At 37.5% G+C, this 72089-nt stretch overlaps 1 protein-coding gene and 1 non-coding gene across 2 annotated transcripts in view; one reads left to right on the forward strand and one right to left on the reverse strand.

The window, feature by feature from the left end:
• The first annotated feature begins 15318 nt into the window (after positions 1-15318).
• On the forward strand, positions 15319-15429 carry LOC142504688 (small nucleolar RNA R71). Its single transcript, XR_012804313.1, has one exon. It is a non-coding gene; the product is annotated as a small nucleolar RNA R71 (small nucleolar RNA).
• A 53199-nt stretch (positions 15430-68628) lies between these two features.
• The window catches only part of LOC142556934 (uncharacterized), a 5381-nt gene continuing 1920 nt past the window's right edge, over positions 68629-72089 (reverse strand). Inside the window, exons 2-7 of the mRNA XM_075668422.1 lie at positions 70665-70960; positions 70087-70251; positions 69722-69817; positions 69524-69625; positions 68956-69453; positions 68629-68871 (exon numbers count right to left, since the gene is read on the reverse strand). Coding sequence (XP_075524537.1) covers positions 68629-68871; positions 68956-69453; positions 69524-69625; positions 69722-69817; positions 70087-70251; positions 70665-70960 — 1400 coding nt within the window. The remainder of the gene's footprint in view (positions 68872-68955; positions 69454-69523; positions 69626-69721; positions 69818-70086; positions 70252-70664; positions 70961-72089) is intronic.

The raw sequence follows: 72089 nt of genomic DNA on the forward strand, positions 1-72089 counted from the left end.
AGTCGGACTATCTCTCGGATATACAGCTCTGCATACTGAACCATGGTGAAAGTCGTCTTAATAGGCAAGAAGTGCGCTGATTTGGTAAGACGATCTACAATCACCCAGATAGCATTCGATCCTCTGGCTGACCTCGGCAATCCGGTCACAAAGTCCATGGTAATGTTCTCCCACTTCCACTCTGGAATAGGAAGAGGCTTGAGCAAACCTGCTGGTCTCTGATGCTCGGCCTTCACTAACTGGCAAGTCAGGCACTCGGATACAAAACGCCTGATGTCCTTCTTCATTCCTGGCCACCAATACAATAGCTGCAGATCTTTGTACATCTTCGTACTCCCAGGGTGAATGGAGTACGGGGACGTATGGGCCTCTGATAAGATGTCTGCTCGGATAGAATCACTGCTAGGAACCCATATCCTATCTCGGTATCTCACAATACCGTCGCTGACTGAATACAAAACACTGTCCTTGGCTTCATCTCTCTTCTTCCACTGTGCCAACTGCTCATCTGCTGCCTGACCGCTGCGAATACGGTCAATAAGAGAGGACTGGATAGTCAAGGTAGATAAACGAGGAACTCTACCTCGAGGATAAATCTCAAGATCAAACCTCTGCATCTCAATCTGAAGAGGTTTCTGCATCGTCAAATGAGCCATCACTGCGACTTTCCTGCTCAAAGCATCCGCAACTACATTAGCTTTACCCGGGTGGTAGCTAATGTCACAATCGTAGTCTTTCACAAGCTCCAACCAACGCCTCTGACGCATGTTCAGCTCCTTCTGCGTAAAGAAATACTTGAGGCTCTTATGGTCGGTAAAGATCTGACACTTCTCTCCATACAGATAGTGCCTCCAAATCTTCAAAGCAAAAACTACGGCCGCTAACTCCAGATCATGGGTAGGGTAATTCTTCTCATGGATTTTCAGCTGTCGAGAAGCATACACTATCACTCTCCCATGCTGCATCAAAACTGCACCTAAACCAAGCTTCGAAGCATCGGTATAAAGGACAAACTCGCCGGGCCCTGATGGTACAGCCAAAACGGGTGCTGAGATAAGAGCTTGCTTCAAAGTATCGAAGCTCTTCTGACACTCCTCGCTCCACACAAACTTCACATTTTTCTTGGTCAGTGCTGTGAGTGGAACGGCGATAGAGGAGAATCCCTGGATGAATTTTCTGTAATATCCTGCTAGCCCAAGGAAACTGCGGATCTCGGATGCATTCTGAGGCACAACCCAATCTCTGACTGCTACAACTTTGGCGGGGTCTACCTCAATACCACTGCTAGAAACAATGTGGCCCAAGAACGCCACCTTCTCTAACCAGAATTCGCACTTACTGAACTTTGCGAATAATTTGTGCTTCTGCAATGTCTGCAACACTGTGGTCAGATGCCTGCTGTGCTCCTCCCGATTCTTGGAGTAGACGAGAATGTCATCTATGAACACTATCACAAACTGGTCGAGGTACGGCTGAAATACGCGATTCATTAGATCCATGAAGATCGCTGGCGCATTCGTCAGACCGAACGGCATCACAAGGAACTCGTAGTGACCATAACGAGTCCTGAAAGCTGTCTTCGAAACATCAGCACCTCTCACCCTCAACTGGTGATAACCAAAACGCAGATCTATCTTGGAGAAAATCGAAGCTCCCTGCAACTGGTCAAACAGATCCTCAATCCTCGGCAGTGGGTATTTATTCTTCACTGTAACCCTGTTCAACTCCCGGTAGTCAATGCAAAGCCTCATTGTGCCATCCTTCTTTTTCACAAATAAGACCGGCAAGCCCCATGGAGAAAAGCTCGGGCGAATGAACTCCTTGTCGAGAAGTTCCTGGATCTGCTTCTTAAGCTCTGCCATCTCTGTCGGTGCTAGTCGGTACGGCGCTTTGGATATCGGAGCCGTACCTGGCATAAGCTCAATGGAAAACTCCACCTCTCTCTCGGGTGGCATACCAGAGACGTCTTCGGGAAAAACGTCTAAGAATTCTCTGACAATCGGAACATCTGAAGCTGACTGGCTGGGTTCCTCGGGGACAGATAAAAAGGTTGCTAGAAATGCCCGACACCCTCTATGCATGAGCTTCCTAGCCTGAACATAAGGAATAATGCGCGGTAAAGGAAAGTACCTGTCCGGCTCAAATACGAACTGCTCCATTCCAGGCGGTCGGACAAGAACGGATCTCCGCTGGAAGTCTATCAACACTCTGTTCCTCAATAGCCAGTCCATCCCTAGGATGATGTCAAATTCCGGCATCGGTAGCACAATCAGGTCCGCATAAACAAGATTACCGTGCAGCTCAAGGTCTATATCTCGGATAACATTGGTAGCTGCCATCTCCTCGCCTGACGGCAACACTACTGAAAAGGCTGTATCTAGCCCAATGGTCTGGATCTTGAGAAAGTTTGCAAAGATCTCCGAAATAAACGAGTGAGTGGCCCCTGAATCTATCAAGGCCTTGGTAGCGGAACCGGATATAAAAATTCTCCCTGAAAGAGCGGAGCTCTAAGTTGAATCCCACTACAAGATCTAAACTTATAGACATGCAAATGTCTAGGTTCCTCTAGCTTAATTCCTCTGAAATAAATCTGAGTAGAGCATGCAATCCTATAACAGTTCTAAGTTCAAAATCTAAATCCCGATTCCCAAAACACGGAAATTCAAATAATAGCTTAAAGTTTAAAGGTACCTGTCAACAACATCGTCTCCGGGTTGGTTTCCGCGGCATGGAGAGCAAAAACTCTGCCTTGGGTAGGCAGATTCCTCTGAGGACACTGCAGCAACATGTGGTCTGGACTGCCACACTTAAAACACTTTTCTGAGCCAGCCATACATGCTCCAGGATGGCGACGTGAGCACCTGGGACAGACTGGGTGCTCCTGAGTCCTCGGGGCTGGGCGTCCCCGCTGCTGCTGCTGCTGCTGCTGCTGGCCTCGGTTCCTGGGCGGTCCATGAAAAGGCCACTTATTCTGCTGCTGATGCTGATGAGGAGGAGGGCGGTGCGGTGCCTGGACTGGGCGCTTGCCCTGGCGATCCCTCTCGATATCCCGCAGATCCTGCTCTGCGGCTAAGGCCTTGGAGACGGCAACCTCATAAGTAGCAGGGTCAGATACCCTAACATCCCGGCGCAAGATCGGCCGTAAACCCACCAGGAAGTGCATCAGCTTGGCTCTGGCATCATTCGCTATCAGGGGCACAAAGTGACAGCCCCTCTCGAACTTACGGATGAACTCCGTAACCGACATATCCCCCTGTCTCAGGCTCATGAACTCGGTGGTCAGCCTGGTGCGAACCTCCTCAGCAAAATACTTGGAGTAGAAAACCTCCGTAAAGCGGGTCCAAGAAAGTGTAGCCAATGTCAGGGCTACCGAAGCTCCTTCCCACCATAAGCGGGCGTCTCGAGTGAACAAGTAGGTGGCACATCGGACTCGGTCTGCGTCCCCCAGCTCCATAAAATGGAAGATAACCTCGAGGGGTTTGATCCATCCCTCGGCAACCATGGGGTCAGATGTCCCAGAGAATTCCTTCGGGCGCATCTTCATGAATCGCTCATACACAGCCTCGGGCCCTGTCGGCCTGGCTGCGGCTGCGGCTACGGCTGCGGCATTGCCCCCCGCAAACTGTGCGAAGAACTGTGCCATCCCAGCTAACATCTGGGCACTCATGTCCGGTGGGGGCGGTGGAGGAGGTGGTAGGTCTCCCTCCGGTCTATGCTCCTCTCTGTCCTCTCGGCGAGGCTCCACCTCTCTGTTGCGCTCTAAAATGCGTCTAGGGGGCATACTGTTCCAACATAACCCATACGTAACTAACATGCATAATTCCATAATTTATTTTAAATGAACTCTGAAATACTGAAAATCTGGAAGCATGCTGACAAAATAATTCATGCTTTAACTGAAATGCTGAACAAAATGCTGAATTGAAAAACTTACAGACCAAAGGCGTGGCTTCGTGAGCTTCTCGCGGTCAGTAGTAGTGAAACCCTATACAGAACCACCGCTCTGATACCAACTGTGAAGGGCCTAAAACTCCTTTCTTGAAAATTTGCGGAAAATTAAAAATTTTCTTTTTAAAAGAACTTAAATGGCCTCATTCATAAAATCACTGGTGAATCAAATTCAATATTTCAAAATATTGCAGCGGAAGAAAATTAAAGTTTTTCCAACAACAACGATTTAAAAATATCCAACGACTAATAAAATTGTTTGCGAAAAAAATTAACAACTGCTGCTCTGAGGTCCTCGGGTGCCACTACTGCCGACCCAAGCTGGCTCACTGGTCCCCACCCTCGGCCCTGGCCTCATCAGTACCTACAACAATCAAGTCTAGTGAGCCTAAAGACTCAGCATGCATATATCGCAGGTAACGAGTAAAAATCTGAATTTAAAATATGCATGAGTTAACATATCCTGTCCTGAGGCATACTGAAAATAATCTGTACTGAGCAATTATAATACGTGCATAATTGAACTGGAAATCACTGTAAAAATATTTGCTCCTTGGAGCCTGTACTGAAATATCTGGTAAAATTTTCTGTTGAGATTATGTTTTACGCCTGTGGCCACTGCACTAAGCTGAACTGATCGGTAACTGGCTACCGGGGAGGCTGAAACTGAACTGAGCTAGCCGGTCACTGGCGACCGGGTGGTACCATACTGAACTGATCGGTCACTGGCGACCGTATAAAATAACACTCCCACATAGTGAATGAACCACAAGCCATATCGCATAAATCTCAAAAATAATCATTTTCTATTTAATGCACGTAAAATAATTAACTGGCATAATGGAAATGTCCCGTAATTTTACCAACTGGATTGGATTGGATCGTTCCCAGGCTCGCTGCAACCTAACTGTGCCATGAAAAATATGCAATAGCTTAAACTTGACCAACTACGCAATTTACGTTCAAAAGATGCGACTATGACGCCTAATGACTTCGCATTTAATCATGACTCCGAGCCAACTTGAACCGACACTGAATCGACGTATAGTCATGATTAAAATACGCTGAAAAATCATAAAATAATGCTCCTAAAATGATAGGGTCGAAATCTAGGTGGAATGGAGGCCAAAACACGAAACGCTCTTTCGAGAGTCAACTTGGCACATTGCACCGTAAATTCTCGTTCGACCTCAAAAATGATCCAAATGACAAACGGTCAAAAACATGACCTTCCTAACTCAATGAGGCACTGTCCAGTCCAAGGCCATGGGCTAAAAGCCAACCAAGAACTCAAACGAGCCTTCTAAACGACACAGCAACTTGCTGTAATTTCCAGCAGCTGCGCAACTACAAGACTTGCGTTGGTTTCGAGACTATCGGCCATTAGGGGCGTGAACCACCGACCAGAGACTCTTACCAACATCCAAAGGAATGATTTGAACCATGGCTAAGGGCCCTAGGCCAGCCACAATCCGCATCACACCAAAACTCAACCGAAGGGTCCAACCGAGAGCAACGTGCATGCGTGTGTAGTGTTTATGCTATGATCGATGTCTCGTGTCATTCCAATGGCCATTTGATTGACCATGGCACAATCTAGACATCTAGGAGCATGATATGAACCGTGGCTAAGGGCCATAGGCCAACCAAGATCCATACCAAGCAACAAAAGAAACGAAACCATATGCTGAAAAATGGAAGGGGCCGAATGGGGAAAGGGGCTGTTCTTGTTGATTATTTAAAAACCGATGAGCCATGGACCAAGCCACCAAAAGGGCAACTTAGTCACGTCTTAGACTTGCTAGGGAAGTGATCCAACCATGGCTAAGAGCCCTTAGGGCAGCCAAGATCAGATCCAACCCCTTGACACAAAAACTGAAATTTTCGAACACAAATCTGCGCCTATGGGTACTTGCTGTCATTCTGAATTTCCAGCAAGCATGGGGCTGGTTTGAATGGACCAACATGGTCCTAATGCATCCTACTACATCTATACAAGCCGCCTTGGGAGCCTGGAGTCGATCCAATACCTGAAACTCACAAACCAAAAGAAACCGTGAAGCTTGCCAAGGAATTCGAAAATTCTGCATGTGTGGTTTCAAAATGTTTTGACATGGATCTCGATTTTTACTTGAATAAACATGATCATGTACTGAAAAATAAATGATAATATGACTTGATTGAGGTTTGAAAGAAATCTAGACATGCCTGGTTTCGTTTCGAAAGAAAACGAAAAGAAGAGACGAGACGGCGCGGAGGAGACGGAGTGGCTTGCTTCTCTACCTTTCTTGCTCTCGATTTTTTTTTATCCCTTTCTCCCTAGCTATTATTCACGTTTTTTCTACTGAAAAGGGGTCTTATTTTCGGTGGAGGTGGAGGGGGAGTGATGGTTATGAAGGTGAGGAGAAGGGTGCACAATAATAGGATCATATCAAGACCAAGTCTTCCCAAATTTGAATTTTGAATTATGGTTTGATATCAAATGAGTTGGTGGATGTTTCTAGAGGTAGTGGCCGATTTTTGCTTGTTTTCTAGTCTAGGATATGTCCATTAATTAATTAAATTGTGCTCCCAAAAATCCTAGAATTATCCTACTAATTACATGCAAAGAATTGGTCAAAGTTGATGAGTTGGAAAATGAATCTTCTAGCACTAAGGGTGGCCGAAAAATGCATGATAAAATAAAGGAAAATGTTGATTATCTAGTCGACTAATAATCCTTGAAAGCCTTACTAATCCTTTAAATAATTTAGTGATCTAACCCCTTAATTAAGTAACTTAAATGAGCTTATTTATTAATCACCTCAAATAATTAAATTAAATCCTCAAACCTCCCTTTCTAACTTAAATGAACTTGGTTGCTAGCTAAATTAACTTCTGGAAATATTTCTCGAATCTTAAATTCTACCTCAAAACTCCGACTCCGGTCCGGCCTCACTGAAATAACTGAAATGCTAAAAATCAAACTACTGAACTGAAATAATAAAATAATTAACTTCAAACAAATGCATTTAAAATAATCATGCAATGAAGTCAATTAAATTTAAAAATCTAGAATTATGCATGACTTATACGTCTACTGACTTACGGGTTCTACAAAATGAGAGAAAGGGTCAAAATTTTTATTAATGTCATGTAGTTGCAATAGTATTCTTTGTCTCCTCCAAGTTCAATTCCATGTCCCTTCTTTCAATGCTTTGTTCCACAACTTTAATCACCGAATTTGACTCTGTTCAAAACGGCAAACATGTGGGGAATTGTCTGTTGATGAATTTGGCCACTTGGTTCACCTCATTTGGTTAAATATTGAAATAGTTATGATTTTTTTACTATATGCTGGTCATAGTAAAAGTAAATTTGTCCTCCTTTAAATATTTGCACAATTTGATCATCTTAATGAACTTTTTAGGCAATCATGTCTTCTGCAAAGTTCTAGATAATTTCTCAAGGATTCCAAACATATTTGAGTCACCTCCATTTGAATTTTCTAGCTTGAGTTATCATTATTTAACCAACACGTAGAAAACCTGAAAATAACATATTTAGTAAGACAATTAAATATAAACAAACAATACTAAAATAACATAATTTTATAATTTTAATGAAACTTAAATTTTAAAATACAGGATTTAACATATAATAAATTATTAATTTTAAGTTTCATCACACCCCCACACTATCTTATTACTAGTCCCTTAGTAATAAACTTTATCGGAAAATCACAACCTAGATTCTTTATTCCTTTTATATATTTAAATACAAACATATTTATTAAAAACAAAATCATATACCGATTTATATATATATATATATATATTTTCGTTTAATATAATAATATATAATTAAATGTGTTTTTATTATTATTCTTATTTTCACATAATATATAAATTAACAATATATATATATATATATTTTAAATTTCTAAATATTTTATAATAATATAGTAAAAAAGATAATTCACATCACCCACCATAACATGTATAATATCAAGAATATTATTGTAAAAGCCTCAACTCCATATATTCTTTCAGGTCAAAATGTTTAAGGAATAGCTAGTTTTCACTCATGAAGTTGGAATGAATATTAACTTTCATTGAAAAAGGCTAAGTATTAAAGCAGACAATTAATTAAACTAATATTGAAAACAAAATAGGAAAATTTACAAAGAATAAAATCCCCATTTTTTTCTTTTTTTTTATTGTTTTTTTTAAATAACGTGACTGCAAAATTTTACAATAACATAAAATTTTTTATCCAAACATTCTACCATAAATATATATATATATGTATATATATAAACATTTATATAACGGATACATACGACTAACTTTGAAATTTATCTAGCACAAACAAATCTTTTTGTTTGTTTGTTTGTTTTTTTTTTTAACAAAATATTGATGTTTTTAGAACACATTGATAGTACATCAATCAAATCTAAAAAAATTACAATGAATAAAGTATTTTGCAGTCCGTTATATATTTACTTCTTTTTTTTTCAATAAATATTTTTTTAGGAGAGTTATATTTTTGTAATTAACCGTTTTTAATAATTAATAAAAGTTTATTAATTGTTTTCTCATTTTCTCACCGCTCACTTACAAAAGATGTGTGAGTATATATTATACTTTTACAAAAGAATTCTTTCAATTATACATGTTAACAACCATACAAACCATATCTTTTAACTATATTCTCATAAAAATTTTAGAAATTATTTTATTTAAAAACACATACAATTATATATATATATGAACACATCTATTATATATTTTATATTAATTGATCAAAATATATATATAAATTGGTACATATGAAAAACTAATTTTTCTTTTAGTCTGTATTTTGAATATAATGAATATTAAAATCTAGTGTATTGTGATTTTCCAATAATTATTAACTAATGCGTCTCAGGTGCATTTTACTGACACCTTACTCGACATTGAACTAAAAATTATTATTATTATTACTAAATATAAGTATATATTTTAATTTTTATATAAAAAACTAAGAGGAGAAGAAGAAGAAATTATTCATACATTAAAGAAAAACATTAAAACATACCGTTGAATAACAAGTTTAGCATCACATGAATTTTCTTTTCTTAATTTTGGATGTTGGCCAATTAAGTTGAGACAAGGATGGATCTGGTTCATGACTAAATCCTTGCAGTAAATCAATAAGTTCACCTTCACTTGTAGCAGAAACTAACATCCTTCGCGAAGCTAATGAAATAAATCCCTGTTCCACAACATCATTAAGAAACGATAACAGTTTATCATAATAATTGTTAACATTTAACAAACCAATTGGCTTATTATGGATATTTAATTGTGCCCAACAAACAGTATGAAATATTTCTTCCAAAGTATCGAAACCTCCTGGCAAAGCAATGAAAGCATCTGAATGTTCAATCATTTGAGTAATTCGTTCATACATGTTGTCCACTTTCATTTCTTCTCCTATTGTTGGTCCTGTAAGATTGGCTAAGGTAATCGGAATAATGCCTAAAACTTCACTTCCACCTGCATGCGCAGCATTTGCAACTTTTCCCATGAGGCCAACTTCACCACCACCATATACCAAATGAATCTTTTTTTAGCAAGTGTTATTCCAAGATTTTCTGCTACTTCTTCATAAATTGAATCTTTTCCTGCACTAGATCCACAAAATACACAAATATTTTTTATTTTACTTACCGTAGACATTGACATGTTGAGAAATATATTTTTTGTAATTGTTAGATCACAGCATATGAATTTATAAGCGTAACATGTCAAAAGTCAATATTCGAACAGGAAATTATTATTATTAAAAGAAAATAAAATGACAAAATTAAAACAAATATATACAGCGTAGTTGTGATTGTGGCTCACATCTTCCTCTGATTTTACGTTCAGTAACGGCTTCAACGCCTTCTATGAGTCGAGCATATGCTTCCCATCCAATTTTCTTATAAATTGGCAAACATGGTCTTTTAACGTCAGATTCCCAAGACGAAATTGTGTATATATATTTACTTATCTAAATAGATATGCGTTACTACTGTAGGATCTTTGTAAGGCTGATTCCACCTTCCATATTGATATTCCTCCTGTTGAAATTGCCACCATAGTTTAAGAAGTTCATTTTGCACGTACCCACTAGAATGCGTATCAAGAACCTCTAGAAAATTATCCAAAGGCTCTTTACTCAGACCATTCTTAATGAATAAAATTTTATCTTCTCTATTCATTGATGTCATTCCAACATTTTTGCATTTTTCCTTACAAGTCCACCTTGCACATTTATGACATCCACCTATACGTTTAGCTCTTCGCTTTTTGGCATATGTGCTTTTACCAAATCCTGGCATATGTCTTATTATTAATTCACTTGCTTCCCCAACCAATCGGACTTTTGCTTCAATTATCAAACGGACATCATTCGGTATGCCATATGACATCATCAACCTTAGCCGCTCACATCTAGCTTCATAAATATTTTTCAACGCATTATCAGGTAAACAAGCAAAATATTTACGAAGATTCATAATACACTAATCCATATTATTATTATTATATATATTTCAATTATTTTGGGAAAACTGAAGAAACCGACTTAAACAGTCACGGAGTACCGTTATCGGCCACTTAACCGGGAAATGAACTAGAATCTGCAAAACAAAATGAAAATATCAAACAACTATTGTGGATCATATAAAAGCATAAACTCATTATTAAGAATTTCATTTTCTATAAAAGGCTTAAGTCTTTGCCCATTAACTTTAAACACGTCATTATTTTTAGGATTTTCAATATCAACAGAACCATGAGGATAAACAAATTTGACTATAAATGGTCCTGACCATCTCGATCTTAGTTTACCTGAAAATAAATGCAAACGAGAATTATAAAGCAAAACTTTTTGTCCAATTTCAAATGACTTTCTCATAATATTTTTATCATGAAAGGCTTTAGTTTTATCTTTATAAATCTTTGAATTTTCATATGCATCATTTCTTAATTCTTCAAGTTCATTTATTTGCAATTTTCTTAATTTAGATGCATCATCTAAATTAATATTAAATGCTTTAATTGACCAATAAGCTTTATGTTCAAGTTCAACCGGTAAATGATAATGCTTACCAAAAACTAACCTATATGGTGACATCCTTAATGATGTTTTAAATGCAGTTCTATATGCCGATAATGCATCAGTTAATCTTAAAGACCAATCTTTTCGATTTGGATTAACTGTTTTTTTTAAAATTTGTTTTATTTCTCTATTTGCAAGTTCAACTTGACCATTACTTTGAGGATGATATGGGGTAGAAACTTTATGTGTAATGCCATATTTTCTTAACAAAGAAGAAAATGATTTATTTATAAAATGACTTCCCCCATCACTAATTACTGCTCTAGGTATTCCAAATCGGTTAAAAATATTTTCTTTTAAAAATTTTATAACAACTTTATGATCATTAGTTCTACATGCAATTGCTTCAATCCATGTTGAAACATAATCAACAGCGACTAAAATGTACGTATATCCAAAAGATAATGGAAATGGACCCATAAAATCTATCCCCCAACTATCAAATATTTCAATAATTATGATTGGATTTAAAGACATCATGTTTCGTTTTGAAATTGATCCCATCTTCTGATAGTTTTCACAAGATTTGCAAAATAAATTCGTATCTTTGAATAAAGACGGCCAATAAAATCCATATTGTAAGATTTTTGTAAATGTTTTATTGGAGGAAAAATGACCTCCACATGCTTCAGAATGACAAAATTTAATAACATTACTTACTTCATTGTCAGGTATGCATCGTCGAAAAATTTGGTCATGACAATACTTAAATAAGTAAGGATCATCCCAATAAAATTTTTTAACTTCTATCAAGAATTTATTCTTATCCTGTGAATTCCAATGAGAAGGCATTTTATTTGTCACAAGAAAATTCACAATGTTAGCAAACCAGGGCATAATAGTAGCATAAAACAACTGATCATCTGGAAAATTTTCATTTATTGGTATTTCATTATGAGATGATTCAGTCATTATTCTAGATAAATGATCGGCTACAACATTTTCTTTTCCTTTTTTATCTTTAATTATAATATCAAATTCTTGTAACAATAAAATCCACCGTATTAATCTTGGCTTAGCATCTTGTTTATTTAATAAATATTTTATGGCAGAATGATCGGTGTAAACAATAGTAGTAGAACCAATTAAATAAGATCGAAACTTATCTAATGCAAATACTACTAAAAGTAATTCTTTTTCAGTAGTTGAATAATTTATTTAGGCACTATTTAAGGTTCTACTAACATAATAGATTGCATAAGGTTTTCCTTCTTTTCTTTGTCCTAACACAGCTCCTATAGCATAATCACTTGCATCACACATTAATTCAAATGGTAAAGACCAATCTGGAGGTTGTAAAATAGGTGATGTAACTAAAAGATTAATAATTTTTTTAAAAGCATTTTCACATTTTTGAGTCCATTCAAATTGTGTATCTTTTGTTAAAAGATTTGAAATTGGTTTAGATATTATGCTGAAATTTTTTATAAACCTTCTATAAAATCCTGCATGACCCAAGAATGATCGAACTTCTTTGACCGTTTTTGGTGATGTTAAATTAGCAATGACATCAACTTTGGCTTTATCAACTTCAATTCCTTTTTCAGATATCACATATTCTAAAACAATCCCAGATTTAACCATATAATGAAATTTTTCCCAATTTAAAACAAGATTTTTTTCTTCACATCTTTTTAATACTTCTTCTAGATTTTTAAGACAATTTTCAAATCAGTTTCCAAAAACAGTTATATCATCAATAAAAACTTCTACATATTCTTCAATCATATCACTGAAAATACTTAACATGCATCTTTGAAAAGTTGCCGGAGCATTACATAAACAAAATGACATTCTTATAAATGCAAAAGTTCCGAAAGGACAAGTAAAAGTAGTTTTTTCTTGATCTTCTAATGATATAGATATTTGATAATACGCCGAATACCTATCAAGAAAACAGTAATATGAATTTCCTGCTACTTTTTCTAGAATTTGATCTAAAAATGGTAGTGGGAAATGATCTTCTAGTTACATCATTTAATTTTCTATAGTCAATACACATACGCAAACTAGATGGAATCCTAGCTTTTAATAACTCTCCCTTTTCATTTTTTTATAACAATGATGCCGGACTTTTTAGCTACTACTTGTGTTGGACTTACCCATTTACTATCTGAAATTGGATATATAATTCCAGCGTCTAATAGTTTTAATACTTCATTCTTAACAACTTCCTTCATATGTGGATTTAACCTTCTTCGTGGTTGTTGATATGTTTTAGCATTTTCTTCCAAGTGAATTTTATGTGTACAAATTAAAGGATTCATACCTTTTATATCTTTCAAAGTCCATCCAATTGCATTTTTATATTATTTAAGTAATTTAATCAAATCTTCTTCTTGATTTGACAAAAGAGTGGAAGAAATTACAACTGGAAATGTTTTATTTTCACCAAGAAATATATATTTCAATTCTAATGGTAAAACTTTTAATTCAAGTTTTGTATTATCATCTTTTTTAAAATTATTTTTAGACTCAAAACATTCTATTGAAAAAACTTCAGATTGTTGATTTCAGTTTACTTCTTGTATATTTTCTTCCACAATTGTTTCAATTTCATTATCATATTCATTTTCATTAATACTTGGTTGTTTACATAAATTGAACACATTAAGTTCTAGAGTCATATTTCCAAAAGACTAATTTCATTATTCCATTTCGACAATTAATTAAAGCATTTAAAGTTGCTAGAAATGGTCGTCCCAATATTACTGGAATTTCATTATGTACTTCTATTGGTTGTGTATCCAAAACAATAAAATCTACAGGATATATAATTTATCAACTTGAACCAACACATCTTCTACAATACCTCTAGGTATTTTGATTGACCTATCCGCCAGTAAGAGAGTAACAGAAGTGAGTTTTAATTCTCCTAAATTAAGTTTTTCATAAACTGAATAAGGAAGTAAATTCACACTTGCTCCCAAATCCAACAAAGCTTTTTTAATTTTATTTTCTCCAATAATACATGAAATTGTTGGACAACCAGGATCTTTATATTTTAAACTAGAATTATTTTGAAGAATAGAACTTACTTGTTCAGCCAAGAATGCTTTTTTCTTCACATGCAATTTTCTCTTTACGGTACATAAGTCTTTTAAAAATTTTGCATAAGAAGGTACTTGTTTAATAGCATCTAATAATGGAATATTTATCTTCACTTGTTTAAAAACTTCATAGATATCAGAATCACTTTTTTGTTTTTTATGATTTGTTAATGCATGAGGAAATGGTGGAGGCTTATTTGACTTATTTACTATTTCAGATGATTTATCATTCACCATATAATTCTTAAAATTTAAGGTATCATCATTCTTAAAAGTATCTGGATTATCATCCTTACTCTTTGATTTTAAATGATCCTTGTTTTCATTACTATATGGATCATTAAATATTTTACCACTTCTAAGGGTAATAACAGATTTTATTTGATCAATTTTTTCATTTTTTAATTCTTGATTTTGATTTTTAGGATTAGGTTCAGATTGAGATGAAAATTTTCCTTTTTCATGAATATTAAGTGCAGATACAAATTTTGCAACAGTTTCTTTCAAATCACTTATAGATTGACTGTTTTAAATATTGATAGACTCTTGCTTTTGGATAAATGCATGAATTACATCTTCAAAGTTTTTTCTTGTAGGTGTGACATAAGGAATATAACCTTGATGATTTTGGTTATTTTGAAAATATTGTTGCGATGGTTGTGCATTATTATCATTCCTCCAACTAAAATTAGGATGATTTTTCCATCCAGGATTATATGATGGTGAAAAAGGATCTAGTATTGGTTTTTTATAATTGTTAACATAATTTGCTTGTTCATGGAGACATTCTTTAAATGAAGGTAATGTTGGACAATCTTTTGTAGCATGATCATGTGTATCACATATATGACAAACAATTTCTTGAATACTTTTTAATTGACCACTCTTTTTCATTTCTAATGACTCAATTTTTCTTGCTAAAGATGCAAGTTTAGCTTGAATATCTATATCATCTTTAAGATTATAGATACCACCCCCATTTGTTGAATTATTATTTTTAGTTGTTGGTGTTTCTATTGTGCCTATATTATCCCAATTTTGAGCATTTTTTGCTAATGAATCCAAATATTCCATAGCTTCATTTGGGTTTTTATCTTCAAAAGTTCCATTACACATGAATTCTATCATTTGCCTATCTTTAGGTATTAGACCTTCATAAAAGTGAGAAACTATTCTCCATGTTTCAAAACCATGATGTAGGCATGTATTAATTAATTCTTTATATCTATCCCAACATTGATAAAACATTTCTCCTTGTTTTTGAGAAAAAGTTGTAATTTGTCTTTTAAAAGAGTTTGTTCTATGGGAAGGGAAAAACTTTTTGAGAAATTGTTGTTGCATTTCTTCCCATGATCTTATTGAACTTGATCTTAAATTTTGTAGCCATGTTTTAGCTTTATCTTTTAAAGAAAAGGGAAAAGCTTTAATCGAACTATATCCATGCTACAATTTTGATCATTATAAGTATTACAAACTTCCTCAAATTCTCTTAGATGCAAATATGGATTTTCAGAATCTAAGCCATGAAAATTTGGTAAAAGTTGAATAATTTGAGGTTTGAAGTTGAAATTAGATGCATCAGGAGGGAAAACTAAACAAGATGGGACAATAGTTCTAATGGGGTTCATATGGTGCCTAAGTGTTCTTAATTGATCATGTTCTTGATTATTATTATTATTATTATTATTATTATTATTATCATTATCTTGATTATTTGAATTATCATCCATGTTTAAATTATTTTCAGATACTCGAATATGTCTACCACTTTTTTTTCGACTCCAAATACTCATACAAAAAAAAAACAACAGAATACTTATAAATAAAACATAATTAACAAATATAAACTTAATTTATACCTCCCCGGCAACGGCGCCAAAAACTTGCTACTACTTAAATAATAATTCACCCAAGTGTAGGTTGTCTCCAAGTAATATATTTCGTAAGTACGAGATCGATCCTCAGAGAGGTTATTTTGAGTTTAAATTTATTAATTTATAGATTACCAAATGCAAGAATAAAGTTTACAAATTATAAATTTTGTCAAGGCTTGAGGATTTATTCTTGGTTTATGTAATATTGTTTAACTACAAGTAAAACAAAAGAAATCACCATAAATAATGGTTCCAAGAAAATTAAACACATACATAATATAATATAGTTCCCACTATAGAAAATGCCGAATTAACCGATATTTTATATATGGTACCTATGGTTATAATTATAACTATATAAATAAATAATTGCATAAAATAAATGTTAAATTAAATCATTATATTTCATTTAGAACAACCGGCAGAGCCACGCTATTGCCTAAATGAAATATATTGATTTAATAAGTTAGTTGCGGTAAAGTAAAAGTTAGTTGCGATAAAGTAAATGTTAGTTGCGGAAAAGTAAAAGTTAGTTGCGAGAAAGTAAAAGTTAGATGCGAAAAATAAAAGTTAGTTGCGATAAAGTAAATGTTAGATTGTTAGATGTTAGTATTAAATCATAATATTTCATTTAGAACAACCGGCTGAGCCACGCAATCGTCTAAATGAAATATTATGATATTATTATATAAATATATATATATATATATATCTATATATATATAATAATAAGTGATGAAATATTTATTGTATCAAAATTAAACAACAGATCAAGATAACCACTTTAATTGTATCAAGCATTTGATGTAAATTGATAACAACAAATAATTCATTTTTATACCTACAATAAAAATAAGTTAGCTAAATGAAAAGAAATAAAGAAAGAATATACAAAATATAAACAATCTAACTTCACCAAGAATGCATCCTCTTCACCTTGACATAATAGATTTAGCTTGCCATAAGCTTACTTTTGATCAACACTAAAATATCACTTATAGTTGAGAACATGAAAGAAAATATATTGGAACTCAGAACTTTGATACACACTCACACTATATTTTAAAATGAGATAGAATGATTCTCAAGCTAGCACAAGGCCTCTATTTATAGGTGAAATGAGAGAAAGGGTCAAAATTTTTATTAATGTCATGTAGTTGCAATAGTATTCTTTGTCTCCTCCAAGTTCAATTCCATGTCCCTTCTTTCAATGCTTTGTTCCACAACTTTAATCACCGAATTTGACTCTGTTCAAAACGGCAAATATGTGGGGAATTGTCTGTTGATGAATTTGGACACTTGGTTCACCTCATTTGGTTAAATATTGAAATAGTTATGATTTTTTTACTATATGCTGGTCATAGTAAAAGTAAATTTGTCCTCCTTTTGATATTTGCACAATTTGATCATCTTAATGAACTTTTTAGGCAATCATGTCTTCTGCAAAGTTGTAGATAATTTCTCAAGGATTCCAAACATGTTTGAGTCACCTCCATTTGAATTTGCTAGCTTGAGTTATCATTATTTTACCAACACGTAGAAAACCTGAAAATAAAACATATTTATTAAGACAATTAAATATAAACAAACAATACTAAAATAACATAATTTTATAATTTTAATGAAAGTTAAATTTTAAAATACAGGTTTTAACATATAATAAATTATTAATTTTAAGTTTCATCAGTAACTCGTGAAAATCGAAAGTTGGCTCGGGGTCGAAGTTTAGGTGTCAATTTAGGGTTTTTAACTATTAAAATTGAAAAAAAACGGCTCACAGAGGTCGAGTCAGTGGTTCATAAGGGCTAAAATAATATAAAAAGACTAAATTTTGAATTTAGGAACTTTATATTAAAGTTTGGGATTTTTCGGGAATTAAAACACCGTCAAAGCAATTAATAATTTGGGACATGTTAGAGTCAATGGAATTAAGAAAAAAGTCAAAAACACAAAATGTCACGTCCAAGGGTAAAACGGTCATTTTACACCTACAAATTAGTAAGCGACATGGCAGTGCCCTGAATGTTGTGTTATGTGCTAATATGATTATTTTCTATAGTTATGGATGTTTATGGACTTTTTTATGTTAAAATGATATTTTAAATGTTTATGAGATTTTATATGTTAAAATGATATTTTAAATGTTTTGGAAATTTTATATGCTTATGATTTAATATGTCAAAATGTTATTTTAAATATTTTGAGGTTAAAATGTCATTTAAAATGCTTATGAAATGTTCATGATTAAATTATGATTTTTAAGTGTCCATAGATTTTTATGATTTAAGAAGATATTTAAAAGACATATTGCATGCTTGGTTTCAAAAACAAAATGTTATGGTATGCATGATTTTATAAAGTGATGTGAATGTAAAACATTGAAGGAAGTGAAGTAATTGTGACTAATTCGATAATGTTGGGGATATCGTGAGGGTGACGGTCCAGTGGGAGCCCGACGATCATATTTTCATCATTACGAATATGTGGTAACGGTATGTGGTAACGGTAAGAATGGAATATCGTGAGGGGAAAAGGCCCCAAAGGTATCCCATTTATGGAAAAAGGCCCCAGAGGGAGCTCCGACGATCGTATTCTATTCGAAAGAGGATAGGCCAGGGCCCAGTTGATCGGTGAGAGTGTTGCTGGTGTCCCCCGCCGCCCAGTACTGCGGTTTCATGTAGATGGATCCATCGACTTTTGAGGTTTAAGGAAAGTCATAATTAACGATCTGAATTCAACAAAGGAAAAGGAAAAGGAAAAATGTTTATGATCATGAAAAAGGTTTTATGTTATGTCATGTTGAGGAAAAAAAAAGGAAAATGTTAAGGTTTATGTGATGCATGTCATGAAAATGTTTATGCTTAAAGTTTATGCATCATTATGAAAATGTTTCTATTTAAAATTTATGCATTATAAAAGGTTTACGAAAATGTTCATGATTGAAGTTTATGCATCTCCATGAAAACGATATTTTAAGTACAAGTATTTTTCACTGTTATATGTTGACTGTATTACGTATTACTTGTTATAAAGATGATAGTGTGTTGAGTCTTTAGACTCACAAGGTGTGATGGATGCAGGTGAGGTTGAGGGAGGTCTTGACAGATGATTTGACTGGGCTGAAGGTGCACACAACCCGAGGACCAGCGCTTCTACTTTTTCCGCATTTATGACTTATGACTCATGATTTATGTTAAAGATTTTAAGACTATTTATTTATGCTTTTTGAGAGATTTTTGAGAGGTTAGTATCGGCTATACTTTTCAAACTTATTGCTTTCTAGGGTTGGTATAGTAGTTGACGATTTCATTTTATGACTATTGCACTTAATTTTTAAAAGGCTAGTTGGTTGAGATTTTATTTTAAAGGGTAAAATATTTTATAAAAATATTTTCATGAGGTTTATGTATATGGCCGAAAATTGAGTGTAAAAAAATCCTAGTACTTTTTAAGCAATAAAAAGGGGAGACGTTTCAGTTGGTATCAGAGCAAAGGTCCGGTAAAGGGTTGTGCCACCATCAGCACCGGGAAGATCAGTCGTCAAGCCTCAAAGTTGTAAGTTTACATGTTTTATATGATTTTATGATGTTACCTGCATAAATATATGAATTACATGTTTATGTCACATGTTAATTGCTTTATGAGGATATATGATTTATATGCTTTGGAATTTTTATACGTGATACGATATGAAATAAGAAATTATTTGCTTTCAACGCATGTTGGTTTTGTGGTGGAATTGGACTATGTTGACTTTTTGGGTTTTAGCATGAACGTTTTACTTTTTGGGCTATAAGTTAATCATGAATATTATGAATGCTTTGGGACACGTAGATTTTCTAAGAAAATATTATGATCCATGGTTACTATTCGAATTAATTTTTGGAAATTAGACGTAAGGAATAATGATTTAAGGATTTGCAACGACTTTGGGAATATAAAAATGTATAAATTGGGATTTTAAGTTTGATGAAAGATAATATTGGTTATAGGAATTTATTTTTGGGTGAATAAGTTTAAAATTATTGAAACTATGTTATGGGAAACCCGTAGAAGAAAATTAAGAATGCCAAAAACTTATGGGTTAATCGTAAGATTTTCGAAATTAAGTACCAATTAAGATAATTTTTGAGGAAATTAAGAAATTATTTTGCAATTATTACTGAATTTGGGGACTAGTTTAACAATAAGCGAGAATTGAATGGATTAAATGCTAAGAATTTTTGTTGATTTAGACTTTTATGAATATTCAGAACCTTGGGATATCTTTGTTTTAGTATTATAAGGAATTTGAATCAAGGGTTATTATGGGATGAATAAATATTAAGCTTGAAAATTTAAGCGTTAGCGGATGCGTTTGGGATTTTAAGATCGAAATTTGATAGGTTGATGAACATTTTGGGTATAAAATAAGGAAAGTAATATACGATAAGCATGATTATCTCTCTTTTAATATTGGGAATTTTAAGAAAAATTGAAATTTGACGTTATAATAGTAATAGCACTAAGTCATTTGGGTCTTTTAAGTTGCGATATTGAAAATATGGATTTAGAAGGAAAAAAATTTGATTGGGATTGAGGAGACGTAAGGACATTCTAGAATTTAAAGTTTTATCAGAGTAGCGCAGCGGAAGCGTGGATTTTTGGGATACTAGAACTAAGACTAAACTTTGGGTTATTAAGGATAAGCGAATTTTGAGGACGAAATTTAATTTAAGGGGGGAGATTGTAACGCCTCGAAAATTTAAAGGTCCACGCAAACCACATGCATGCAATTATTAAATTATCTTGTATTTTAATTAAATGTTTTAATTGCATAAATTAATTATGTTGTGCATATTTACATGTTTAAAATATATTTTCTTCATGGTTGCATTAAAATGTATTTTTATAAGGTTATTCGAGTTGCGATCGAGGAACGGATACCGAGGGCTGAAAAACGTAAAATGTTTTTATTAAATAATTATTTTTAATTGTTTAAAATAAGGTTGATGGTTTTTCATATTTTTGAAAATATGGGGTTTTGAGGTGATTTTATACGCCAGGACGTAAATTTTATCGGTGTTGGTTTTTCGTTAAAAATACGAGCTTTTTGGCAACCCGGCTAATAAATTCACAAATTTATTTTAACAAAAACTTTGTTAGTATTTTATTTAAATCCTAATTACACTAATGGGCTTAATTAGGAGGCTTAATAGGCCTAAGCCCTATTAGCTGAATTATGTAATATATAATATGTTTAAAACCCTACACCTAGCATCACAACTCATGCCTCCCACCTTTGTAAATTCAGAAAACTCTCCCCAACTCTCACAAACCTCACGGCACACAAACTCACAATTTTAGAATGGAAATTCGAAGAGAGCTAAGGAAACAAGCCTAGGTTTCGTCCCGTTCTTCATCGTCAACGGATTTTCGTGCGTATATAACGCAAAGACACATCATACATCTCCTTTTTCTCATCTATCATATCATATTATTGTTTTAATTATTGTATGCATGAAGAACATGATTTATTTTTCTGTATTTTCGGAATATGAGATGCACATGGGGGAAAACTTAAGATTTTTGATGCAAACTCATAGTTTTATCATGTAAAGAGGCTGCCATGGTCTTATGTATGAACTAGTAGTGTTTATGCATGATTTAAGGTCCTAAAACACTCACTAGAGTCACGGAAATCACCAAAGAAACAAGCCAATATCACGAAACCGTAAGTGCTGTCAAGGGGTTGGGGTGACCGGTTTCATAAGGGAGAGGCGGGCATGGTCTTGGCTCGGGCCAGGGCTCGGCAAGGGGCTGTCATGGGTCAGGGCGACAGTCCTAGCCAAGCTAGGACTCGAGTAGGGGCTGGGAAAAGAGTCCTAGCCATGCTAGGACTCTACCCGAGAATCTTGGAAGATTTGCGTGCAGGGGCGCGCAGCTTGCTGGGAGGGAAGGGCTCGGTCCAAGCTTGCTGGGCAGGGTTAGGGCAAGTCCTCAGGGTCCTAGAGAAATGCACAAGGTGTCGGATCAGGGTCTGGAGCGATGGCATGGTCCATTGGTTCGCAACTTGGATTCCATGCAAAATACAATTCTCGGCCAGCATAGGGGTGCATGGGAGGTTCACGTTTTTTGGTTTTGGAATGGGCTCTTTGTGGTCTAATGGTCCAGTAGGGTAATTAAGGATGTGGGTCAAGTTTTGGATCAACATGGTTCGAGGGTAACTCGTGAAAATCGAAAGTTGGCTCGGGGTCGAAGTTTAGATGTCAATTTAGAGTTTTTAACTATTAAAATGGAAAAAAACAGCTCACGGCGGTCGAGTCGTGGTTCATAAGGGCTAAAATAATATAAAAAGACTAAATTTTGAATTTAGGAACTTTATATTAAAATTTGGGATTTTTCGGGAATTAAAACACCGTCAAAACAATTAATTAAAGATAAACAAAAAAGTTTAATATTTAAGCTAAATAAAATTATGGGAAAATTAATTTAGGCTTAAGTAATTATTTGGGACATGTTAGAGTCAATGGAATTAAGAAAAAGTCAAAAACGTAAAATGTCACGTCCAGGGGTAAAACAGTTATTTTACACCTAGAAATTAGTAAGCGTCAAGGCAGTGCCCTCAATGTTGTTTTATGTGCTAATATTATTATTTTCTATAGTTATGGATGCTTATGGAATTTTTTATGTTAAAATGATATTTTAAATGTTTATGAGATTTTACATGTTAAAATGATATTTTAAATGTTTAGGAAATTTTATATGCTTATGATTTAAAATGTCAAAATGTTATTTTAAATATTTTGAGGTTAAAATGTCATTTGAAATGTTTATGAAATGTTCATGATTAAATTATGAGTTTTAAGTGTCCATGGATTTTTATGATTTAAGAAAGACATTTAAAAGACATGTTGCATGCTTTGTTTCAAAAACAAAATGTTATGTTATGCATGATTTTATAAAATGATGTGAATGTAAAACGTTGAAAGAAGTGAAGTAATTGTGACTAATTCGATAATGTTGGGGATATCGTGAGGGTGACGGTCCCAGTGGGAGCCTGACGATCGTATTTTCATCATTACGAATATGTGGTAACGGTATGTGGTAACGGTAAGAATGTAATATCGTGAGGGGAAAGGGATCCAGAGGGAGCCCCGACGATCGTATTCTATTCGAAAGAGGATAGGCCAGGGCCCAGTTAACCGGTGAGAGTGTTGCTGGTGTCCCCCGCCGCCCAGTATTGCGGTTTCATGTAGATGGATACATCGACTTTTGAAGTTTAAGGAAAATCACAATTAACGATCTGAATTCAACAAAGGAAAAGGAAAAGGAAAAATGTTTATGATCATGAAAAAGGTTTTATGTTATGTCATGTTGAGGAAAAAGAAAGGAAAATGTTAAGGTTTATGTGATGCATGTCATGAAAATGTTTATGTTTAAAGTTTATGCATCATTATGAAAATGTTTCTATTTAAAGTTCATGCATCATAAAAGGTTTACGAAAATGTTCATGATTGAAGTTTATGCATCTTCATGAAAACGATGTTTTAAGTACAAGTATTTTTCATTGTTGTATGTTTACTGTATTACGTATTACTTGCTATAAAGATGATGGTGTGTTGAGTCTTTAGACTCACTAGGTGTGATGGATGCAGGTGAGGTTGAGGGAGGCCTTGACGGATGATTTGACTGGGCTGAAGGCGCACACAACCCGAGGACCAGTGCTTCTACTTTTTCCGCATTTACGACTTATGACTCATGATTTATGTTAAAGATTTTAAGACTATTTATTTATGCTTTTTGAGAGATTTTTGAGAGGTTTAGTATGGGATATATTTTCAAACTTATTGCTTTTTAAGGTTTGTAAAGTAGTTGATGATTTCATTTTATGACTATTGCACTTGATTTTTAAAAGGCTAGTTGGTTGAGATTTTATTTTAAAGGGTAAAATATTTTATAAAAATATTTTCATGAGATTTATGTATATGGACGAAAATTGATTGTAAAAAAAAATCCTAGTACTTTTTGAGCAATAAAAAGAGGAGACGTTTCACGAGATGTCCGAGTCGCTGGTCCTACTACATATGCAGTTGCCGTGTCTAGAGCGTTGGCGGCAGAACAGGATTAGAGGGATATTGAAGCTGACAGACAGGGCAAGATGTCCTATCAGGCTCCACAGCACCTGCAGCAGCATCAACAGCGACCTCCGTTCAAGAAGCCTTTCCAGGGAAGAAGCAATATCAGGGACCGCCAAAGGGAAAGTGTCATATGCCACAGCAGAAGGCGCCACAGAGGCCGGGTGAGCAACCGGTGTGCCCGAAGTGCAACCGCCAGCATCCGGGACAGTGTCTATGTGGATCTGGGAAATGCTTTAAATGTGGATCCAGTGACCACATGCTGAAGGAGTGCCCACAGTGGAGGCAGCTGACTCAAGGCAGAGTATTCACCATGCATGATCAAGAGGCAAACCCAGACACGACATTACTGACCGGTAAACTTATTTAAATAAGCGCAGTGTTATTTTGCCATGCATGTTTCAAATTTGATTTGGAATTATTAGTGTGCTAGTAATATTTTGGTGACTTGGGTAGAGGTTTTCTAATGTGCTTGAGGTTAGGATTAGAATTAATGGGATATAAGTTTTTGTGTTGTGCTGACGTCTCACAAGAAATATTTTCATAAAGAGACTAGCCACGAAGGCCCTGATAGACTCAGAAGCCACCCACTCCTTTATTTCGGAGACATTCGCTAGTCACCTGGACGTCAAGTCTATTGGACTCGACGTGAGCTACTTAGTGACAGTCCCATCAGGGGAAGAATTGCTAGCTACTAGCATGGTCAGAGACATCGATCTGGAACTGCAGGGCCACCTAGTGTACGCCGATTTGATTGTGTTGCCGATGCCAGAGTTTGATATCATTTTGGGAATGGATTGGCTAACGAGAACAGAGTTCTTATCAATTTCCAGAAAAGGTCGGTGTTAGTAAGACCTTTGGGTATGGAGCAGTTTCTCTTTGATCTAGCTAGATGGAAGAGTTTTTCTCGCATGATCTCTTGTATGCAGGCGCGGAGACTCATTCACAAAGGGTGTCAGGCTTTCTTGGCCAGTGTTGTTTCTGCACCTGACGTACCCACTCCATCTATATCTGAAGTACCAGTAGTCAGAGAGTTTCCTGACGTCTTTCCAGATGACATCACAGGCCTCCCACCAGATAGAGAGGTGGAGTTTTCCATTGATCTTTTGCCAGGCACAGCGCCAATCTCTAAGGCACCGTACCGATTAGCTCCAGCTGAGATGTTAGAACTAAAGCAGCAGATTCAGGAGCTTCTTGACAAGGAATTCATTCGCCCTAGTTTCTCACCATTGGGCGCACCAGTACTCTTCGTGAAGAAGAAGTATGGGAGCATGAGGCTGTGTATCGATTACCGAGAGCTGAAAAAGGTAACGATCAAGAATAAATACTCGTTACCAACGATCATGGACTTGTTCGATGGGTTGCAGGGAGCTACAGTGTTCTCTAAGATAGACCTTCGATCAGGGTATCACCAACTGAAGGTAAAGGATGCCGATGTCCATAAGACAGCCTTCAGAACAAGATACGGGCATTACGAGTTCTTAGTGATGCCATTCGGACTGACGAATGCTCCACTGATTTTCATGGACCTCATGAATCGAGTATTTCAGCCCTACCTAGATCAATTCGTCATAGTATTCATTGACGATATTCTTATCTACTCGAAGAGCCATGAGGAGCACAACCAGCATTTGAGGACAGTTTTGCAGATCCTCTAGAGTCGCAAGTTATTTGCGAAGTTCAGTAATTGTGAATTCTGGTTGGAGAAGGTAGCGTTTTTGGGTCACATAGTGTCTAGTAGTGGAATTGAGGTGGATCCAGCTAAGGTGGCAGCTGTTAAGGAATGGGTTGAGCCAAAGAATGCATATGAGATCCACAGCTTTCTAGGTTTAGCCGGTTACTACCGTAAGTTTATTCAAGGGTTTTCTTCGATAGCAGTGCCACTCACTTCACTGACAAAGAAGAATGCTAAATTCGTGTGGAGTGATGAATGTCAGAAGAGCTTTGATACTTTGAAGCAAACTCTTATTTCAGCGCCAGTGTTGGCCATGCCAACAGGGAAAGGAGATTTTGTTCTATACACCGATGCATCTAAGCTCGTTTTAGGCGCAATATTGATGCAACATGGTCGGGTCATAGCTTATGCTTCCAGGAAGTTGAAGGTGCATGAGAAGAACTATCCGACCCATGATTTAGAATTAGCCGCCGTTGTCTTTGCATTGAAGATTTGGAGACACTACTTGTACGGCAAGAAATGCTAGATATTCACTGATCACAAGAGTCTCAAGTACTTCTTCACGCAGAAAGAGTTGAATATAAACAAATACGGTGGTTAGAGTTGGTAAAAGACTACGATTGTGAGATTAGCTACCATCCGGGGAAAGCTAATGTTGTGGCAGATGCTTTGAGCAGGAAAGTTGCAGTCGTAGCACAATTGTCAGTACAGAGATCTCTTCAGTCAGGGATTCAGAGATTTGGGTTAGAGGTTTATCGTGAGGGCCGAGCTCCTAAGCTGTCTAATCTGACAGTCCAGTCTTCTTTACTAGAGCGAATCCATACAGATCAGTCCTTAGATGAACAGTTACATAATTGGAGACTGAAGGATGAAGCCAAGGGCAGTGTACTCTACACAGTTTCTGATGGTATAGTGAGATACAGAGGTAGAATGTGGGTGCCTAGTATTGATTCGATCAGAGAGGATATTCTGACAGAGGCACACGCATCTCCGTATTCTATTCTTCCAGGAGGTACCAAGATGTACAAGGATCTGTAGATTTTGTATTGTGGCCAAGTATAAAGAGAGACATCCGTCGGTTTGTGTCTCAATGTCTCACTTGTCAGCAGGTGAAGGCGGAGCATCAGAGGCCAGCAAGGATGCTTAAGCCACTCCCTATCCCCGAGTGAAAATGGGAAGAATATCACCATGGACTTCGTTGTCGGATTGCCGAGGTCAGTCAGGGGATCCAATGCTATTTGGGTTATAGTGGATCGACTCACTAAGTCAGCGCACTTCTTGCCAGTGAAGACGACTTTCTCCATGACGCAGTATGCGGAGCTCTATATCAGGGAGATAGTCCGATTGCAAGAAATCCCAGTTTCTATTGTGTCCAACAGGGACCCGAGGTTCACATCGTCCTTCTGGAAGAGTGTGCATGCAGCCATGGGGCCGAAGTTGCTATTCAATACAGCGTTTCACCCATAGACAGATGGTCAGTCGGAGCGAGTGATTCAGATTTTGGAGGATTTATTGCGAGCCTGTATAATAGATTTCCATTGGACTTGGGAATCTAAGCTACCTCTAGTGGAGTTTACCTACACCAACAGTTTCCAAGCATCTATAGGTATGGCTCCCTATGAGGCGTTATATGGACGGAAGTGCAGATCACTGATTCATTGGAATGAAGTCGGGGAGAGGTCAGAGCTTGGCCCAGAGATTGTTCAGCAGACTGGAGATGTGGTGGTCAAGATCCGAGACAGGATGAAGACCGCGCAGAGTCGTCAAAAGAGTTATGCTGACAAGAGGAGAAGGGATCTAGAGTTTGCCGTGGGTGATCACGTTTTCGTGAAGATAACACCCATGAAGGGTGTTATGAGATTTAGGAAGAGAGGTAAGCTTAGTCTGAGATTCATTGGACCGTTCGAGATTCTTGACAGAGTTGGGACACTAGCTTATCGTGTTGCCCTCCCGCCGAATCTGACTATGGTACACAATGTGTTCCACGTCTCGATGCTAAGGAAGTACCTAGCTAATCCTTCACATGTTTTGCGCTATGAGCCGTTGCAGCTTGCTCCAGACCTGTCGTATGAGGAAAGACCTGTCCAAATCTTAGACAGACATGAGCGTAGATTTCAGAACAGGGTGACCATGTTAATCAAGGTTCATTGGTTGAATCAATCAGTGGAGGAGGCCACTTGGGAGACAGAAGCAGACATGAGGAATCGCTATCCGGAGTTGTTCGGTAAGATTTAATTTCGAGGACGAAATTTATATAAGTGGGGGAGGAACTGTAGAGCCCAAAAATCAGTACACGTAAATCCCATGCATTTATTTAATTGTTAAATCTTTTATTTAATTTTAAAATGATGTTAGCAATGCATGTTTTATGAAATTGCATTATTTGAAATTATTTGTGCTTATGTTATGCACGTTAAAATATTTTCTCGAGTTTCATGTTTCAGGCGATTATTCGATGCGGAATCGAGGAAAAGAGACCAGGTGACGATTTTGGCGATTTTAAAATGTGGTATTTTATTTTTAGTTAAGTTTGGGGCATATTATTTTTTTTTATAAGTTTCAGCATTTTAAAGCCTAAATTATTTATTTGGGAATTTTAGAATTTTTAAAACTTTTAAAGTTGGCTTTGTGCATTTTATTTTGTTAAAAAGGAGAATTTTATAAAATTAGTGTGTATTTATTTTAATTGAGAAGTTTGTTTAAAATTAATGTGAGTTAACCTTTTTAGTAGCATTTTAATTAGTTAATTTAAAAAATTAACTCTCCTAATTACCACTAATCACACGCACACAAACTTTTACACACTAAAAATCGGATAAAACACACACACACACACTTCATTATTCATATTTTATTATTTTTGAGAAGAGAAAACCTAGGGTTCCTCCACCATAGAGCATCCGCCCCTCCCTTAGAATTTCCACCGTGTTTTCGGTGATTTGTATTGCAAGAAATCGCGCCATGTTCGTCCCGGATCGTCTCTCGCTTTCTTCCCGCGTCGGAGTCGTCGTTTCGATAACGTTAAATATCAAAAGGCACGTATATTATATTTTCCTACGTCAATCACGTCATAGTATGTGTTGCGTTATTTTTATGCTTAAAAATACATGTGTGATGTGTAAAGTTTGAGCATAAATTGTTTATATCGCATTTTGAACGTGTCTGGATATGAAAATCTCGTTTTTGCTGTTTTTTTAAATACTGCGATTTTTCGATCGCTTTTCTGGAAAACATTTCAACGTATGAAACGTAGATTTTTTGATACCTTCGATTTGATATAAAATTCGAAATATTTGGATGAAAATTGAGAGAGTTATGATGTTTTTCGTGGGACTGCTCAAACTGCGTTTCCTGAAAATTTTGTTATTGATGCATTCTTGATGTTTTTGAGTTTCAGCTTCATTGGGTTATCGTTGCTGCGTTTAGAAATATCGAGAATGATGTTGGGATGATTGTGGGTGTTTCGTTTCATGTCGTTAGGCATTTGGTTGAATGAGTAGTCGTAAAATTCGTTTTGTTGTCAAAAGTCGCGTTCACGGGTTTATTTGGTTACTTGTCATGCGTGGTTGTTTTGGGACAATTGTATAGGCTTGAGTCATTATTATGGTATCCTAGGACCGGGTCTCGAGGTGTCGATTTATGGTCGGGATGATAGAGTTAGGAGAAATAAGCCTTGAGTATATGATTTCCCGTTGGTTTACTTTCACCGAGCGTACACGGACCCTGGCACGGGGTCTGTGCCCTTCCTTCTTTTTGGTGTGTTTTTACTGTATCTACACGGACCCCTACACGGACCTAGGCACGGGGTTCGTGCCTTCCCTTTTCTACACGACACATTTTGCAGTAACTACACGGACCCGGAACCGGACCTGGGCACGGGGTCCCTGTACTTCATATTTTGGGAAAAAAAATTAGACTCCACATCAGGTTTTTTTTTTGGGGTTTAAAATAATGGTTAGTACTATGATTAAGAGAGGTCAAGTCCCGAGAGAACTAGAATGTCATAAGCTACTTATTCACTTCGGTGGTGATCTTGAGTATCTACTTCTAAGTTATGCAAATTAGGTAGTTAAACCCATGTTAGTATGTGCAGCAGCGGTCCCAAGCGAGATCCAACGAATCCATCGACACCAAGTAAGTATGTTCGACGTGCAAATGAGAAAACGTTCTATTTTTGAGGTATGCTAAATGTCATGTGACCAATTTATGAATGGGTTTGGAAGTCGGTGAACGTGGCCGAGGACCTCTCCACCCCGTTAAAGCAACAACGGGTTTAGATTAGGATTGGAAAGCGGTAAAGCATGACCGGGGACCAATCCACCCGTTAAAGCATGAACGAGGATCTCATGTTTGTGGCAGTGAATTTTCCCTGTCAGCCCAGTACTGTGGTTTAGTCTGATCAGGCGTATTATGTATGGGTCACTTGCTTTGAAACATGCCTCTACGCAAAATGATGAAGTTTATGAATGTTCATGTATGTACAAGTATGCAAGCACGTTTATGAAAAGTTTTATGTTATGGCACGTCTATGTATGTATGTGAGTTCAAGCTTTTATATGCACGTTCAAGTTCAAGTATGTACGTTCTATTTTGAAGTTGCATGTGATTTTAATACGTAGTACTCGTTACTTCCCGTTTATACGTGTTGAGTCTTTAGACTCACTAGACTTGATCGATGCAGGTGAGGATGCATTTGAGGAGACGAGGGGTGAGGACCAGTGAGCTGGCTTGAACTGAGCGGGAGGCTAAACCCGAGGGCCGCCATGTTTTAAGTTTTTATGAATGTTCAAAAATACTCTGATTTATGTTACTGGTTATGAGATTCTAAACGAATACTTTTGGCAAATTTTACTTTGAGATCTTTTGTACAAATACTTTGGGATGGACAGTTTGTTTTATCGAATTTTTAAGGTTCACGATTTATTTATAAAAAAAATTATTTTTCCGAAAATTTTAAAGTAGTTAAAAGTACGGTACGTTACACTTTGCATATGAGACTTTAAACAATATGTTGATTGTAAGGTGGTACCTACAATCTTAAGTGCTAGGAGTTCACTTTAGACTGTAGCATAAGTCCTAGCTGAGTGGATTTGTACAAAGAGTTGTATAAATCAAAGTCTTTTAGTGAATCCTTCCCAAGAGGAAGAAGGGGTGACGTAGGAGCATTTGAAGTCTCCGAACATCCATAAACAAATTCGTGTCTATTTGTTTATTGCACTTACTTATCATTTTCATATTTTTAAAGATGCATTGTTTAAGCATTTTATGTGTTTTCTTAAAGTACCAAAATATTGGATACCAAGTGTTTGATAAAATGCTTCAACTAAAATATTTTTTACTCATTCAACTTGCATATATTTCAAATGCTTTACAAAATATTTAATCGGTTTATACAAAGGATTATTTCGAGTATTTTTCGCTTGGTTTGAACACCAATAATATTTCAAGAACCGAGCTATTGTAGCTTAACGATGATCCCCCCATCGATCCTAACAATGTATGGTTGGTTTTTCATGGATATGTTGGACTTTAACCCTTCTCAACTCACGTTTTTGATTTTTTATGTAAGGGGGCTGCGGGATCGAGGGTTATAGGACTCAAACCGTGGCTAGGAAGAGGTCTTCGAAGGTTAAGAGCTGATCAGTGTTGGTTGGTTGAAGGTATGATCGGATCTCCTAGGTTTATGATCTTCGATGGCTCGGTCGGTTGTCAAGTGGGGTGAAGCCGTGCAAGGGCTACTCAAGGCCATCGATCTGACCTTGGTGGTTCTGAGACTGATCTATTGTGGCTTAAACAGGGCTGGTTGTGGGTTGGAGTAGATCGAAGGGGTTGAGTGTAGGTGGTACTCGGTTTTTGGTTGTTTCGGGTAATGCCGCGTTTCTGTGTGCATGGCTGGTGATAGATGGTCTAGGCTGGGTCACATAAGTGTGATCTTGGTCCTAGAATGTCTGGCTAGAGGCTGGACATGTGAAGTTTGAGGCTAGGGTCGTGAATTGGAGGCTCGCATGTAGTTGGATTCGAATCGTTCTTGGGCAGAAATTCCAGCAGCTGTTCGGGCATTTTCGAGGGACTTAGGTGGTCTGAAATAAGTGGTTTAAGGGCTGGTCATGTAGGTTCAAGTCATGGTTTAAGTTGGGAAAAGATCGGTTGAGTTCCGGGTTAATTTAGATTAAAACCGGGACCCTGGTCCAAGTTTTTATATGAATTATAGAAATTCCTGCATAGGCTCAAGTTTTCTTCTTAGAAATGATTACAAATATTTTCTGAGGTATTTTAAGGAGTTCGATTGGTTTCGGGTCGAAATTTTGAGGTCTAGGGGTAAAATAGTCAATTAGGGTTTTCCAGGGGCAAAATGGTCGTTTTCACATGGGTCGAGTTTGCAGTCTTTACATCGCCCTGATCACAAAAATTGCATGTTTATAATCTATGTGCAAATGTGAACATGAATTTTTATGAAAATACGAAAAATATATTGCATGCTTGGTTTCAAGAAAATATACGTATATGCATGATTTTTACGATATCATGTTTTTGAAAGAGGGGAGTTGGTTGTGACTAATACGAATACGAACACGAACATATAAGGCTAAGGCTCAGTGGATGGGTAATACTGTCGTTGTTTTCCCCGACGCCGGGTACCGCGGTTATATGTAGATGGATTCATCGACTAGAACTGATACACGTATATGTTGATACGATGAGATATGTTATGGATACGTTTATTGTAAGGTCCAATTACGATAACGCAATCCAACTGCATGCAAATATATGGAAAGTGACTAATTAAATGATTTTATTGACATGAATTAATTATGATATGCAAGATTAATTTTTTAAAATATGGTATTCTGTTAGAATGCATAAAACTGTATTTGAAAAGCTATTCAAGATGCGATCGATTAACGGAGATCGGAGACTATATAAGGGAAAATATTTTTATTAAACAATTATTTTTAATTGTTTAATCTATGTATTTAAATGAAAATTTCGAATTTTAGGGTATTTTGAGGAGTTTTTATATGACGAGTCATATTTTAAATCGGTAATCGATTTTAAATAAAAATTGGATCTTTTTGAGAACTCAAATATTAATTTCACAAACTTTCCTAAACAAAATATTTACTAATGGGCTTAATGAGCCTACTTTACCATGGTTAATGGACCTAGGCTTGCACTTGAGTTTTTAATCAAAATAAATGCCCTGAATTCTACCCCAAAACCCTGAAACTCACGTACACCGACTTCCAAACCCGTTCAAATTGGTCACAAGACATTTATCATACACACACAACACACACAAGAACTCTCCTAGCAGCAACGACACATGAACACACGAGAATCATAGTAAGGGAAGGCATCGGTTTTGAGGGGAACTCATCCTATGTTTGTTTCGTCGACGTTATTCGCATCTCAACTTGTTTTTCGTGCGTAAAATACGCAAAGGCACACCTTAATCTCTTTTTTCGCATCCTTCACACCATAACATACGCTTGATCGATGTTTGCATGCAAAAACATGATAAACTTGATGTATTTTCGTTTGTATGGATACACATGCATATAACTCATGATTTTGTGGTTTCGAACTTGTTTTAATGATGCACAAAGGGGCTGCCGTGATAGGGTAACTTGGAGAGATGTTTTTCCAGCGAGTTAGGGGCCACATGAGTCAGAGCTAAGGGCAGGACCAGGGCTAGGGAAGGGTTGAAAGAAAATCACATGGTTTGTGCACTAGGGTTTCGGTTAGGTGGAAGCAAGACGTGCGGCTCGACCAGGGCTCGAGCTGGACATGGTTGGGCATGAGGAAGAGTCCTAGCATGGCTAGGATCCATGTGAAACGGCTAGGGAAGATTCCATGCGAGAGAGGACACTGCTCATGCAACCCGAGGGTAGCTGCTATGCGGAGGGAGTCACGGCTGGCTGGGATGGTCTATACTAAGTCTGAGGGTGGTCCAGTGAGGGTCAGGAGGGTTTGGGCTCAGGTGGTGCATCAAGTAAAGAGTCCTAGTCGAGTGAGTATTCCTAGCACGCAATTTTTCGACCGCGGCTCTTGTCGTGTGCGGGATGCCGCAGCATGGGCTAGGAGCTGGTTAAATGGGTCAGGGCTGGTCATTAGGGTCCCTAGGTGGTCTTGTCAGGGGATGGTTTGAGGTGGCTCGGGTGTAGTTCGGGAAAAACGAGAGATGGCTCGGAAGAACAAGTTCGGGTTCGAAATAGTGAAATAAATGGAAAAGGGTTCGAACCATCGTGATATGAATCTGGCCGGTAGGACGTTCAAAGGATTGGAAGGAGGTTCAAGGAAGCATTGCATGGATTCATAAACGGTCAAGAAGAGCTTGCAAGCCAGGTTCCAAGCCTCAAAAGAGTTGTGATGCATGGAAGTGAGCTTCAAGGCGAAATGAATACTATTAAATGTGGAGAAAGGTGAATGGACCAGCGCCACAACGCTAGGAAAGCAGCTTCGCAGCGCTTGGAAGAGGTATCCAAGAGCCTAGGCGCTACAATCTAGCGCCTAGGCGCTCGTAAGGCCAAACCTGTAGCGCCTAGTCACTAGCTCTACATAGCTTCAGTGCCTAGGCGCTTCTAGACCAGCGCCGCAGCGCGCCGCCGTGCAGATTTTAGATATGGAAACCCTAGTTACGGATTTTGATGTATTTTCTATATATTAACATTTTTTATTCATTGTAAACATTTTTATTCATCGAGTTTAATCATATTTGCGAGTTTTTCTCTCAATTTTGAATCTTGGCTTTGTATACACATTTGTGTATTTCTCAAATCAAACTTATCAAATTTTAAAGTTTTGTGGCGTTTGTCGATTGTTCTTCACTCAGATTGTCAAAGACGAGTTCGACAATCCGAGTTCATTGAAGTTTTGCTTGGGATCAATTGTTTATTCGTTAATATTTGTTTCTAAATTTTTCGTAATTTAGAGGTGAATATTATACACTTACTTGTTCAAAAGGATCAGAACAACACAGCCGTTTTTTCTTTCATCGAATCGAGGGCGTGACTCTGTTTTCGAGCGTTTGCTTTTTGTGGTTTGAAGAATCGCATCACATGGTCAATGGGGGTAGATTCATGGTTCACAAGGGTTGTTTACGTATATAATGTTTGTTTAAAGTTTGAGAAGAAAATATTAAGTTTGAATTAATTCGAGATTAAAACGCTTGACAAATTATTAATTGAGAATTAAATCAAAATCCTCGAGATTACGTTAAATAAAAATATTAGAAGTAAAAAATTCAGCTTGAATAATTATTTGGGATAGTCTCGAATTAGTAAAAGTTAAAAAAGTCAAAATCGAAAAATTCTAAGTCTAAGGGCAAAACGGTCATTTTACACTAGAAAAATGTTAGACGTCCTGGCAGTACCCTGAATGCTGTAAATAATGTTAATATGTTAATTTTAAATGTTTATGGAATTATATGATGAAACATTAATGTTAAAAGACATTTTGCATACTTGGTTTAAAAAATAATAATTTATATATGTTTGAATTTTTATAAGTGATGGAAATATGAAAATTTGAAGGAGATGAAGTGATTGTGACTAATATGATGTTACAATGATTTTGTTAGAGTAGGTGCCCGTCGAGCCAAGTGTTGGCCGAGGGTTCATATTGAAACTCTATGTATAAACAATCTTTATTTTAATGATATTTGAAATTATTGTTTTGGCACATCTTTATCCGTATACCCATGCTAGTTGCATAGATAAAGTCCTTGATTATATAAATAGTTGAAAGATTATGAGATGCTCATATGATGAGTATCATTAAACTCATATTTGCAATACTCTATATTCTAAATAGTTCCTAGTCGATTCAGCAGCCGCTAAGAAGGATATAGGCCGCTCGAGTTTGAGACTATTATCTGCGATGTGAGTACCATTTTTCATTGGTAGGGGACATTGTGATGTCCGAGCATGCAGATAGGTGCTCCTTCTAGAGTGCACTGAACAACCCTCCATAAAGGACTTTCCAAGTGGTTCACACTTGTCGAGTGGAAACATCCTAGTTTATGGTTGTACACTATTAGTCCTTATGACCCGGGATAACATTGAGACTCTATGTGCTAGCATTGCACTTTGACTTGTTTACCGACTCATATGGGGTCATCAGGTGGCAAGGTTGGGTGTTTTGTCGAAACATATAGGAGTTGATACATTGTAGTCGGGGATTCACCGCTTACCTTCGGGTATTGATATCCTATGTGTATGTAGTTTGAAATCTCTGATCAGAGTATGGTGGTAATTAAGAAAGTGGTTTCTTAGATTACACCATCGATGCAACTACGACATGACACATATTATCAATTCTTTGACAGCTTTCGATATACCAATAATTGTCGAATCGGTTGGGATATATGAGATGAAGGCACCGTACTGTACGCTAACCATAATTGAATCGTTCTTGCAGGCACTATCATTTGATACCTAGGGAATCATGTAAGCGATGCTGCTAGGTATTTAACATGATTGGTTGGGTACTATCAGACTTGAGTTCTGACGTTCTTATTATAAAAGAGTTGATAATTAAGAATGGAGCAATTAGGGTATGCTCATATAAGGACATGTTTAGTCCCGAATCATATTAATATGTGAACGCACGGATGGTTGTATCAATGAACCATTGAGGGCCACGCAAGTGCTAACTTTCAAGATCCCGTTGAGAAGTAAAATAGTTCAATGTGTTGAACAACTTATAAAGGAGTTTATAGGCACAAGAAAAATTAGAATTATGACTTCTATAAGGGGAATGAAACTTTTAATTACTGGAAGTGTTCCTAAATTAAAAGTTGGTCAAATAAATAATATATTTCAAAATTGTGATTTTCATAAACATTATTATATACTAAATTAAATTAATTCAAGTTTTGAATTAATTAAACACTAGTGGACCTAATAGAGTCTAAATAATTAAATTAATTCAAGTTTTGAATTAATTAAATGACATTGGGCCTTGTAGAGCCCAATTACAAATAATTATTCAACTAGTGGGTTTGAGTAAAATCAATTAAGGTTTAATTAGTTTCAAATATGTTTGATACATTTAAATAAAAGTCCATGGGCCTTGCAATTGTTACAAGCCAAAATAAAATGCATGCTTGGAAGGTGAAGGGTTGGAGGCAACTTTTTCATAAAACAATGCATGGCATGCTCATGCACTTTATCACCTTTTCACACAACCAAGAAAAGAAATCTTTCTCTCCTCCCACACATGCTTGGCCGAAATTTTGACTCCATTTCTCCTTCAATTTTGCATCTTCAATTGTTGAAGATTGCACTCTCTTCTCAAAAGAAAATTCCTCTAATTTTTCTAGTACAAAATTAGAGGAGATCTTCTTTGTTGGTGGTGGGATTAATTTTTGAGCAAGGTGGGCTCTTGGAAGCTTGAAGATTTGTCTTGCCATTGAAGAGCTTAGTTGTTTCACAACTAAGTTGGAGCCATCATCAATCTTTTAAGATTGATAGGTAATTTTCTAAAACATTCTATGAATGTCATTTTTTTTATTGTATTTGCTACACACTATAGTTTAGGGTGCTCGGTTTTCTTGCTACTAAATAATTTTGAAACTTCCGTTGCGTAAGCGGGCACCTTAACCGATCCCCTTTCATATTTTGATGATACGATGATATGTAAGGCCAAGCCTTAGTTGACCGCTGAGAGTGTCGCTGATGTTCCCGCCGCCCAGTACTGTGGTTACACATAGATGGACCCATCAACCTTCAGCTGATACGAAAGTCACAATTAACGATCTGAACTCAATAAAAGGAAAATTTATACCTATATTATGACTAGAAATATTATATGATATGATGAAATGAAAAATGTTTAAGTTTATGCATGTTAATGAAAATCTATTTTAAGTACAAATATTTTCACCGTTGCATGTGGATGTATATGTATTAGTTGTTATCATTGTTATGGTTTGCTGAGTCAATAGACTCACTAGGTGTGATCGATGTAGGTGAGCACTATTTTGATGTTAATGGAGGACTTGATGGTTGAACTAGCTGGACTGAAGTGGATTGAAGATGCACATAACCCGATGACCGTCGCTAGTTTTCCGCACTTATGTTTATGACCTATGATAATGATTTAAGTTACTTTTAAGATTTTATTTCTTAATGTTCTTTTGAGAGGTTTTTTAGAGGCTGTTAAAGTTAATTTGTTTTTGATGGGTTAGATTGGTCGACGTTTTACGACTTTACGTTTGAATAACTTTCTTTTCGATTTTCAAGTAATAGTTGGTTGGTTTATTTTAAATGGTGCAAAAGTATATTTAAAAAATATATATATGTATATACATAGTAAATTCGTCTGAATGCTTGGGAAAAAGAATATTTTCTAGTATATTTTAAATAAAAAATGAGTAGTGGATGTTTCAATTGATATCAGAGCATTGTTCCTGCAAAGGGTTGTGCCACCGCCAGTTCTGGAGAGTTCTGTCGTCAACCCTCAAGTCAGTAAGTTTAATTGCTTAATATGATTTTTATGATGATACCTGTATGTTTACATGGTATATACATTTACGCTACATGTTTAATAGCTTTTTTAGGTTCAATGTTTAATATGATTAAAGTTTCGCAAAAAGATATTAGTATATGCTGCATGATTATAAACTTAGATTTAAATGCTTGTTAGTTACATTTAGAATTTGGAAAACGTTTAGATATAATGCCTCCTAGACGCGCACCTAGTACTGATAGGCAAGCTGAGAATACTGAGAATCGTCAAGAGAATGCACCCCCACCTCCTAATGGGGATGCTGCTAAACGTGCTCTGGAGCGTATGGCACATTTCTTTCACCAGGCTCCGAGGCCACAGCTCAAAGTTTATGATTGGTTCTGGTGGCTAGGTCTTAAGGAATTTTATGGCACCAACGACCCGTTTGCTGCTGTGGGTTGGATTCAATCACTTGAGGTGCACTTTTGTTATCTAGATATGGGAGATGCTGACCGAGTTAGGTGTGCTACTTATATGTTTCGAGATGATGCTTCTTTTTGGTGGGAAGGAGCTGAGCATGGTGTCAACCTTGCCACACTCACTTGGGAGCAATTCAAGAACATTTTCTATGAGAATTATTTTACTTCCGACGTCCGAGGGCGCCTAAAGAGGGAGTTTATGAGTCTCTGTCAGGAAGACATGACTGTTTCTGATTTGTTAGGAGATTTGATAGGGGTTGTCACTTTGTACCCCTTATTGCTAAAGATGTTGCTGAGAAATTAAAGAAATTTATAGATGGCCATCGACCTACCATACGCCGTAATGTGATGATGATGCAACAAGGGGATTATGCAGCTGCCACCACTTGTGCATTCCATGCTGAACAAGCCCTCAAAGTTATTGATCGTGAGATGCAATGCAAGAGGCAGCAACACTAGCATAACTCACAACTGAATAAGAGGCAATTCATGGGACCTCCAAAAGCTCAAGGGCAACAAAAGCCCTAAGGACAAAGGAAGAAGTCGGGACAAGAAATGTAACGTACCGTATTTTTTTGAGCTACTTGATATTTTGCGGAAAAATAAAAATTTTCTTGAATAAGGAATAAACCCTCACACTTTGATTTGAAATAGACTATTCACCAAAAAATAATTGAAATAAAAAGTTCGCGAATAAAATTTGCTAAAAATACTTGTTTAATCATCGTAAACCATAACATGAGATCAAAGTAATAAAAATTTTTGTGCGTAAAATCTTAAAAACATGGGCAGTCCTCAGGTTTAGCCTCCCACTCAGTCCAAGCCAGCTTACTGGTCCACACCCCTCATCTCTTCAAAGTCATCCTCACTTGCATCGATCAAGCCTAGTGAGTCTAAAGACTCAACATGCATAAACTGTAAATAACAAGTAGTACGTAATAAAACCACGTGCATCTTTAAAATAGGACGTACATTCTTGAAACTTGAACACGCATGTAAAATCTTGAACTTACATACATAACATAGACGTGCCATAACGTGAAAATTTTCTGAAACATGCTTGCAACATACATACTTGAACATACATGAACTTCATCATTTTGCGTAGAGATATGTTTCAAAGCAAGTGACCCTGACATAAATACGCCTGATCAGACAACCACAGTACTAAGCTGGCAGGAAAATTCCACTACCACATACATGAGATCCCCGTTCATGCTCTAAAGGGTGGATTGGTCCCCGGTCATGCATTACTGCTTTCCAATACTGATCTAAACCCTGTCATGCTTTACCGGGGTGGAGAGGTCCTCGTCCACGTTCACCGACTTCCAAACCCATTCATAATTTGGTCACAAGACATTTAGCATACCTCAAAAACTTAAAAATATTTTCTTTATGCACGTCGAACATACTTACATGGCGTTGAGGGATTCATTGGATCTCGCTTGGGGCCACTGCTGCACATACTAACATGAGTTCAAACCCTTAACTTTCATAGCTTAGACGTAGGTACTCGTGCTTACCATCGAAGTAACTAAATAGCTTATGATATTCTAGATTACTCGGGACTTGACCTCATTTAATCATCGCACTAAACCAAGACATCGAACCCCAAAGCAATCAACATATTTTTCCCAAAAAAAAGAAGTACATGGACCCCGTGCCCAGGTCCGGCTATGGGTCCGTGTAGGCTCTGGAAAACTATACCCGAAAAGAAGTAAGGACACGGACCCCGTGTCAGGGTCTGTCTAAGGGTCCGTGTAGGCTCTGTATGCTGACACTTTGAAAGAATCAAGGGCACGGACCCCGTGTAAGGGTAGGCCCCGGGACCGTGTACCTTCAGGAGAAGCAAACCAACGAGAATTACTATTCTTGTGACTTAGTCTCCCAAACTTGATAATTCCGACCTTGAATCGACACCTCGAGACCCATCCTAGGATACTCTAACACTGATTCAAGCCATACAAATGACCCAAAACAACTACGCATCACAAGCAACACAACAAATCCGTGAACACGACACTTGACACCAAAATCGTTCCTACGACTTCAAATTCAACCAAGTACCTAACGACCCTAATCGAAACACCAACAATCACCCCAACATCATTCTCGATATACCTAAACGCAGCAGCGATCACCCATCGATCCCCAACGAATCTTGCAACAATAAAACTTCAAGAACACATCAAGAACGCATTTTTAGAAAAACGCAGTTTGAGCAGTCCCACGAAAACGATCTTAACTCACTCGTTTCCTATCCAAATATTTCGAATTTACTGTCAAATCGAAGGTATCGAAAAGTTCTACGTTTTAAATGTTAAAAGTTTTGCCAGAAAACCGACCGACAAATCGCAGTAATTAAAATGACAGCGAATTCGAATTTTGAGATCCAAAAACAGTTTCAAAAGTGATTCAACCATATTTGCTCAAACTTCTACATAACATACAAATGGTTTTAATACAATAAACATCAAAAGTTTTTCTATGACAAGATCGATGCAGAAACGAAAGAATATACATGCCTTTTGATATTAAAATTACCGAACCGACGATACCGAAGCGAGAACAGTGCGAGGGTTGATCCGGGACGAACGTGGAACGACTTTCTTTGAATAAAAGTAACAAAACTCGCTGGAAAATATTCAGAGGATGGGGGTGGCTGCACTCTTGTTCTAAGAACCCTAATTTCTCCAGTAAAAATCTGAAAATGAAATTTGTGTGTGTTGTGTGTTTAAGCGTGAATGTGTGTGTGTGTTAGTGGGTGTGTGCGTGAGTTTAGTGTTAATTAGCGACTAAATATTGCTTACTTAATAATAAGGAAACAATTAAAAATGTTAACCCACTTTTAACTTAGTAAAATCCCTTAATTTAAAATAAAATGTACACTTGTTAAACTTCAAGAGTTTTAAAATCCTTAAATCACTAAATAAATAAATTTGGATTTAAAATGCTAAAACTAAATAAATCATTTGAAATGCCCCATTCTTAACTTAAAATAAATTGCCTCATTTTAAAATCTCCACAAATCTTCGCCGATCTTTTTTTCTCGATGCCGCAACGAATAATCGCCTGAAACATGAAACTCGAGAAACATTTTAACGTGCATCACAAAAACATAAATAATTTCAAATAATGAAATTTCATAAATCATGCATCTCAAAAATCATTTTAAATTTGATTAAATAATTTAACAATTAAATAAATGCATGGTTTTATGTGTACTGAATTTGGGCTCTACAGTTCATCCCTATTTATATAAATTCCGTACTCGAAATTAAACTTACCAACCAGTTCTGGGTAGCGGTTCTTCATATCTGCCTCGGTCTCCCAAGTGGCCTCCTCTACTGATTGATTCAGACATCGAAATTTGACCAACTTGGTCATCTTGTTCGGAAGTCTCCGTCATGTCTGTCTAGGATTTGGACATGTCTTTCCTCATACGACAGATCTGGAGCAAGTTGTAACTGCTCATAGCTCAACCCATGGGAAGGATTAGCTAGGTACTTCCTTAACTTCGAGACGTGGTACACATTGTGTACCCCGGCATGATTCGGCCGTAAGGCTACACGATAAGCTAGTGTCAGAACTCTGTCAAGAATCTCAAACGATCCAACAAACCTCGGACTAAGCTTGCCTCTCTTCCCAAATCTTATAACACCTTTCATGGATGCGATCTTCACGAAAACATGATCACCTATGGAAAACTCTAGATCCCTCCTCCTCTGGTCAGCATAGCTCTTTTGACGACTCTAGGCGGTCTTCATCCTGTCTTGGATCTTGACCACCACATTCGCAGTCTGGTGAACAATCTCTGGACCAAGTTCTGATCTCTCACCGAATTCATCCCAATGAATCGGCGATCTGCACTTCCTCCCATACAATGCCTCGTAGGGAGCCATACCAATAGATGATTGAAAACTGCTGTTGTAGGTAAACTCTACTAGAGGTAGCTTAGATTCCCAACTTCCATGGAAATCGATTATACAGGGTCGCAATAAATCCTCCAAAATCTGAATCACTCGCTCAGATTGGCCATCTGTTTGAGGGTGGAAAGCTGTACTGAATAGTAACTTCGTCCCCATGGCTGCGTGCAAACTCTTCCAAAAGGATGATGTAAACCTCGGGTCCCTGTCGGACAAAATAGAAACTGGGATTCCGTGCAATCAAAATATCTCCCAGATATAATGCTCTGCATACTGCGTCATGGAGAAAGTCGTCTTCACTGGAAAGAAGTGTTCCGACTTAGTAAGTCGATCCACTATAACCCAAATGGCATTGGATCTTCTGACTGACCTCGGCAAACCAACAACGAAGTCCATGCTGATATTCTTCCACTTCCACTCGGGGATAGGGAGTGGCTTAAGCCTTCCTGCTGGCCTCTGATGCTCTGCCTTCACCTCTGTACTTCACAATATCATTGGACACTGTGTAGAGTACACTGCACTTGGCTTCATCCTTCAGTCACCATTTCTGTAACTGCTCATCTGAAGGCTGACCTCTACGGATTCGGTCAAACAAAGAAGAGTGGAACTGTCAGATTAGACAGCTTAGGAGTTCTGCCCTTATGATAGACATCTAAATCAAATCTCTGAATCTCTGACTGAAGAGGTCTCTGTACTGACAGCTGTGCTACGACTGCAATTTTTCTGCTCAAAGCATCTTCCACAACATTAGCTTTCCCCGGATGGTAGCTAATCTCACAATCGTAGTCTTTTACATATTCCAACCACCGTATTTGTCTCATATTCAACTCTTTCTGCATGAAAAAATACTTGAGACTCTTGTGGTCAGTGAATATCTGACATTTCTCGCCGTACAAGTAATGTCTCCATATCTTCAATGCAAAGACAACAGCGGCTAACTCAAGATCATGGGTCGGGTAGTTTTTATCGTGTACCTTCAGCTGCTTGGAAGCATAAGCTATGACCCGAGCATAAGCTATGACCCGACCATGCTGCATCAAAACTGCGCCTGAACCGAGCTTAGAGGCATCGGTGTACAACAAAAAATTGCCTTGCCCTGATGGAATGGCTAAAACTGACGTTGTAATAAGAGTTTGCTTCAAAGTGTCAAAGCTCTTCTGGACTCATCAGTCTAAATGAATTTAGCATTCTTCTTAATCAATGAAGTGAGTAGCACTGCTATCGAAGAAAATCCCTGAATAAATTTTCTGTAGTAGCCTGCTAGGTCTAGGAAACTTCGAATCTCTGACGCATTCTTCGGCTCAACCCATTCCTTAACTGCTGCTGTATTAGCTGGATCCACCTCGATACCACTGCTAGATATTATATGACCCAAAAATGATACTCCAACCAGAATTCACACTTACTGAATTTTGCAAACAACTTGTGTCCCTGCAAAACCTGCAACACTGTACTCAATTGCTGAACATTCTCCTCATGGCTCGTCGAGTAAATGAGAATGTCGTCGATGAACACTATGACGAACTGGTCTAGGTAGGGCTGAAATAATTGGTTCATCAAGTCCATAAAAATTGCTGGAGCATTCGTCAGTCCAAACGGCATCACCAAGAACTCGTAATGTCCATACCTGGTTCTGAAGGCTGTCTTATGAATATTTGCATATTTTACCTTCAGTTGATGATACCCTGACCGAAGATATATCTTAGAGAACACTGTAGCTCCCTGCAACTGATCGAACAAGTCCTCGATCCTGGGAAGTGGGTATTTATTCTTGATCGTTACCTTGTTCAGCCCTCGGTAATCGATACACAGCCTCATGCTCTCGTCTTTCTTCTTTACGAAGAGTACTGGTGCGCCCCATGGTGAGAAGCTAGGGCGGATGAATTCTTTGTCTAGGAGCTCCTGAATCTGCTGCTTGAGCTCTAACATCTCAGCTGGAGCTAGACGGTACGGTGCCTTAGAGATTGGCACGCTGCCTGGCAGAAGGTCAATTGAAAACTCCACCTATCTCTCTGGTGGAAGGCCTGTGACGTCATCCGGAAAGACATCAGGAAAATTTACGACCACTGGTACGTCAGTTAATGAAGGAGTGAGTACGTCACGTGCAGGTACAATGCTGGCCAAGAAAGCCTTACAACCCTTGTGCATAAGTCTCCTCCCCTGCATGCAAGAGATCATGTGAGGGAAACTCCTCCATCTAGCCGGCTCAAAGAGAAAATGCTCCATGCCCAAAGGTCTTACCAACACTGACCATTTCTGGAAATCAATAAGAACTCTGTTCTTCGTCAGCCAGTCCATTCCCAAGATGATATCAAATTCTGGTATCGGCAACACGATCAGATCGACATACACTAGGTGGCCCTGCAGTTCAAGATCGATGTCTTCGACCACACTAGTAGCTGATAATTCTTCCCCTGATGGGACTGTCACTGAATAGCACACGTCGAGTCCAATAGACTTGACATTCAGATGATTAGCAAACGTCTCTGAGATAAAAGAGTGGGTGGCCCCTAAATCTATCAAGGCCTTCGTGGCGACTCTTTTTATGAAAATATTTCCTGAGAGACGTTAGCACAATACACAACTTATAACCCAAAATTCTAACCTTAACCTCAAGCATTGTAGACAAATTTCTACACCAAGTCACCAAACGTACTAACTAACACACTAATGATCTCAATTCAAAATCAAAACACACATGACAAAATAATACTGTGCTTAATTAAATAATTTTACTGATCAGTAATGTCGTGTCTGGGTTCGCATCCTGAGCATGCATGGAGAACACTCTTCCCTGGGTCGCCTGCCTCCACTGTGGGCACTCCTTTAACATGTGATTGCTGGCTCCGCACGTAAATCACTTGCCCGATCCATATAAACACTGTCTCGGATGCTAGTGGTGGCACTTCGGGCACATCTGGTACTCACCCGGCCTCTGAGGAGCCTTCTGCCGTGGAACTGGACCCTTGCCCTTTGGTCGTCTCTAAAATGGCTTCTTCCCTGGCTGCCCCTGGTAAGGCCTCTTAAACTGAGGTCTATGTTGTTGCTTTTGTGGTGCCTGATAAGGCCTCTTGCCCTGCCTGTCAATCTCAATGTCTCTCTGGTCTTGCTCTGTCGCCAAGGCTCTAGACACGGCAATGGCATAAGTAGTCGGACCAGCAACCCTCACATCACGGTGCAAGATCGGCCGCAAACCATCCATAAAATTCCTCAGCTTCCCCTTGGCATCATTAGTTATCAGGGGCACAAAGTGACATCCCCTTTCAAATTTCCTGAGGAACTCTGCAACACTGTTGTCTCCCTGTCCCAGCGTCATGAATTCCCTGGTCAGTCTGGATCGTACTTCCTCAGTGAAGTACTTGGAGTAGAATATCTCTTTAAACCCATTCCACGTCAGTGTTTGCAAGTTTACTAATACCGAAGCACTATCCCACCACAGTCTGGCGTCCCCTGTCAGAAGGAATGTGGCACACCTGACTCTATCTGCATCTTGTGGCTCCATAAAAGCGAAAATCACCTCGATGGACTTAATCCATCCTTCAGCTATCATCGGGTAAGTAATCCCCGAGAACTCCTTAGGATTCATCCTCCTAAACCTTTCGTATACAGCCTCTGGTCTAGGCCTCACCCCCGTGTCCACTGCCGCCTGGTTCCTCGCAAACTGTAAGAAGAACTGAGTCACACCTGCAAGCATCTGTGTCTGCATATCTGGCGGTGGAGGAGGAGGACCGTCTCTCCCCTCCTCTCGAGCTTTCAGTCCTCACCCCTTGCTTCCCGGTTAATCACGCGTCTAGGAGGCATATTGTTCCAACAATTTACCCAACACGTAACCCAATGTGCATGATATAATATCAATAGCATAAGATGCACGTAATTTGAACTTAAAACGTGGACATGCTGAAATCATGACTTAATGCTTAATATATGAATTAATTCCAAACCTTAAAACTTACGGACTTGAGATGTGGCTTCGTGAGCTTCTCGCAACTGGCAGTAGGCGTAACCCTTTACAAGAACACAGCTCTGATACCAACTGTAACGTACCATATTTTTTTGAGCTACTTGATAATTTGCGGAAAAATAAAAATTTTCTTGAATAAGGAATAAACCCTCACACTTTGATTTGAAATAGACTGTTCACCAAAAAATAATTGAAATAAAAAGATCGCGAATAAAGTTTGCTAAAAATACTTGTTTAATCATCGTAAACCATAACATGAGATCAGAATAATAAAAATTGTCGTGCGCAAAATCTTAAAAACATGGGGGGTCCTCGGGTTTAGCCTCCCACTCAGTCCAAGACAGCTCACTGGTCTCCACCCCTCGTCTCCTCAAAGTCATCCCCACCTGCACCGACCAAGTCTAGTGAGTCTAAAAACTCAATATGCATAAACTGTAAATAACAAGTAGTACGTAATAAATCACATGCATCTTTAAAATAGGACGTACATACTTAAAACTTGAACACGCATGTAAAATCTTGAACTTACATACATAACATAGACGTGCCATAACGTGAAACTTTTCTGAAACATGCTTGCAACATACATACTTGAACATACATGAACTTCATCATTTTGCGTAGAGATATGCTTCAAAGCAAGTGACCCATATATAAATATGCATGATCATACTAAACCACAGTACTGGGCTGGCAGGGAAAGTCCACTACCACATACATGAGAACCACGTTCATGCTTTAACGGGTGGATTGGTCCCTGGTCATGCTTTACCGCTTTCCAATCCTGATCTAAACCCGGTCATGCTTTACCGGGTGGAGAGGTCCTCGTCCACGTTCACCGACTTCCAAACCCATTCATAATTTGGTCACAAAACATTTAGCATACCTCAAAAACTTAAAAATGTTTTCTTTATGGACGTCGAACATACTTACATGGCGTTGAGGGATTCGTTGGATCTCTCTTGGGGCCACTGCTGCACATACTAACATGAGTTCAAACCCTTAATTTCATAGCTTAGGCGTAGGTACTCGTGCTTACCGAAGTAACTAAATAGCTTATGACATTCTAGATTACTCAGGACTTGATCTCGTTTAACCATCGCACTAAACCAAGACACCGAACCCCAAAACAATCAACATATTTTTCCCAAAAAAAAAGTATACGGACCCCGTGCCCAGGTCCGGCTATTGGTCCGTGTAGGCTTTGAAAAACTATACCCGAAAAGAATTAAGGACACGGACCCCGTGTCAGGGTCCGTCTAAGGGTGCGTGTAGGCTCTGTATGCTGACACTTTGAAAGAAACAAGGGCACGGGCCCCGTGTAAAGGTCCGGCCCCGAGTTCGTGTACCTGTGAAAGAAGCGAACCAAAGAGAATTCCTATGCTTATGACTTAGTCTCCCTAACTCGATCATTCCGACCTTGAATCGACACCTCCAGACCCATCCTAGGATACTATAGCACTGATTCAAGCCTATACAAATGCCCCAAAACAACTACGCATCACAAGCAACGCAACAAATCCGTGAACACGACACTTGGCACCAAAATCAATCCTACGACTTCTAATTCAACCAATTGCCTAACGACCCTAATCGAAACACCAACAATCACCCCAACATCATTCTCAATATACCAAAACGTAGCAGCGATCACCCGTCGATCCCCAACGAAGCCTGCAACAATAAAACTTCAAGAACACATCAAGAACGCCTTTTCAGAAAAATGCAATTTCAGCAGTCTCACAAAAACGATCATAACTCACTCATTTTTTATCCAAATATTTCGAATTTACTCTCAAATCGAAGGTATCGAAAATTTCTACGTTATATATATAAAATGTTTTTTCCAGAAAACAGACCGAGAAATCGCAGTAATTAAAATGACAGCAAATTCGAGTTTTGAGATCCAAAAAAAGTTTCAAAAGTGATCCAACCATATTTGCTCAAACTTCTACATAACATACACATGGTTTTCATACAATAAACATCAAAATTATTACTATGACAAGATCGATGCAGAAACGAAAGAATATACATGCCTTTTGATATTAAAATTACCGAACCGACGATACCGAAGCGGGAACGATGCGAGGGTTGATCCGGGACAAACGTGGAATGATTTTCCTTGAAGAAAAGTAACAAACTCGCTGGAAAATATTCAGAGGATGGGGGTGGCTGCACTCTTGTTCTAAGAACCCTAATTTCTCCAATAAAAATCTGAAAATGAAATGTGTATGTGTGTGTTGTGTGTTTAAGTGTGTGTTGTGTGTTTAAGTGTGAATGTGTGTGTGTGTTAGTGGGTGTGTGCGTGATTTTAGTGTTAATTAAGGACTAATATTACTTACTTAATAATTAGCAAACAATTAAAATTTTAACTCACTTTTAACTTAGTAAAATACCGTAATTTAAAATAAAATGCACACTTGTTAAACTTCAAGAGTTTTAAAATCCTAAAATCACTAAATAAATAAATTTGGATTTAAAATGCTAAAACTAAATAAATCATTTGAAATGTCCCATTCTTAACTTAAAATAAATTGCCTCATTTTAAAATCGTTACAAATCGTCGCTGGTCTCTTTTCTTCGATCCCGCATCGAATAATCATCTGAAACATGAAACTCAAGTAACATTTTAACGTGCATCATAAAAACATAAATAATTTAAAATAATGAAATTTCATAAATCATGAATCTCAAAAATCATTTTAAATTTGATTAAATAATTTAGCAATTAAATAAATGTATGGGTTTTATGTGTACTGAATTTGGGCTCTACAACAAAAGCCACCGCAGTTTGGAGCACCAAAATCTGAAGAGAGGCCACTATACAAAGAATGCAATCGCTTACACTATGGCAAGTGCATGTCGGGAACATATATGTACTTCATATGCAAGGAAGAAGGGCATAAATCTAATTATTGCCCGAAGAAGAAAACACCAACTGCAGGGTAGAGCTTATGTTATTCATGCTGAGGAAACTGAGGAGGATCCATAAACGACTATAGTCACTAGTAACCTAGTTATTTAATGTTTTTATGTTGCTTTTATAGCATGAAATGTTAAATGGTTATGAGAATCGATTTGGGATGATAAATAACCTAGAAGAAATTAGGTTGCATGCTCTACAATAGATGGATTTAAGGGATGACATTAGAAATTATGGAAATTGAGCATGAAATATGATCCTTAATAATGCAAAGGAGATAATTAAATCCAAATAACAACTTTAAGGCTTAAAATTGAGAAATAATCGAGAATAAGGGCATGCATGGAATTTTCGAAATTTATGGGTACCAAAATGCAAAAATCCAAAACTTAAGGTGTAACGTTCGAAAAATCAGTCTACGTAAACCACATGCATACAAAATTATTTTAATTTCTTAATTGTTTTTAAATGCTTGCATGATATTTATTATAAGATTAAATGATTATATGACATGATTACATGAAATTAAGGATTTTACACGAATATTCGATAATAGGCAGGGAAAAGGAGATCGAGGACGAGCAAGACAAGAATATTATTTTTCGTTAAATAATGGCAAGGCTTCGTAATATGATTAAAAATGATTTCATTTTTCTAAAAATATTGGAGTTCGGATTTATTTCACGAGTCGAGCTCGATTTTTCACTAGAAGCCGGTTTTGGGCAAACAAGAAGTTTTAAAAGATCAAAAATATTATTTTTGGGAAACTTATTTTACAAACTTTTATTATTTAATTAATTAAGTTTTATTGGGCCCAATTTTATTAATTTACATAGGACCAATTACCCTTAAGCATGCAAGCCCAAAACCAAAGCCCATTAGAATATTAATTATTTATAAATAATGGTATTAGGTCTTCAAACCCTCAAAAATCATACCCATCAGCCGTGAAACACACACCTCACAAAATTCAGAATTTTCGAAATTTAAGAGAGGAGAAAAGCTTGTGTTCTTCGTCGTCCGGTCGTACAACATCGTACCCTCGCCGAAGATCATATATTCGAGCGTTATATATGCAAAGGCGCGTTTTCTAAATCCTTTCAACCATCATAAAAATCATAATATGTGTGTTTTAATTGATTATGCACGAGAAATACATGGGTTCGATAATTTTTACGGTAAAACGTTTATTTGTAAAAACGCGACGATTTTACTTTTGATTGAAAAGCGTTTTTGATACCAACGGACACGCTGCCAAATCTTGATCAAATATGAATGAGTTAGGGACAATACATGATAAAATGAAAGAAAAAAACAAAGCTGGAACCGTGGGATTTTAACAAGAAAAAGGACCGAGAAGTTGCATGGCTTGTGTGTCTTCAAGTTTCGGCTACTGTTGAATGGGGTTATGGGGCTCGACCAGGTATGGAGGTTAAGTTTTAGGGGTCATGCTTAGGTCCTAGGTAGAGTCCTAGGAGGGCTAGGGCTCGTGGTTCAGGCTGGGGAAGAGTCCACGAAAGCTAGAGCTCTCCCCCAAGCCTTCTCGCGAACGGTTTCTGTACCAGGGGGCTGCGGCTTGGTAGGGGCTGGGATAGGTGGTCTGGGTGATGACATGGGATGGTCCAGAGAGGGGTATGAAGGGTCAGGGCTCGTGGTGGCTCGAGCAAGAGTCCACGCGCACCAACTCACGCGCACGCGCAAGAAGCTAGGGGGCGCGCAGGTTTCTTTCCTGATTCAGGTGCTTCGTGAGCGGGGTCCTGGGCTTGGGTTTGTCTGGTCATGGTCCAGGGTCGGTGAGGGTCCGAGGTGATCGCTGGTTAAGTGGCTAGAGGAGTCCTAGGGTGGCTGAGAGTCTTGTAGCGTGAGTGGCACCATGCGTGGAGCTTCTGTTTACTTCAGGTGGTTGTGCGTGAGTTCAAGTGGCTGGGCTGGTCTGGGTTGGGTATGGACGTGGTCCAAGGATTGTCAGGGTCAGGTGGCTTGGTGGTGGCTTGGCCGGAGGTGTCCTAGTGTCACTAGGAGTCTATAGGCGTGAATTCAAGACCATGTTGTTAGAGTAGATGTCCTGCAAGCCAACGGTTGGCTAAGGAATTTATTGACTCAAGTGTAATAAATAATCTTTATTTTAATATAATTTAATTTTTTATGGTCTTGTTATACTTTATCTGTATACCCATGCAAACAGCATAGATAAAGTCCTTGATTATTCTTTAATACAAATGAATCAGTAATTCGATGTTGAAACTCATTTGTAAACACTACATATTCTAAATTCATTCCTAGTCGATTCAGCCGCCTAAAATAGGGATAAAGGTCGCTTGAGCTCGAGACTAGCATCTGTGATATTGTGTACTGCGTTTCTTGGTAAGGGCATGGAGATGTCCAAACATGCAGATGGGTAGCATGGAGATGTCCAAACATGCAGATGGGTAGTCATATGATGATTATACCGAACAACCCTCCCTCGAACTTTCCTAGTGGTTATCATTCATCGAGAGGATAAGTCCGAGGTTATGATTGTACACCATTAGTCCTTACGACCCGGGACAGCACTGAGGCTCTATATGCTAGGGCTGTGCTTTGACTCGTTTACCGGCTCCAGGAGAGTCATCAGGTGGCGAGGTTGGGTACAATTGCGACACATATAGGAGCCAGTGATTTGTAGTCGGGGATTCACCGCTCACCTACGGGTGTGGATATCATATGTGATCTGATGTAATAATAGTGCATGGAATTTCTGGCCAGAGTATGAGATGAACGTTGGAGAATGAGTTCTCCAATAGTACACGCGATGCCACTATTATATGTGTCGCATAGTTATCGAATTATTATGCAACCCTCGATGAACCAATGGTTGCAGATTCGATCGGGATATATGAGATGAAGGGACCGTACTGTACGTTAATCATAATTGACTGGTTCTTACAGGCACTATCAGTGATACCTAGGGGATCATGGGGCGATGCTACTAGATGCTTATACCATGATCCGATGGGTGCAATCGAAAATGAGTTCTGACATTCTTAATCAAGGTGTTGATGAAAAGAATGGGGCTAACTAGGGTAAGACCGAATAAGAATAAATATTATTCTGAATCACAAAGAGTTGTTAACCCACGGCTAGTTGTATCCACGAACTATTGAGGGTCACACAAGCACTGGATCGTTTGTTACCGTTGAGAGAATAAATTCAAGGAGTTGAGTTTATATTATGATATAGTAAATTCAAGGAGTTGAATTTATGATAATTAAATTTTGAAAAAAATAAATTCAAGGAGTTGAATTTATGAGATAGTAAATTCAAGAAGTTGAATTTATGAATTTATATAATTTTGGAGAATAAATTTAAGGAGTTGAATTTATAAAATTTGAGAGTTTAATTTATTAAAATCAAAAGTTGAGTTTATTAAATATTAAATTTTGGAGGTGATAAAATTCAAGGAGTTGAATTTATAATTTAAATAATAAATTCAAATGTTGAATTTATAAATGATTTAATTTATTAAGCTCAAAAGTTGATTTTGTTAAATTTTATGTTTAAATTAGTGGAAAATATGTTTAATAAGCTTGTAGGAGTACAATTCCAACATACTTAATAATTAAAGTTTAATGGACTTTGATTAAATTAATTAAACTAGTTGGACTAGCTTAAATAATTAATCAAGCCCATTAATATTAATTATATGTATTAGGTCATGGGTTAATTATAAATAGTTGTTGAGAAGCCATAACCCTAGCCACCACTAATTGAGAAATTCGGAAATCCCCCTTCCCAAAACCTAAAAATTTCGGCCACCTTCTTCAAGGAAAAATGTTGAGCCATCTCTCAAACCTTGATCTCCAACACAAAACTTCTCCCAATTTTCTAGTGCAAATTGGAAGAGGAATAGATCATCCCGTCGTGGACCTGATTAGAAGAAAAGAAATGAGTCTCTTTAAAGAAAGTTCGTAGGGATTCATCAAGAGCTAGATCCGTCTTACCGGATCTGTTAGTGCCAAGTGATTTATTCACCAAAGGTATAAATTTCTTATGCCCTCTGAATGTTGATTCAATAAACCATACGAGTGCCCAAACATAAATATATATTTTGATTGTCAAAAGAAATAAAAAATTTTAAAACTTCTGCTGCGTTTGGGCATAAGAAAACCGAGATCCGACAGTGGTATCAGAGCCAAGGTTTTTCTAAATCGTATGGTTTGATATTGAATAATTTATTTCTAATCACACAAGAAAATTTTTCAGAAAATTATAGCACCATTAAAATTATTTTTTTCAGAAACAAAAAAAAATATTTTTCACATCTGTCCGGAACTGTTCCGGGCAGACCACGCGCTAAAATGCGCAGCGTGCGGAACGTCTGCACGCTGTGCGCCACCCTGCGCGGCGTGCTGTGCGACGCAGCGTGCGGAGCGTCCGCACGCTGCGCGCGGCGCCGCGCGCACATGGAGGCTGCCACTGCCCGAAACGTTCGGGCAGCGAGCGGGCAGCGAGGGCGGCTGCCTGGGATTGTCTCGGGTAGCGTGCTGAATGGTGGGCTTGAATTGTTTGGGCCTAGGGTGCAATTTTCTGATTTTTCAAATTTTTGGGTAAAAGTGATATTTTTGAAATTTGGTTCAATTTTTCTTTTTGATAATTTATTTTTAGAAAATTAATAATTTCTTGTAAAATAAATAATTAGAATGTGATTTTAATTATTTATGGTAAAATGAGTTTTACCGGAAATCAATTATTATTTATTTAATTGAAAATTAAATAAAGGAGTTTATTTAATTTATTAAATTCTTTAATAATTGTGGTGGTTACTAATGAAATTATTAGATATTTGATTTATCAATTAATTAAATTTGTTTAATTAAATTGATGTTAGTATTTGATATTAAATGCATGAATGATGATCGAGAGCCTTGGCCTATGTGTTAGGTGTGTGTTAGGATATTTTACTATTTTTATTCACTTTGTTAATATTTGATATTATTAAATTGGGCTTGGTTTATGGCCCGTTCCCACCCCCATGAGATGTATCCCTTATGTGCAATGGCTATTTAAATGTAATCATTGGAAATAGTGGGAGATCAAGACTGGAAGATTGTGGGCTCGATGAACAAGATGAAGACATGTAAATTATTGAAAGCTCTTATAATAGTTGTTTTTGCATCAGTGCATTCACCTAGGTTTTGGACCTGGATCAATGTATGGCTCACATGGATCTAATAATATTGACGATCGATCATCTTTATTTATTGTTGAATGTCATATTATGATATATGCGATATATAATAGTATCCATGTATGTATGTTATTAGATAAAATAATTGCATGAATCCGGCAAACATACAAACTCGTGGCACGCGATTTTTAAAATTAAAATGATGAGACAATTTTAAAATCAAAATCCCTCATTTTGAATATGATTCAAAATTTATATCAAACCGTAAAAGTAAAAATTAAAAGAGTTTAATTTTTCCTTGCCTTCCATCAACCGTGGTTGGATGTTGATCGCTACCCGCGGACAGTGTCTGACTCATATTATTGGGGAGATCTGGACGCCGGAAAGCTGTGACTTCCACCGGACATATGATGTGAATTGAGTGGAACTCCCATGACTTCGGCTCATATTATTGGAGGAACTCATGACGACCGTCTACTACAATTCAACATTGATGGGTCGGTCTGATACGCGAAAATAAACGGCGTCATATTATTGCGTCCTTATTAAACGTGAGGCAAAACACGCGGAGGTTGCATAGGAATGTAATTGGATTCTATCTTTTAGAAATTATAATTGGCTGATATTATTTGGAATTATAATTGGCTAATTGGACTTTACGTGCCCACTAAGGAAATACGATTTTTCTTTTTCATCAGAGGGTGGTGAAAATGTCAAAATAGTGGGAGGGAATTTATAAAATAAAAATCCATATTTTATATCTTTAAATTATTTTAAAATAATCAGCAACCATTATTCTGTTTCTATATCAGTATATTTTCGATTTCGTCACCTAATCCATTTTTGTGATTAACAAGCTAACCGAATCTAATTTTCAAGACTAGCTGGGAAAATTGTTCTAAATTCGGAGAAAATGACATACACACTAATGTCAGTCCTGCTGAACTGACAAAGCATGCAAGATGGTAGGACCATAGTATGCAATCTAAAGTGTGATGTGCTCGCTTCTATGTCAAATGAACTGTAAGGACAATTTGAGGAAATTTTGAATGCTGCTGACATTCGAATGCACGTGCAAGAGTTGCATGATTCATGAAACTCGTACAGTGATGCACACCATTTTAAAAGCTCATGAATACATGCATGCAAGATGGGGCTCTGGCCCATGAGCGTGGTGTACATATGATTGGGCTTATTGAAAATGTGGTGGGCCTGGAATATGTGATTCCTAACGAGTTAATTGATGACATCAATTTGTTGTCTTTATCTTCCTCATTTGACAGGGTTATGGTGAATTTCAATTTGAATAAGATAGATGATAGCCTTGAAGAGTTAGTCAATACGCTTGTAACTTATGAGATCACCATAAAACAGGAAATTGTTGTTTTGTAATGGGCCTCTCATCGGACGAAAAAATGGCCACAAGGTAAGGGAAAGAAATGTTCTGCCCCTCACAAGAAAAACAATCTCAATAAGAGGCAAACTCTGAAAGACACTTAAAAGGCCTACAAAGCCTGATAAGTCAGAACATATTTATTTCACTGCAAGAAGTCCGGACATAAGAAATTGTATGTGGCAGAAATGTTCTCGAAATAATTAGTGAATGTCCAAGTAAACATGATTTCATCAACAAACAAAAGAAAGTTAGATGATCCAAATTTCACACAAATATGGCACGCTAGACTATGTCACATTTCTCAAAGAAGGATGCACAAACTAGTGGGAGAAGGCATGTTTGACTTGTCAGACATAAATTCTCTACCTACTTGTAAATCATGTCTAAAAGGAAAAATGACAAAGACTCCATTCAATGGAAACGTGGAACGTGCGCATGGTCTATTGGATTTAATCCACACAGACATTTGTGGCCCGATAAGTGTTAGCACAGAAAATGGGCAATCCTATTTCATTACCTTTACTGATGACCATTCGAGGTACGGGTATGTTTATGAAACACAAATCTGAAGTTTTGAAAGGTTCAAAGAATTCGGATCTGAAGTAGGAAAACAGCTAGAAAGGAGTATTAAGACACTTCGATCTGATCGAGATGGAGAATACTTGAGTGCTGAATTTTTGGGTTATCTAAAAGAGAATGATATTTTCTCACAGTGGACTCCACCAGCAACACCACAATTGAATGGTGTTTCTGAACGTCGAAATCGAACCTTGATTAACATGGTTCGTTCCATGATGGGATTCACTGAATTGCCTACATTGTTTTGGGGCTTTGCGCTTGAAACTGCGGCAATGTTGTTGAATATGTTCATACTAAAGCAGTTGATAAAACACCATATGAGATATGGATGGTAAAATCTCTGAAATATTGTTACATGAGAATATGAGGATGTCCTGCTTACGTCAAGCAGACAGTGGGAGACAAATTGGATAGTAGATTCATTTTGTGCTACTTTGTAGAATATCCAAAGAATTCTGTTGGATATTATTTCTATCACACCAATGAAGCAAAAGTGTTTGTGCCACTTTTTGGAAAGGAAATTTCTATTAGATAGAAAAGGCAAGATGATAGAACTTTAAGAAATTCAAGATACTCCCTCAACTATAGAAGTTGAACCCATTTCCCAAGAACGAGTAGTTGAAATACAAGCTCCTAGAAGGTCTGATAGAGTTATTAGACCACCTGCAAGATATACGCTTCTTCATGAACAAAGCCGTGATGAGTCTTGTGTTGGATGTGATCCAATAAACTTTAAAGAAGCAATATCTGATACTGATTCATCCAAATGGCTTGAATCGTTCCCATAGGATGCAAATGGATCTACAAAAGAAATCTTGGGGCGGATTGGAAGGTATTGACCTTCAAAGTAAGACTGGTTGCAAAAGGTTATACTAAAAGGCAAGGAGTTGACTATGAGAAAACTTTTTCACCAGTTGCTATGTTTAAATCCATTAGAATACTACTAGCCATAGCAGCATGATATGACTATGAGATATGGCAAATGGGTGTAAAGACCGCATTCCTAAATGGAGACATCAAAGAAGAAATTTATATGTCTCAACCTGAGGAATACACATCAATGGGAAGTGAGCATAAGGTATGCAAACTTCAAAGATCAATATATGGTCTCAAGCAGATGTCAAGGAGTTGGAACCTCAGATTTTATGGCACTATCAAAGAGTTTGATTTTGCTAAGAATCCTGAGGAACCATGTGTGTACAAGAAAGTTAGTGGGAGTACAGTGACATTCCTTATACTTTATGTTGATGACATCCTACTCATTGGGAATGATGTAGGATTACTGAAATTGACTAAAGTATGGTTAGAAAGTGAATTCTCCATGAAAGACATGGGTGAAGCATCCTATGTATTGTGAATACAAATCTATAGAGATAGATCAAAAGAGGATGCTGGGACTCACCCAAGCCACTTATATCGATACCATTTTGAAGCGATAACCTATTGAAGAGTCCAAGAGAGGATACTTGCCAATGTGTCATGGTGTTACTCTATCCAAAGTTATGTGTCCCAAAACTAATGAAGGGATAAAGATGATGACACGTATTCCATATGCATCAGCCACTGGTAGTATCATGTATGGTATGTTATCGACACGTCCCGATGTTGCTTACGCTCTGAATGTTACAAGCAGATATCAGGCGAACCCTGGTCCAATGGATTGGAAGGCCGTGAAAGATATTCTTAAGTACTTGAGAAGGACTAAGAACTTGTTCATGGTCTATGGGGGTGGAGAATTGAAATTGGAAGGCTACACTGATTCTAGCTTCCAATGTGACGTAGATGATTCGAAAACGACCTCTGGCTTTGTATTCATGCTTAATGGTGCGGATGTCTCTTGGAAAAGTTCCATGCAAGAAACCGTTGCGGATTCCACCATTGAAGTTGAATACATTGTTTCATCTACTGTAGCAAAAGAGGTAGTTTGGATGAGGAATTTTGTCCAAGAGTTGGGCGCTATAATGGAGTTGATCCAGTCCCGTTGTACTGGGACAACACTGGCGCCATTGCACAAGCAAAGGAACCAAGGTCTCATCAGTGATCCAAAAATGTACTGAGGAAGTTCCACATCATACGGGAGATTGTGGGAAGAGGAGACATATCAGTCGAAAGAGTCCTCTCTGCAGTTAATGTTGCTGATCCACTTACAAAGCCCTTGCCAAGACCATTGTTTGAGAAGCATCGCGAAGCAATGGGATTAAAGTTATGGGTAGTTGGCTCTAGGGCAAGTGGGAGATTGTTAGAGTAGATGCCCTGCAAGACAACAGTTGTCTAGGGAATTTATTGACTCAAGTGTAATAAACAATCTTTATTTTAATATAATTTAACTTTTTATTGTCTTGTTATACTTTATCTATATACCCATGAAAATAGCATAGATAAAGTCCTTGATTATGCTTTAATATAAATGAATCGTAATTCGATGTTGAAACTCATTTGTAAACACTACATATTCTAAATTCGTTCCTAGTCGATTCAGCCGCCTAAAACAGGGATAAAGGTCGCTTGAGCTCGAGACTAGCATCTGTGATGTTGTGTACTGCGTTTCTTGGTAAGGGCATGGAGATGTCCAAACATGCAGATGGGTAGTCATATGATGATTATACCGAACAACCCTCCTTCGCACTTTCCAAGTTGTTATCATTCATCGGAGAGGATAAGTTCGTGGTTATGATTGTACACCATTAGTCCTTACAACCCGGGATAACACTGAGGCTCTATATGTTAGGGCTGTGCTTTGACTTGTTTACCGGCTCTAGGAGAGTCATCAGGTGGCGAGGTTGGGTACAATTGTGACACATATAGCAGCCAGGGCATTGTAGTCGGGGATTCACCGCTCACCTACGGGTGTGGATATCCTATCCGATCTGATGTAATAATAGTGTATAGAATCTCTGGCCAGAGTAATAGTACACGTGATGCCACTATTATATGTGTCACATAGTTATCGAATTATTATGCAACCCTCGATGAACCAATGGTTGCAGATTCGATCGGGATATATTAGATGAAGGGGCCGTACTGTACGTTAATCATAATCGACTGGTTCTTGCAGGCACTATCAGTGATACCTAGGGGATCATGAGGCGATGCTACTAGACGCTCTTCCCATGAACCGATGGGTGCAATCGGAAATGAGTTCTGACATTCTTAATCAAGGTGTTGATGAAAAGAATGGGGCTAACTAGAGTAAACCCGAATAAGAATAAATATTATTCTGAATCACAAATAGGTGTGAACCCACGGCTAGCTGTATCCCTGAACCATTGAGGGTCACACAAGCACTGGATCATTTGTTCCCGTTGGGAGAATAAATTCAAGGAGTTGAATTTATATTTTGATATAGTAAATTCAAGGAGTTGAATTTATGATAATTAAATTTTGAGAAAAATAAATTCAAAGAGTTGAATTTATGAGATAGTAAATTCAAGAAGTTGAATTTATGAATTAATAAAATTTGGGAGAACAAATTCAAGGTGTTGAATTTATAAAATTTGAGAATTTAATTTATTAAACTCAAAAGTTGAGTTTATTAAATATTAAATTTTGCATGTGATAAAATTCAAGTAGTTGAATTTATAATTTAAATAATAAATTCTAATGTTGAATTTATAATAGATTTAATTTATTAAGGTTAAAAGTTGAGTTTATTAAATATTAAATTAAAATTGGTGGGAAGTATGTTTAATGGGCTTGTAGGAGTACAAGTCTAACATACTTAATAATTGAAGTTTAATGGACTTTGATTAAATTAATTAAACTAGTTGGACTAGTCCAATTAATTAATCAAGCCCATTAATGTTAATTATATGTATTAGGTCATGGATTAATTATAAATAGGTGTTGAGAAGTCATAACCCTAGCCACCACTAATTGAGAAATTCGAAAATCCCTCTTCCCAAAACCTAAAAATTTCGGCCACCTTCTTCAAGGAAAAATGTTGAGCCGTCTCTCAAGCCTTGATCTCCAACGCAAAACCTCCCAATTTTCTAGTGCAAATTGGAAGAGGAATAGATCATCCAGTCGTGGACCTGATTAGAAGAAAAGAAAGGAGTCTCTTGAAGAAAGTTCGTAGGGATTCATCAAGAGCTACATCCGTCATACCGGATCAGTTGGTGCCAAGTGATTTAATCACCAAAGGTATAAAATTCTTATGCCATCTGAATGTTGATTCAATAAATCATACGAGTACCCAAACATAAATACATATTTTGATTGTCACAATAAATAAAAAATTTTAAAACTTCCGCTGCGTTTGGGCATAAGAAAACCGAGATCCGACACATGTGCAGGTTGAGTCCGGTTCCAGGCGAGTTTGAGCGAGCTAGGGCTAGGTTCAAGGGCTTGGGCTTGGCCAGGAGGGTGCCTAGATGGGTTGCAAGGGTTTGGCTCGAGGTGACTCAAGCATGGCTCGAGTAAATCGGGAGATGGCTCGGGTTGATCGGTTAAGGGTTAATTTAGAAAATTAAAGAACTAAAATTGAATCCATGGGTCCACTGGTTGTGGCTCATGACTTGAAAGGGTAGAATAAATACTAAAATGTTATGTTTAAAATTTGGGATCAAAATAATGAGTTTTGGAATTATCCGGAATTTAATCACCTCACAAAATGTTAATTAAAGATTTAATTGAAAAGCCTAGTTTTATGCTTTATAAAATTATGAAAAATTATGTTTAAGCTTAAATAATTATTTAGAATAATCTCATGTTATTAAAAGTGAGAAAAAGATAAATTCGAGTATTTTTATGTCCAGGGGAAAAACGGTATTTTTACACTTAGGAAAATACGAAAACGCTTGGCAGCGACCCCAAGGTTTCATAACGCATGATAAATGATATTTTATGATTTATTATGATGATGTTGATAATAATATGTTATTTTATGATTTTTGGAAAAGCTGTGCAATTTATACTGTTTAAAATGCTATTTTTAGAAAGGTGTGCTATTTTATGATTTTTAAAGAAAAGGGAAAATATTTTGAGGGATGTAAATTGACTATGACATAAGATATATGATTTGTTGGGGATCTTTTTATGTTGAGGATGGTGAACTTACAATTTTGTGGGGATGTCGTGAGAGGAAAAAGCATCAGAGGGAACCCATTTACGGGAAAAGGCCCCTGAGAGAACCCATTTATGGGAAAAGGCCCCAGAGAAAACCTGTCTATGGGAAATGGCTCCCGAGGGAACCCCAACGATAGTATTTCCATGGTGGAGCCTAGTGCACACCTCCATGGGCCATGTGGAGCTGAAGACTGATTAGTCGACCAAAGGATAAAAGCTAGTCACTTTCAAGGATCAAACTTCACCCAAATTGATATATGATTGAAACTTATGATTAAAATTATTTTTATGATATATGATTCATGATGATGATTAAAGCTATTTTTAAAATGATTTATTTATGCTCAAAGCTTATTTTAAATGATTTTTAGAAGGATTTATTTATGCTTAAAGTATTTTAAAATGATTTCACGATTTATGATTTAATTAGGCTAAAATGATTTTAAATTGTTTATTTATGTTCAAAAGATATTTTAAATAAAAATATGATGTTTGAATGCTTGTGATTGTATATGTATTATTTTCTATTCATGTTTAGAACGTGATGAATCTTTAGACTCACTAGATTTGTATGATGCAGGATTTGATGATTTTATGGGAGGCGGTGACGACTGAGCGGATCGAGTGCAGCAGTACACACCCGAGGGCCTTTATGTTTCCGCACTAGCTTATTAGATTAAAGATTTAAAGATTATGTTAATGATTTTTATTAGAGATATTTTATGCTTTATTTTTATTGTTAGTTGATATTTTTAAAGGTCGATTTAGGAATTTTGGTTAGTCGAGGATTTAGGATTTTATTTTATGCACTTGAGATTTAAGATTTTTAAATTATTATGATTCATAATTACGTTAAATTATTTAGTAATTTATAATTTATGATTTAAGATCAGAAAAAAAAATCGAGGTTGTTCATAAGGGACTTAATTGCACATAGATGGAGGTTTAGCCAAACCGAATCTTTGAGAAGCCCAGGACTTGAATTGAGATAGACCGAAAAATTCTAGTATGAATATGGAATTTAGAAAAGTTCAGGGACTAAACTGTAAATTTCAAAAGTCTAGGGGATGTTTTGCAAATCTTAGAGAATTAGTGGTTTTTTCACAATTTATGAAATCACAAGGGTGAAATTATCAATTTCCGAAAGTTTATAGCCCAAATTGTAGGATTCGAGATTCAAGGGGACCAAAATTCGAAATTCGAAATTTTTAAGGATGAAAAAGTTATTTTTGAAAATTTAAGGGGTAAAAAATTCAATTTTGATAGAATATTGGGGTCCAAACATTAAATCTTCAAACACTTTGGGAAAATAATGATAAAAGTTCCTTAAGTTTCAATACGAATTGATTTGACGGTGTATTCGTCGTAGAAAGGATATTATTTCTAGGTGTAGCTACCTACGCATTGCTGGATTCGGGAGCTACATACTCATTCACATCGAGCCGTTCTTACAGAGACTAAATATTGCACCCGAGGATATGGGATTGGGCTTCAAAGTTTCTATTTCTTCTCGATATCAAATGGTCACTTCGAGCATTGTGAATAATCTGGAGCTTCGTTTGCATAAAGATGTGGTTCGGGCAGACCTCATCGTACTTCCGATGCCTGAATTCGACATTATACTTGGCATGGATTGGTTATCATTGAATGTAGCTTCGATAGATTTTCGGCAGAGGTGAGTGTATATTCGACTTCCCAGCGGGAAATCTTGTCTTTTAAGGCAGCAAGGAACTAGAAAATGCCGCACATTATCTCCTGTATGTGTGTGAGGAAACTTTTGAGACGAGGATGCAAAGCTTTTCTAGCATGTGTTAGTTCAGCACATGTTCCTGACAGTCGGAAGCTAGAGGATGTTGAGGTCATCAGAGACTTTCCTAGCGTCTTTCATGATGATGTTTCTGGCATTCCACCGGACCGAGAAGTGGAATTTTCGATTGAGTTGATGCCGGGAGTGCGAATCTCTAAGGCACCCTATGGTTTAGCACCCGCTGAGATGAATAAGTTAAATGATCAAATTCAAGAATTGCTGTTCAAGGGCTTTATTCGCCATAGTTGTTCTCCGTGGGGCGCACCGGTTTTATTCGTGAAGAAAAAGAATGGCAGTACGCGATTTTGTATAGATTATAGAGTTCTGAATAGAGTCACCATTAAGAATAAGTATCATCTACCTAGAATTGAAGACTTATTTGATCAGTTACAAGGAACATCGATATTCTCAAAAATATATCTTCGTTCTGGATATCATCAGTTAAAGGTTAAGGGGTCGGATATTCATAAGACAACGTTTGGGATTCGATATGGGAATTATGAGTCTATGGTCATGCCATTTGGGTTGACCAATGCGCCAGCGATCTTCATGGATCTCAAGAATCGCGTATTTCAGCCGTATCTGGATCAATTTAATATATTCATCATCGACGATATTGTGATTTATTTGAGGAGCAAAGAGGAGCATAGTCAGCACTTGAGTACAGCACTGCAATGATTGCAAGATAGGAAATTATACTCTAAGTACAGCAAGTGCGAGTTTTGGCTTGAGAGAGTGGCATTCTTAGGCCACATCATTTCTAGAGATGGAGTTGAGGTCGATACGAGTAAAGTTGAGGCAGTGAAAGAATGGCACGTACCTAAGAGAGTAATCGAAATCCTTAGTTTCTTGGGACTACCTGGCTACTACTGAAAGTTCATACAAGGATTTTATTCTATTTGTGGTACCATTGACCGCCTTGACAAAGAAGAATGCAAAGTTTATATGGGAACCCAAATGCGAAGAAGGTTTTAACAAGTTGAAACAAGCTTTGATTTTCGCGCCAGAATTATCCATGTCATCGGAGCAAGGAGAGTATGTTCTTTATACGGACGCTTCGAAACTTGGGTTGGGCACAGTTCTGATGAAAATTGACCGAGTTATAGCTTATGCTTCTAGACAGTTGAAAGTACATGAGAAAAATTACCCCACAGCTGCAGTGGTATTCAGATTAAAGACTTGGATATATTATTTATATGGGGAGAAGTGCAAGATTTTCACCGACCATAAAAGTTTGAAGTACTTTTTCACCAAAAAGAGTTGAACATGAGACAACGAAGATGGCTAGAGTTGGTAAAGGACTACGACTATGACATTACCTATCATCCGGGCAAAGCTAATGTAGTGGCAGACGCAGTGAGTAGAAAGATAGCAGTTATTACTCAATTTTAACGTCAGAGACCATTACAGTCTGAGATTCAGTTGTTCGAGTTTGGAGTATATGCTAGGGGCGAGGCCCCTAGTCTTACTACGATGACAGTGCAGTCGACATTGAGAGATAGAATCCGAGAAGGGCGGTTTCTGATTAGCAATTGTAAAAGTGGAGACTAAGAGATGAAGGCAAGGGTCGAAAGATATATTCCGAGGAGGATGACATAATTTGATGTCAAGATTGACTTTAAGTTCCTACATGCAATTCACTTACAGAAGTCGGTATGAATGAAGCTCATGATACTTCGTACTTCATTCATCCTGGTAGCACGAAAAAGTACAAAGATCCGCATTTATTATATTGGTGGTAGGGCATGAAACGAAACATCTTATGTTTTGTGTCCGAGTGTTGACATGCCAAGAAGTCAAAGCTGAGCATCAAAGGCCAGCTGGAAAGCTTAAGCCACTTCCTATTCTCGAGTGGAAATGGGAGAGCATCACTATGGATTTTTTTATGGGATTGCCAAGGACTATTAAGGGATTCAATGTGCTTTGGGTGATAGTTGATCGTCTTACAAAATCAACGCATTTTCTACCTATTAAGAGGACATTCACCATGATGCAGTATGCAAAGCGGTATATTCGAGAGATAGTCCGACTGCATGGGATTCTAGTGTCCATTGTTTCTGACCGAGATTCGAGGTTCACATCATCTTTTTGGAAGAGTCTACATGCAGCGATGGGGACCAAGTTGTTATTCAGTACATCATTTCATACTCAAACCGATGATCAGTCTGAAAGGTTGATTCAAAATTTGGAGGATCTACTTTGAGCTCGTGTGATTGATTTCCCAGGAAGTTAGGAACCAAAGTTACCTCTAGTGGAGTTCACCTATAACAATAGCTACCAATCGTCAGTAGCCCTATGAGGCAATATATTGAAGGAAGTTTAGATTACCTATACATTGGGACGAGGTTGGCGAGAGAGGAGAATTTGTTCCAGACTTGATCAAGCAAACATCGGAGCTTGTAGTCAAAATCCATGATAGGATGGAGACTGCACAAAGTTGACAAAAGAACTATGCCAACAAGCATTGAAGAGAGCTAGAGTTTGCCATAGGCGACCACGTGTTTGTTAAAATAGCAACTATGAGGGGTATTATGAGATTTTGTAAGACAGACAAGCTCAATCCGAGGTTCATAGGGTCGTTTGAGATTTTGGAGAGGGTTGGAACACTAAGCCTATAGAGTGGCGTTGCCACCGATGCTAGCCGGAGTACATAATATGTTTCACATCTCGATGCTGCGAAAGTACATGTCGAACCCTTTCGCATGTACTGAATTATGAGCCTCTACAATTATTAACTCTAAATATGTCATACGAGGAGAGACCTATACAAATCCTATGTAGACAAGAAAGAAGACTCCGAAACAAAGTTATATCAAGGATCAAAGTAAAGTGGCTAAATCACTCGGAAGAAAAAGCTACTTGAGAAAGTGAGAGGGACATGAGGAGTCGCTGCTCGGAGTTATTCAATAAGTTTTAATTTTGAGGATGAAATCTCATTTAAGGGAGGGAGGAATTGTAAGGTGCAAAATACGATAACACAATCCAACTGCATGCAATAGGGAAAATAAATATGACCAATTAAATGGTTTTAATTGCAGGAATTAATTATGATATGCATGATAACTTGTTTAAAATAGGATTTTTTGTTAGAATACAAAAAACTGTGTTTTAAAAGAGATTCAAGATGTGATCGAGGAACGGAGACCAGGGACCATATTAGAGAAAATAATTTTTTTCAAATAATTATTTTTAATTTTTTAATGTGTGGTGTATTTAATTGGAAATTTTGAATTTTGGGGTGTTTTGAAGTGTTTTTATACGACGAATCGTATTTTAAATCGGTAATCGATTTTCAATAAAAATAGGGACTTCTTAAAAAATTGGCTATTAATTTCACAAACTTTCCTAAACAAAATATATTAAATATTTACTAATGAGCTAAATGGGCCTACTTTACCATGGTTAATAGGCCTAGGCTTGCAATTGAGTTTTAATCTAATTAAAAGCCCTAAACGCTACCCCCAAAACCTTTAAATTCACGTACACCACACACAACACACGCAAGAACTCTCCTAGCAGCAACAACACACGCACAGACGAGAATTCTAGTAAGGGAAGGCCTCGGTTTTGAGGGGAATTCAGCCTAGGGTTTCTTTCATCAACGTTCTTCGCATCTCAACTTGTTTTTCGTGCGTAAAATGCGCAAACACACGCCTTAATCTCTTTTTTCTCATCCTTCACACCATAAGATTTTACGTGCTTTTACATGCTACATCCACTCAAGACGACTCCCTTGTCCATGGGATTTATGCATTGCACTTCAGTCGGACCCCTTTCCAGCATACACGTATATGCATTTGCACTTCAGTTTGACCCATTTTCCGCATACACGTATATGCATTTGCACATCAGTCGGACCCCTTTCCTGCATACACGTTTACTTGCTATTCTTGCATGTGGTAGCTCCGCTTTAAATTTTTTGACTGTTGGGTTGGTATTGCGGTTGTGGGGTGATGGGTGTGAGATGAAAAAGGATTCGAACTTGGTGTTGTGTGTTAGTTGGGGGAGAATTTTTCGATTGATTCTTGCACTCTTATCCAAATAATCCCACTCATTTCAGCAATTTACAGCAAAACAAAATGTCGGCTTAAGGACTCCCCACTCAAGATTATTCCCTCAATTGATTTTCTAGTGAAACAAAATGAATCTATCATGATAAAAGTGTCCTATTGGACAACTTCATTTGATCAAAACTATCAAATGTTAATATCAATGGCCTCAAGGACTACTTCAAATTAATCACATACAAAAATGGCCAGTTAGCCTATTTTTGAACCAAAGTCTAATTCTGCGTCATCTCGTGGTTCGCATAGCGCTCTTGTTTTCTTCTGTTCTTTCTTTATTATTCTTTGTTCCGCCTGGTTAGCTCAACTCCCCGCTCTTTGTAGTTCTTTCTTGCCATGTTTTAAATGGCTTGAAGGCCTACTTCATAGGTCTGTCACTGCACATACAAACAACCAATTTATCCAATGGCAGTACGGTTTACCTCAACTTTATTTCTCGTACCATAAGAACATTATAAATATCCACCGAATGCATGTATAATAAGTGACCATAAGACCGACTCCCTAATGAAACAAAGTACCTTCCAAATGATTAAAGTGGCTTACTGTCCCACTTTCTCTAATCAATCTCATTGTTGAATCGTAAACAACAGATACTCACCTCAGTGGCGGCCTACATTGCATGACGTCTCGAAATAAAGAGCTAAACATATACAAAAATGGCCAATAGGTCTATTCTTATATCAAAACCAAACTTCCACGCCATTCTGAACTCTTTCCAGCTATGTATCAGTGGCCTAAAATCTCATCCCATGTAGCTTCTTTTTGAGTTGCTCTATGGATACTATGGACTCGGATTTTCATTATTCAAGCCAACGCCAAAATGGCCCCAAAGGCCAACTCCCCGCTGGATATCGACCTTTCTGTTTCCTTTACTCACTCGCTTTTTCTATTCCTTCCCTCATACTTGAAAAATACGGCTTGACATACTTACCATTTATGTATATTTTGTGTGGTTGGACATATAAACTTGATAGCCAATATGCATTCCCGTCCAGGATCTTGTGGACCTTAAATGATCCTTCCCAATTCGAGGACCATTTGCCCAATCTCTGTCCTTTTTCCGAGTGGCAGTATGGTTTTGCATACAATATCTCTTTCTTGGAAGCTTTTCTTGTTGATCCTTTTGTTGTATATCCTTTCCACTTTCTGCATTTGCAACAACAACGCGTTATATGCTTGGATTCTCAATTCATCAACCTCTTCTAACTCAATAATCATTTCCTCACTGTAGTGTTCAGGGGAAAGTATGTTCTGCTTTGCCACTCACATTGATGGTACACTAATATCTAATGGTAGTATCATATTGTGGCCAAAGGTGAGGGCAAATGGACTTACCCCGGTCGCAGTCCTTTTGGATGTCCTATATGCGCACAACATCTTTAACACTAGCCTTTTCCAATCCCTGGGATTTTCCTCCATCATCTTCTGTAGAATCCTTATCATCACCTTGTTTGCCGCTTCGGCTTGCCTGTTTGATTGTTGGTAATGAGAGGATGAGTTTATCAATTTGATTCCATAGTCTTCTGCAAATTCCCTCATAGCTGAGCCCATGAAAATAGTTCTCTGCTCCATGGTTAGGGACTCTAGAATTCCAAATTTATGAATGATATTCTCTTTCACAAATTTAATGACATCCCCTTGTTCCATTTTCTTCAAAGTCACTGTTTCCACCCATTTGGTGAAAAAATCTGTAGCCACAAGGTTGAACGAGTGGCCTTTAGATGATGATGGGTAAATTTTTCCTATTAAGTTCATGGCCCAGCCCTTTAATGGCCTTGGTTTAACAGCGTTGTGGAGCTCATCTACTAGAATTCTTTGGACGTTGTCGTGCCTCTGACATGGTTGGAATCCCTTAGCATATTTGATGCAATCTTTCAGAATGGATGGCCAATAGTAGCCATACCTTCTTATCAACTATCTCATCTTCACTCCAGATTGAAGTGCTCCGCACACTCCTTCGTGAAATTTCTTCATGATCTCCAATGCCTCTGGGAAACCTATGCATCTGGGGAGCAATTTCATGTACAAAAATCCTTCCACTAAGACGTAGTTATGAGTATTTTAGACCCCGTGGAATATCACTCCTGAATGATTCTAGCACCTGTTTTATAGCATCTCTCCAATCACCAGCTAATTTTATATCCAAGTTGAAAGTGTCTACCTGAATCCTTCTTTGCTGAATTGAGGGGTGGTTTATCTTTTGAATCAACACCAGCCTGTGCATAAGGAGACATCTTTAATCCCGATGCAACATGTGCTAACTCGTCTGCCTTCCAATTTTCTTGTCTTGGGACGTGTACTAATGACACTTCTTCAAAATCATCTAGAAGTTGGGATGCCGCGGTATAGTGTGGTGTCAATGATAAACTTGTACACTTAACTCCCCTGACAGTTGTTTAAGTACCATATGTGAATCTCATGATATCAACAAATATTTTGCTCCTAAGTCTTTTAGACTCATGATACCGCCTGATTGTTGGTGCATGGAAAACCCAAATTAAACGATAGATCGGTTTTCACACCTCTTGAGGAGGTGATCACAATACCAGCTCCAGCTGCTGTTTCTGTACTTGATCTATCAAACTTAAACTCACAGGGTTTAACTCCCACTCCACAAACTGGAAACCCAACCTGCTCTCCGATAAACTCATCAAGTGCAGGGTGATCAGCTAAAAAATCGGCTATGGCTTGGCCTGTTACCGAATTTTGGGGATAGTAGGTCAATATATACTCGGCCAATGCCAAAGACCATTTACCAATCCGTCCAGAGAGAATGGGTCTATTAGGCATGTATTTAATCAAATCGGTTTTAGCCACCACAAATACTCTTGATTGAATGAATCAAATAATGTCTTAACTTAGTACATGCATAATACAATGTTAAGCATAGCTTCTCAATCACAGAGTATTTCACCTCTACTGCAGTAAGGAATCTACTCAAATAATAGTTAGCTTGCTCATTTCTTTCGTGATTATTTTGAACTAGTAAATATCCAATCGACTCATGAGCAGCAAAGATATATAGTTTATGGGGAATTCCGTACCTGGGTGGCATATATAAGAACAGGCTGATTGGATAAATATCCCTTGATCACATCAAAGTCTTTCTGATGCCAACTTTCCCATTTGAACTGCCCTCTGTCTTTGAGCTTCAACAAATATAAGAACTCGTTTGTTTTCCCTGCAAGGTTAGAGATAAAACGCCTCAAGTAATTTACTTGCCCAATAAAGCGTTGTAACTCTTTCTTGTTCTTGGGTGGATTTTCTTTCATAATAGCTTTGGATTTGTTTTTATCTACCTCGACTCCCCTTTGAAGTACCAGAAATCCTAAAAGGTTTCCTATTGTAATACCCGAATTTTGAAAAAATGTGGCAGTAGAATGGAATAGATAATGGAGGGGTAGAATCAAAGGTGTAATTTGAGCTGAATAGGTAATGGAAGTGCAGAAACGGTATGAAAAATATGGCAGTAGTTGTGGTTTTTAGCATAATGTTTTGTATATTGACCCATTTGATGTGAAGCCACTTCCATTAGAAAGATAAGACATAAGGCTATAACTTTCCTGTTTTGAGTTTTGTTCAAATCATTAGGGAAGACGAGCCAAAAGTGCCTCGAAGTGTGTCGTGCGTATCGTCGTTCCTACAATGACACATGTTGGGAGATTGAGCATAACTTTTTACTCAGACCTCCAAATGAAATGCGGTCAATTGGAGATGCAAGCCAAGACATAGGGCTACAACTTTCCTGTTTACTACTTTTCCTAATTCTGAAGGGAAGAGGCGTTTCGGAAGCAATCTTTGACGTAGCTGTGCGCAGAGCGCGCCCGAGCGGAAAAAGAAGTCCGCCCGGGCGTGTCTTGTTCGGGAAAAATGGTGTTTTGGCCGAGAGTTCCGCGCTCGGGCGGAAAAAGATGTCCGCCCAGGGCGGCGAGCGATTTTTTAAAAGCGTGTTTTCAAGATTTAAGTGATATAATAGAAGATTTGGTTCACTTTTCCCTCATTTCTCTCCTCACTTCTCGATTTTTCACTCCAAGGGAAGCTAGGGTTCTCTTTTACTTTTATTTGTCCCTTTGATTCTAGCTACTTGTTGGGTTTTTGGGGTAAGAGCAAGAGCATTTTGGGTTCAAGGAACTAAGGTAAGCTTATGAGTTTAGTTATTGTTGGATTTTGGTGTTGAGGAATTTTGGAGATTGTGATTGTGTTGGTTTGAATTTAAAATGGAATTGAAGCCAATGGCAAAGTAAAGGAGCTAACTCTTTAGCACGCATGTTATGTGTTTGATAAAATGATTCAATAAATATTTTTATGGCATATTACGGTTAAGAAATTTACGGATCTTGATTAGAAGCAGTATTGAATTAATTATGAATTTTGAACAGAAACTACTCTGTTTTGACAGATGATCAAAGTTCTTGAGTTATAGTAGAATTCAAAGGTTCAAGACTTCTTACCTACACATTTCGATCTTC

The sequence above is a fragment of the Primulina tabacum genome, chromosome 9 (assembly GCF_025594145.1).
Source record: "Primulina tabacum isolate GXHZ01 chromosome 9, ASM2559414v2, whole genome shotgun sequence".
Classification (NCBI taxonomy): Eukaryota; Viridiplantae; Streptophyta; class Magnoliopsida; order Lamiales; family Gesneriaceae; genus Primulina; species Primulina tabacum.